This window comes from Hevea brasiliensis, chromosome 9 (assembly GCF_030052815.1).
Source record: "Hevea brasiliensis isolate MT/VB/25A 57/8 chromosome 9, ASM3005281v1, whole genome shotgun sequence".
Taxonomy (NCBI): domain Eukaryota; kingdom Viridiplantae; phylum Streptophyta; class Magnoliopsida; order Malpighiales; family Euphorbiaceae; genus Hevea; species Hevea brasiliensis.
Window position 1 is genome coordinate 92,971,298 of NC_079501.1, and position 72,089 is coordinate 93,043,386.

Here is a 72,089-nt window from a genome sequence, read left to right on the forward strand (position 1 = left end):
TCTTATTTATATCTCATATAAATAACTTGGGAACAAACATGAATACAATCTTTCTGGATAAGTCATGTCCTTATTATGAAGTATCCTCGATTGTGAACCTATTTATGATACTTTGTGCTAGAAATATTGTCACTCATATTCTTAACAACTTAAGAATAATATTTCTAACAAAATATCAATGGACCTTTTCTATTACACATAAATATATTATGTAAACGGAAAAGTGGAAATGCCTTTTATTATTAAAAATATGTACAAGATACATACTAAATGATATGCTCTAGGGCATACTACTAACATAGATCAGCTGTAAAATTCTACTGTTCTGAAACAGATAACAGACAGAGAAAACGTGATTTGAGCTAAATGCTCAGTGAATGATAATTATAGCACACAACAGAATAGGAACAGGCAGACGCTTGATTAATTTCACAATAAATTTTCTATCCAATAAAATCATGCTCATACTACCAAAATCATTAATAAAATAATTTCATAAAACATATAAATAAAAGAAATTCATTCAATAAAAATTTTATGGTACGGTACACCAGGGTGATGATACCCCACATCACCAAAGGCCAGATGGTAAGCGCACTACCAGATATTAGATACCTTCCTACTCCTTCACAGATATCAATGCATGTGATACTAAGGCAAACCATAAACTGCAATGTAACCTAATACCGTGATACTCCACACGGTGGGGCCAGCTAACAGAAACAGATACTGGATACAGGTACCAATTCAAAACAGAAAATCAATTTGTACAAATCAATCAAAATCAACAAAAAATTTCAGATAACAAATAATAACTGATAGTGCAATTCCAATAGTTTATTTCAATAATTTCAGAGAGTCAATAAGATCGAACCAATCTCAAATAAATTCAGTGTAACACATCAGTAAATTTTATAGTCAGATATCAATCAATATAAAGACACTAAAAGCCTATTCCCAGAATCCTAATGGCTCTAATGCAGATATAATTGACAAAATCAATTATTTAATTAAAATCGAAATAAAATTCAATAACAAAATAAAACTCTAGAAAATCATATGTAAAATAATTGTTAAAATACTGATTTAAAATTTTATTTAATAACAAATTTAATACTGAGAAATTTTAAAAGGAACTAAAACGGTGCCATGTACTATAACTACCACTCACCTGGAACCTCCAAGACAATAGTTATTTTCAATAGAAGAGATATAATTTCAACTGACTGATTGAATATTCAAATATATATAAACGTGATGAATGGGACAGGACGGGACGAATATATATATATATATATATATATATATATATATATATATATATTAATAACAATCAATTATTGTCCAACAATAATTATGATCAACCCAATTATATATATATTAATAACAATCAATTATTGTCCAACAATAATTATGATCAACCCAATTCAATATTAATGATCAAAGAAAAAAAAATGAATTTCTAGAGTAATTGTAACAGATCAAGGAAAGAAAATAAAATTAGATTCACCTATTATTAAACAAAGAACGAGAATTTTTACTTTGAAAACATGATCGAAGGTGATGAATAGAGAAGTAAAAATTTAGAGATTCTCCGCACACATCAGATTATAAATTGTAAATTTATATATATATATATATATATATATATATATATATATATATAAAAGATGATGAAAATACCTGTTGAGAGTATTTGGTAAGAAAAGAAGGTGACAAACAGGTTTTGAGAGCAAAGTTTAGCAGAAGAGATGATTCAAGAGTTCTATTAGGTGTAGAATGGGATAAGAGTTATTATTGAATTGGGTTGTTCAGATAAATATTTTAAATTATTATTAGATAATTAAAATAAATAAATAATTAAATAAATAAATATTAGGTTTCCATAATTATTACTACTCATTCATCCCTCGGAAATATTTTTTTTTTAATTTTTATTTGGCATAAATTAAATTAATTTAAACAGATTAAATTATTTATTTTTTATAATAAAAATTTTAATTATTATATTAATTTATATATTAATATATATTATTTTAATAATAATAGTTTGTTACTTTTGATTTTTGATGATTTGAAATTAGTTATAATTGTTGAAATAAATGGTATTTGTTTTATTTTTTACTTTTTAAATAATTTTTATTTTAATTTTGAGAATTAATAATTCGGTATTGTCATTGGAGGTGGAGAATTAAGCTTTATCAGGAGATTTTACTGACATTGTATGTTTATTATTTTATTTTAATAATATATATAATTTAATATTTATTTTTTATATTATATATTTTTAAAATTATACTATCAAATTTATTAATGAGAAAATTCTTAATTAAAAATGAAAATTATAATTAAATTTATATTAAAAATTTTGAATTATTATATACCTATTAAAATTAAATTAAATTTTTATTTTTAAATGATTATTATTTATTCATTAAATATTCTTTCGTAAAAATATAATAATATAATATCTTTACAGTGTAATTACAATTAAAAAAATTATTTATGATTAAAAATAATAAGTATTTCAAAGATATTATCTTAAATAAAATGCTAATATTTAAAAAATAATAAAAAATATAAAAAGTCATGATCATTTTCAATTTATAATCTTTTTTTTTTCTTGCTTTTTTTGAGATTTTTATTTTGTTCTTCTATTTGAAATTTTAATAAGTGAAAAAGGATGGAAATTTTAATAATCTCTATATCCAGTATTTAAGAAAAATAACATTAAATTTGATTTTAAGTATCAATAAATAAATTTTTTAATAAATTGATACAATTTTATATTTGATAAAAAAATATAAATATATATAGCATTTATTTTAAATTTTGAAATAATTTAAAAAATATTATACTAATATTTAGAAAATAATTTAAAAAATATAGAAAGTCATAATCATTTTCTAGTAATGATATTTTTTTTTTCTCTGCTAATTGTCTTTTTCAAGATTTTTGTTTTTCTAAATTTGGATTTTTTATATATCTCAGTATTTATAAATTTTTTTATAATATTTTAAATTTTTTAAATAACTTACTATGTAAATTATTGAAAATTTATGCCATTAATAACAATTGAAATTTTGATCAATTTGTAATCGCTATAAAAAGGATCTTTAAAATTTTAAAAATTTTATCAGTTTTGAAAATTTAATTATCTAATGAAAAGCTATGAACACCTTCAAAATTTATGGGGCTTATAAAATTAATTATATTACTATAAATCAACAAATTAGGGATTTTATTGGGAATAAATAAGAAATGATTTTGTATTTTATAAATCATTTTCTAAGTTCTAGCTTTCACATAAGATATATATAAAATTATTAATTAAAAATTATTTTAAAAATATTTTTCAGAAATTTTAAATTTTAGTTTATATTTAATATATTGTAATTTTAAAATAATAAACTAGTTATTTCAATTTTTTTTTCAATATATAATCTCAGAACTTCCTCTTTTTTTTAAATGTCAAATTTTTTTTAAGAAATTTCAGAAAAAAAAAATTAAAATAGACACTAAGGATTGGTTTATGCAATAAAAAATTTAAGATGGAATTTTATTTATAATTTTAAAGAGTTATATACTAAAAATATAAAAAATAAAGAAATAAAATAAGAAAATAAAAAAATAATTTATTTTTGGAGTTTTAACCTAATATATACTAAATTATTGAAATTAATATTTGTAAGGTGGTCAAATTTGAATTATTTGTATTTCTAAAATACAAATTATATATTTCAAAATAATATATTACTTTTAATTTTTCAAGCCTTATATTTTTATAAATATGGTATTTTTAGAAATATGGTATTTTCATATTTTATTATTTCATATTTTGGATAAATAGCAATTTAAGTGGTTTGGAAAAACAGAAATGATCTATACTGCCAAATATGGAGTTTTCAGTCTGTGGGACAAATCTTGTATGCATTTTGTGCCCCGGCTTTCAACTTCTTGAAGCTGCAGCTCTGACGTTGAGCAGCATCTTTTACAAACCTTTTTGTTTTTCCTTTCTCCTGATGGATTTTCCCTTGAACTTGTATTCAATTGTGTCTACTTTACAAGGTAACCATAACTGCTCTGTTTCGTTTTCTTAGTCAAGGAAGAAAGACTATGGATTTATGGGTAGTTGCAGCAACTGCTGGTGTTGGATATGTAGCTAAAGCTAATTACTTGAAGAATTCTACATCAAGAATAACAGAGAGCTCATTGAAAACTTGTTCTTTTGAGGTTCACAATCACAGTCACAGCCACTCCCATCCCTGGAACTTACTGCAGCAAATTCGTGACAGAACTTGCCCCTTATGCAGACTTCCCTCCCTTAAAGAAACAGCAACAAATTTTCCTTTACAGAGAGATTATACAAGAGCTGCAGGTCGAAGCATTACTGATGGTGAACTGCTGTTACAGAATTATGGGAATAATAAAAGGAGGAGTGACGTCTTCAACTTGTCTAATGAATCATTACCTGAATTTCTAATAGAAGAAGTGGGTTCTTTTCAAAGATTACCAAAAGATAGACAACAAAAAGGAAGTTCTAATGGGTATATCATGAAACAACTTAATTTTTTGAAGTGTTATCATGCTGCTGAATTGTACAGGGAGCAAAGCAGATCAGAAGAGTATGTGTATAATCCACTTCCATCAGCAGAAACATATCTGATAACCAGAGGTAGCCATGCTACTGGAAAAGAGATGGATTTAGAAACACAAACTCAACAGTTGATTCCAAGAAAATCGAAGCAGCATATTGGAATGGGACAGACTAGATTGAGCAGGTCAAGTAGAAGTCTTCGAGGTTGTTTTCTGTACTAATCTCTTTTGTTTCATAGATCTGTGTTTAGATACCTGAAAATAATGCAAGGATTTCTTCTGTTAGTGAACATGTTCAGAAATAAGTTGTGAGAACTTGAAAATTATGCCTATAGTTTTATTTCCTTCAGGGTCTTCCAGTGATGGTATGCTTTTTTTGTTCCTGGGGATAACCATGGGCATGATGTCAAACATTGGTGATAACAGCAGAGAAATAGACAAATTATGTGAACTGCTGAAGCAGACTGAGAACTTGATTCATGAATTGCATGAGGAACTCGAAACGAAAGATCAGTTAACTTGGAAAGAGCTTGCCAACGCCAACGAGGGCTCGAAATCCAATGAACATTCCTCCTGTAGCACACCTACTGCATCTTCCAAAAACCAGGAACCAGATAAATATACAAAATTTGACAGCAGAGAACTACAGAATGAGAAGATGAAGAACTCTGAAGCAATGAGTAAAATTGAGGCAGAGCTTGAAGCTGAACTAGAGAGATTGGAACTAAACATGAAAAGAAGTAGCATGGGGAGTATTTTTCAGGTAACATCATTAGATCAGATGACACACCATGGCTGTGATTGTAAGACTTTATTTATCTGTCCATGAGATTAACTAGATTGATCTGCTTTTATTATTGCTTACAGAAGGATTCTAACTTTGAAGATTTTGATCCAGACAAGGCCAACGAGAAACCTTTCAATTTATCTGAATCAGACCATGATGTAAGTGGAACCTCCTCTGCTCACACTCAAACAGCAAGCGGTGTTCTTTCACCTCAGGAGCTGAGCTTGCGTCTTCACAAGGTAATTGAATCAAGACTCAGAGCACGCATTATAGAACTAGAGGCAGCACTTGAAAATAAACAGAAGAGGCTGCATGCCATTGTCTTGGAATCTGATAGCAGCATAGTTCCTTCAAGGGACTTGTATAGGAAAGAGAAACCATCATCTACACAGGTTGGCATAAACTTCACAGATCAAGTTAGTGACATAGATGAAGCTTCATACGAGTAGAGTTAAGGTTATGAGGAGAGTATTAAGAGTGGGGAAGCAGATGAAGAAGCTACTCCCTAGACATTAAATATGGCATTTATAAATGAGAAACAGATGCATTCTTTAGACAAGTAGCCAATGAAGAAGGAAGAGGTTCAATTGATGGAGTTAAGAGCCTGAACCATCAAGACAACCAATATCAAAGCTCGAGTTTCAATTTGAGAAGAGGAAATTGACAAAAGATGACATAAGAGAGTTAGATAATTTGGAGTACCATCCTGAGATGCTTAAAGAGTACCTTCAGGGAACAGATCAGGCTCACTTTGTGTATCCAAGGTCGACGCGTTCAACTGTCTGTTAGAGTCCAAGTCCAATTGGAATTAGGAAGTATAATTAATTTAGAAAGTATAATTATTTAGGAAGTTTAGTAGAATTTAAATTATGAAATTTAATAATTAGAGTCCTAAAAGGACTAGGTTTTAGTGGTCTATATGTATGAATAGTTAGTTGACCATTATATGAAATGTATTGCAAAGAGCCCATAAAGTGGAGAGATGTGTTGAATTTCGTAAGTTTTGTTTGAGTGATTTTGAGGGTGAGAAAAATAATTAGTGGTTGTAATTATTTTTCCTTGATAGTGAATTTATTTAGTGAAATAGGCTTACGCCGAACCACGTTAAATTTTGTGTTCTTTATTTTGTGTGAGTGTGATTTTTCACAATAAGTGGTATCAGAGCTGTGGTAAGAGATGTCAAATATGGCGAGCACAAAATTTGAGTTGGAGCCGTTCGATGAGAAAAATAATTTTGGTTTATGGCAAAGCACTGTGAAAGATGTCATTGTACAACAAAGATTAATTAAAGCATTAAATGAGAAGAAATCAACGACCATGAAAGATGATGATTGGGAGGAGTTTCAACAAAGGGCTGTGAGTACTGTTAGATTGACGTTAGCCCTAGATATAAAGTACAATGTATTGGAGGAGACCTCGCCTGTTGTTTTGTAGAAGAAATTGGAGAGCCTGTACATGTCAAAATCACTCACAAAATGTTTATACTTGAAGAAGGAATTGTACCAACTCAGAATGGATGAGGGTACTGATGTGATTAATCATCTTAATATTTTTAATAAATTAATTACCCAATTGGCTAGTGTTGATATGAAGGTTGATGAAGAAAATAAAGTCCTCTTGCTTGTAACCTCTCTCTCACACTCATATAAAAGCTTGGTGACAGCTCTAACAGTTGGGAAAGAGACTTTGAAGGTGAAGGAGGTTACCGCAGTCATCTTGGATGATGAAAAGTTTAAGAAGACAGGTAGTAGCAATGAAGATGGAGTTTTTGTTACCGGTTCTAATCGTAGAAGAAGCAATTCACGTGGAAACAATTGGAGAAGGAATAGTAGATTGAGTTCGAGACCACGAGTAGACCATAAGGATAGAGAATGCTACTACTGTCATGAGAAGGGCCACATTCAATACCATTGTATGAAGATGAAGGAAGATCTTGGAGAGTTTAAACAATTCAAAAGGAGTCGCGGAAAAGAAAAAGAAGGAACTGTTACAATTGCAATAGATGATGGTATTGATAGTGAATGTTTGAATGTGGATGATGATAAGGAAAAGGCAAAAGATCCATTATAAGATGAGCGGTTAATGGATTCTACTTGCCCATTCAATATTTGCTCAAAAAATGAATGGTTTGATGTGATTGAAGAAAAGAAAGGAGAAAAGGTGAAGCTAACCAATGGGAACAAGGTAGAAGTTGAAGGTATTGGAAGAGTGAAAATCAAGTAAATTTGATCAAGTAAAAGTGTTCGATAAAGTGAGATATGTTCCTAAATTTGAAAGGAACTTCATTTCCTTCGATAAATTTGATTCTTTGAGTTATGGGTGTTCGATTCATGATGGAGTCATGAGAGTTAGCTGATATGCTCTTGTGATCATAAAGGGTAAGAAGATTGGTATAAAGAATCTACAAATTGGAAGGAAGCACATTGATTGAAAGAATGCAAGTGGAAGCAAGAGACAACATCAAAAATTAAGAGTGCAAGGAAATACCAAAGAGAAAATTGATTTTTGCAGAAATTGTGAAGACTAATTTCATTTGACTTGGAGGTGGAGATTGTTAGAGTCCAAGTCCAATTGGAATTATGAAGTATAATTAATTTAGGAAGTTGATTAGAATTTAAATTATGAAATTTAATAATTAGAGTTCTAAAAGGACTAGGTTTTAGTGGTCTATATATATGAATAGTTAGTTGACCATTATATGAAATATATTGCAGAGAGCCCATAAAGTTGAGAGTTGTGTTGAATTCCGTGAGTTTTATTTGAGTAATTTTGAGAGTGAAAAAAATAATTAGTGATTATAATTATATTTTCCTTTATAGTGAATTTGTTTAGTAGAGTAGGCTTACGTCAAACCACTTTAAATTTTGTTTTTTTTATTTAATGTGGGTGTGATTTTTCACAACACTGTCATTTCTTAATAGTGTGATAAAGAACAAAGAATATTAGATAGAAAAGAGAACATAGAATGATGTTCAACATTGCTTTACTGCCAAGTCTCTATGTATAACATTGCTATTGTAATTCTTATAAAAATAATTATATATAGTCATTAATTGATATTCCAAGGATGTCAAAGCGGCACAAAATTGTTCTTCACTTGAAACATCAGCAATATTACATGCAGTTTGCTTATAAAAGAAAATGATTCAATAAATATTTTCAAAGAAATTGATGCCTTGGAAGTTCAGAGCTTGTGAAGAACAAGTTAAATTTTATTTTAATTATTATGAATAGTTATATAAAAATTGGAGTTTTCCTAAAGAAGAAAAAAAAAAACCAATTTGAATGAACTAATTTTGGGTATAATTTTGCCACTTCATGAAAATTTTTTTTCTTAAAAAAATAACACAATAATTTGACAAGCTCTGTTCATTTTTCACATGGTTGATACTCTATTGTTTGTTTCCATAAAGCTTGCAACGTTCTCAACTCTACGCATCACTAACTTTCACTTAAATGCAATTACCACAGAAGAATGGGGGATCTAACACAATACAAATACATCTAAATGGGAGAAAGAGAAGAGAAGACTTGCATATGTTCAATCCAATAACCAGTATCATAGTTATAAGCATCAACAATAGCTGCCAAAATCAAAAGTTACAAATTACATATCCATTACTTGATTACTTTGTCTTGTACAATGTATATCAGGACTCATGCACTCTTATCTTCGGAGGGAAAAAATTATTTTTATAATTATAATTTGTTGTGATATACACGTTGTACTGGTATCTTCAAAAGAAAAAAAGAAATCAGTAATGGCCAAAAAACATAAGGGATCACCCAAAACATCAACTCAAACACACACAAAACATGGACGGATTACTGAATTTAGTCTAAGCTTCTTATCTCTCTGTTGGTCCCTCTTCCAAGTTTCCCTCTCTAGCCATCCCTCCAGAAACCCTTTGCAGGAAATTGCCTAGCAGTCTCTGGTCAAGAACCATATTTGGCACCTGCAAAAAAGAAGATACCCAGCTAATTTAAGATATAGCCTCGATAAATTTTATGTTAAATTTTGAGATAGAAGGATCAAAACCTTATCCCCAAAGAAAATTTTTGTATTATCAGATATAGCTTCAATAAATTTCAGTTCAAGAAATTCAGGAGTAAGCTTTAACTTGTTTGCTTCAGCTTCTTTCATCACGCTGAAAATAGAGAGCAAGCAGTGAATTATTGCCTTCATAAAATCATTTTAAAAATGCTTAAAAAAATAAAGAAAGAAAAACCAATCTAAGTGGATTCACCGGTAAAAGGAAGCATCAGCCAGGCTTTTTTCCTGAGCCATATACATTTGATTCTCAATTTCTTGCTGTCTCCTTGCACTGTCTTTCTCCATCAATTTCTGCTCCATTAGGATCTTGCTCACATTGGCATTCTTCTCAGCTTCACTTATAGCCATCTTCTTTGTTGTCTCTGCCTCTTTCTCGATTACTTTCTGCCTCTCAATAGCAATCAAAACCTGTACAGTAATACACAAGAAGAAGTAAAAGACTGCTTATGCATTTACAAGCATGACTTCTAATAAACACATGTGAAATCACTCTTTCAGAATAGACAGACTTGGGAATGTAAAATTGAATGCCCCCATAGCATCCAAGTTGCCTAGTCGGATAGGGTAATGTAATATTCAAATACAAGCAAATCTTCTAAAACCACAATACATCTCTAGAAAAACTTCCAACATAGAATACATAACCAATATCTGAGACAAGGGGCGAGAGAGAGAGAGAGAGAGAGAGAGAGTCAAACCTCATATTCAATAAAACCTTAGATCACATTTAACACGACCTAGTAACCAACTTGATCATTTAAGGAAAAGTATAATGAAGAATGAACTAATTTGATTAGACTTCAGGAACAGCATAACTATACCTTAGTGCGCTCTTCTTCCATCTGCTCAAAATTCCTTCTTATGCTTTCTGGAATGGTAGGCTTTGTGACACGCACACTTATAATTTCAATTCCAGGAGCATAACGTGTGCAATCAACTTGAAGAGCATCTTTCATCTTTTCATCAATCTGAAAAAATTGAAATTGACACTTTTATCAATATAAATAAAACAAGAATAAGGGAAGAAAAGAAAAAAGAGAGAATAAGCTTAAAGCAACTTGGAATCAGTGTTATTAAAGGCACTGGGTGAGGCAATTGAGGTGCACCCTAGTCCCAAGAGGCGAGTGCCTCTCTTCCTAGGTGCTAAGGCACCAGGCAAGAGAGGCAAGGCCTCTTTCAAAGTAACGTTTTTTTATTATTTATTATTTTTTAGGGTTTATTTTTTCTTCAGTTGGAAGAACTCCACCAGACCAGGTATTTCTCTCTTCTTTTCTTCTCCTTTTCTCCTCTTCTCTCCTCTCCTCTTCTCCTCTCCTATTTCTCCCTAAACCCTAATAAAGTGGAGTTAATTAATTTTTCTTCAAATTTCATTTCCTTTCTATAACCTTATTATTTTTTGCTTTCTATTTCTCTTATGTTACATGTAGGGCAAATAATATATTTTTTTTTCTTTTCAATGCTTTTTTACTTATTAAACTTGTTAAAAGTATGATATTTTTGTGTTATATATATATATATATATATATATATATATATATATAGGCTAAGTGCCTCACTTCTAAAAGGCCCTCACCTCGCCTCTCCTCTCACCCACCTTAGTGTCACCTCTCACCTTAATAACACTGCTTGGAATAAAACACAGTTCATCGAACCATGACAATTTGCAGTTAGAATGCATATATGATTTCTATCTCTAGCAAAGCACAAGCATACAGATGGCACGAATGAAGCAACAAGATGTTCACAAGTATTGCTTTTTCATGATGCAGATATTACCAAAAGGTACATGGCCTATCTAAAAAGTATAATGGAGCAAAAGAACAAAATATAAAATTTAACCACCGTGCCAGTGGGATTCCTTCCATATGCCAAGTTACATCACAAAAATAGAAGCAAAGAGTATGCAACATACAATTGCATGCTAATCAACACTATAAATTAATCTTAGATTTTACAATTATGCTTCATTTAGCAATCTTTCACACCTGGTCAAACACATCAATGTAGACTTGTTGGAGAGAGTGAGAGCTGCAGAACTGATTGATTTCATGATGAATCTTGTCATATATCCATGTGTTGTCATACTGCACACCATAGTTGAGCAGTGTCTCATATACATAATCCTTACGGCGGTTAACAACCTGAATTATGATATCATTGAGTGCACATAAGGTTAAAACGTCAAGCCTTGAGCTTTTTATGACACTGCATATGAGTATATCATTGTTCTTACCTCTATCTTTTCAAAGTTAATCATGACACCCCCTTTAGTACCACATGGAATATCCCTCACCTGCATATTAAGACACAAGAAGGATTCAATTATCATTGTGGCAATAGAATCTTTGGTCATCATAAATTGGAAATCAAAGTTTACTTGATCTGTCTGAAGTGTCACTTGAACAGGCTCATATTGAGTTATCAGAGGCAGTTTTAGATGAAAACCTGAAAACTAAATTATGAGTCCATGATCATAATGCTATAAACTACAGAAAGCAAATCCTAAATAAAGAGTGTACACATTCATACCTGGCTCTGTAATTGTTTTTAGAAGGGCACCTCCTCTCCAATACACCCCAACATGACCTTCTGGGACTTGGTGCAAGATGGATAAGCTATTTTTAATACTTGACGATGATGGAATTATCATCTGGGATGTTACCATAAAACATTACAAATTTCCAGAACAGATATTCCAGCAATCCAACTTATAAGAATTCAACACATTTCTACAATTAAATTATCCAGATTTTCATAAACCAGAAAGAAACCAGCAAATTAAGAAAGAACAAATTCAATTTTCATGGCATCTCAAGTGCTAAAACTAAAAGCCAATGCCGCAAAGATGTCAGCGCCAATTTACTATTTTCTTAGCTCCAAACTCCCGGTCAATTTATTTCTAAGTCCAACAGTATAGTTGGCCTCATGACACTCTGGTCTTTCGTCCCATAGAAAATAAATAAAAGAAAAAAAGCAATCAACAAAAGTCCAGAACGATAGATATTTTGTTCCAAGAGCAAACAGGAATATAGCATCCATGATCAAAGCAATAAATGGTAATGTTGCAATGAGATTATCATTATGTAATAACATTGATGTATGCTGAAGGCCCCAGGCATCAATAAATTGGAAATTTGAGTCACCAAAAGTTCATCCATGAATAACGTATTGGTCATATAAAATCCAAAAGCTTCATTCAAGGCTCTAGAAAATGTTCTTTGTGAAAACTGCAATGAAATGACAACCCGAACTAAGACCTAAAGAGGGCATATTTGAAGCGATAAAGTAATCACTTTTCAGAAATTATACATTTCTAAGAATGATTTTGGGCTATGATAAATCCAGAAACAGCAATGAAACAAAAACAGTGCAAAATTGTGGTAATATCCAAGTAATAAACCACAGGATTATAGTATCATCACCCATCAAACCGTATAAAGAACATCATATTGCTACACTCAAAAGATGAAATAACCTACATAATATCCAGTCATGAGAACATATAAGCCCTAGAAAGGAACTAGCCAATGAAGAAGAGTTTAATCACAACTGGATTACTCAAAAAGGGGAATACAACAAGCACTGAATAAGTGTAATATTATTAAGCACACAGAGAGTATGGCAACAGAGGAAGAGATTACCACAGAGAGGACAGCGAGAAAGAGGACAAAAACGGTGAGAATGGGAGAGAAGTCGCCGTTGGGAGGCGGCGGACGAGCCTGTGGAGCTGCAGCTGCTGTAGCGTGTTGTTGATCCATGGAGGGTAAAAGTTCCTCTGTCAAAATGGAGATGGAGCACTAATAGAGAAATCGGATGGATTGATACAACCCGTACTATTGAATCGTGACCGTTGGATGGAGTGTAAAATAGGCTCGGAAACACCCTAGTCGTTTCGTGGGGGTCTTCGTTGTATGTATCATTAATATTCGCTGCTTCAACGAAGAAAGGAATTTGGAAAATGGTGTTCTGATTTACACTTTAACAACTCAAAAAATATTCCACATCAAAAATTTAATTAAATTTTCTTAATTTACAAAATTATTAAACCTCAATTAAATTAAACTTAAATTAAAAATTTTAATTAATTTAAATAAAAATAACTAAATTAAGCTTTCATAGTTAATTCATAGAAATATGATGATTAAATATAATGATGTCTTGATATTCATTGTGTTTCTAACTCAATTTATGAACAGTGATCAATTAATTATAATTGGTCACTGTCATATCGAGTCTTTGTCTCAATCTCTGATTTAATTATATTAATTATAATATATAAATAAAAAAATAGTCCCAATTAGCTTAATAAAATATGCTAATATAGTCATTTTATTGAATAAATTGCCTTAACTAACTTATTTTAAAAGAGTTAAAGTCAAATATCACGCAACCCCAACAGTGTTTTTGTGCTGTGATTGTTGGAATCAGCTATATGGCTCCAAGAATTTTAAGCATGGTTAACACACGCGCCGCTAAATAGCGTGAGAAGGGATGAATTATAGCGTTCAAAGATACTCGATAAGGCAAAACGCAGTCCACTGGAATGGGCCAAACGGCACTGGTTCTCAGACGACTTATCTCACTTCTCTGTTCTCGTAGAGCCTGTAATATACGATGGAGGGATAGAGAAACCCCGGGTGCCAAGAAAATGTTCGCCCTTATAGCTACTCCTGCATTGTTAATGCCCAGAAAATGCAGAGCCCGAAAGCGTTTGGCAGTTTTCGCGCAAAATTTTCCTTCTTTTCTGCCCAGTGAAGTTGAGAATATCAAAGACCCTTTTGCAAGAAAGCTAGCCTCAAGAATCGAAAGGCTACCTGTACACTCATTTTTCTTTTTTTATTTTTTTTCGTTGTTAGCTCTTTCTTTAGTGATTAGTTTATCTGATAGCTTCTCAGATTTTTCGGTCTTTGGATGCATGTTCTTTTGTCTCTGAGATTTGAGTATTGGCCTGTAAAAGGTTACTGATAAGGTAGTTGGATGCGATAGAATTCAGAATAAATATACCCAGTAATGCCAGAGGACAGAAATCCATTTCTCCTTGACTTGTGTGTAATAGCCTTTGCTTTTATTACTGTTCCAACTTCCAAGCCTTGCCAATGATTTAGTTTTGGTTCCAGTAGATAGATGAAATGATTTAACTTGAATGTCTCAGGCTATAGTTTTATGGGTTTTGATTGCAATTAATAAGGATGTTGATTTTTTGAGGTTTTTAAAAGCTGGGACTTGGATTTTTTTGTTTAGTAGGAGACTTTGATGAAAATTGACATAACGTAACATATGTGTTTAATTTTTACGTAACAAATTTCTTGGTCTTTTTGGCTGTCTATTATCTAATCAGAGTTTGTGAATCTGAACAAAATTTCACCTATTTCCAGTCTGCCATGATTCTGTGGTCTCAAGTTTCATCTTGCTTACTTCTAATTCGGAAGACATCTCAAATTGGGTATCTTCATTAACATCAGTATTCTTGCTCAAAATGTAGGTTAGCTTCTCAGAGAGATGTATCATGAGTAGTTGTGTCAAGCCTTTGGTACAAAGCAAGACAAGTCCAATGGTTCTGCTCCATGGTTTTGACAGGTCTCTAACAATGTATTCAATATTGCAATTTGTTTCACCAAAAATAGAAAAGAAAAAGAGTAGCTGATTAATGTGTCTCTAGAGTTCACTACATGTTATAATTCAGTTCTTGTTTAGAATGGAGATATACATTTCCACTGCTTGAGGAGGCTGGCATGGAGACTTGGGCTGTTGACATTCTTGGTTGGGGTTTCTCTGATTTAGGTTTGTTGTGCATGCCTTAGCACGTTTTCATGTGGTTGAAATTCTACATATATCTTTCTTTCTTCCTTGCCCCAAATTATAACCCCTTTTCCCCCTATGGTTTCCAGAAAGACTGCCCTCATGTGATGTTGCGTCTAAGCGCGATCACTTGTACCAGGTACTTAGTCTAATTTGTCTCATCATTTTGAGTCTTGACTTGGATATATGAAGCAAAATTTCTCATATTCATGGCTAATATATCTAAGGAAACTGTTTAATTTTATGTCAAGGTCAGACCATAACATAGAAACATACTCCACAATATATCAGCTTATATGCTATCAAATTTACCATGCAATAAATAGAATGACATTTGATGCTCTGTCATGGAGTTTCCAAATTGTGACTTTGTCCTTGTTTTTCCCTCGATGAAATGGGGATGGGGATCAAGGTTTAAAGCCGCGAGTATTTGAGCAATTTATTATTATTTTCACTTTTTTTACAGTGTTCTAAGATTGACTTGGCTCACTTCATACTGACTGCAGTTTTGGAGGTCCCACATAAGGAGGCCCATCATCTTGGTTGGACCAAGCCTTGGTGCTGCTGTTGCAATTGATTTTGCTGTCAACCATCCAGAAGCTGTAAATATTGAATACATTATCAGTAACTGAGCATTTACATTTGTGCCTAAAGAATGTAAATATTTTAAGAAAGTGATAAAAGTTATATTGCATCTGATGGCCATAAGCTGATAGTTTTTAGGTTATCATTTCAGGTAGAGAAACTGGTTTTCATTGATGCAAGTGTGTATGCTGAAGGCACAGGAGACCTAGCCAAGTTACCAAGAGCATTAGCATACGCTGGGGTATGAGTTCTATTCAATTAACGGGTCTTGAATCCCCAGTAATTTCTTTTTCTGCATAAGTTATCTGTCCACTGAAGTCCATTCAGTCCATCTCCTTTATCAAGTATATGCAGCACTCCATTTTGAGAAAAAGAATGATAAACACATTTTGCCTGAATTTCAGGTCCTACTGTGTGGACCTCCCCATTCCTCACCCAGAACCCAACAAACATACCTCTTTTTCTTTCTTTTTTCTCCTCCATGCCTCTCTGCCCCTCCTTTTGCTCTTTTGAATTGTATTATAGATTATTGCAATTACCACAAGTACTCTTTTCTATTCAGGTTTATTTATTGAAGAGTGTCCCCCTCCGCTTGTATGTTAATTTTCTGGCCTTCAACGGTATATCTTTAAGCACCAGCATTGACTGGATGAATGTAAGTGGTTCTTCTCATAAATTGGATGAACACAAGTGTTTCTTCTCATAATAGACTTGCTAAAAGTGAAGCCATCTTGTTATTGTATGTTATAGGTCAAATGCATTAGGAAGCACTATACTTTAACCAAATATTCCACTTCTCAAAATGTTGGTTGCTGAGGAAGTGGAGAGAAATGAGTTTTGCTAGAAAAATTCTATTTCCCGGCAGCCAAACAGAACATTGATTTTTTTTTTCTTTTTAATGAGTCAGTAAACAAATTTTATTGATACTAACAATATTAAAGTAAATATTTTTGCATCATCACACACAAACACACACACATATATTATATTTCTGTATATATTATTTTGTTCTCAGATGGGGGTCTATTTGTTCAAAAATGAAGTTATACAACTGAACAAAATGAAAAGTAAGGGTTCTATTGCACGTTAGGATGACAAAAAAAAATTGGGGTACATTTAACCTATCTTATATTCATGTTATTTAGAGTTTTGCAAGAGTGAGGGTGGAAATAATTTTGCCATTATCCCTTTGATTGTTTATAGGTGGGCCGCCTACACTGTTTATATCCTTGGTGGGAAGATGCAACTGTGAATTTTATGATTAGCGGCGGTTATAATGTCAATGATCAGATAGAGAAGGTACCTGCAAAATTTTAGTTTGTCAATTGTCAAAAGGCAGCAAGTTATTTGATGTCCTTCAAACTGCATGAACTGTCAGTCCTTCAACCATATTATATAGCGTCTGCATTGCTTACCTACGTATATGCCATGGCCTACAATATTGCTGAATTTTGATGGGTTTTTTGGGGGGATATCATGCCAAGTCTGATACTTTTCATTTGAAGAAACCTCTTATGTTCTCTCTACAGAATTTCTTGTCCAAATGCATTTACCTCTTGTTTGGAATTTAGAATTTTGCAAGAATCATGCTTGAAATGAAAGAATTCAATTCTTTTTAACTTTAAAAATATCTCATTTTCAAAAAAATAGAAATCAAGCATAATTGTATGGAAATTCAATTGAATTCTTTTTTGACAAATGATTTATTCCAAACAAAACTTTAGTGTTTAAAGAAACATGTAGAGAATATGCAAGTGAAATTTAGAGAAAGCGAACATCTTGGCATGCCCTAATACCTACAAACTTCTATGAGCCCTTGATTGCATCGAAATGTCTCAACTAAGTACTACTTATTGATTTCTACAGGTTAAGAAGAGGACACTTATAATTTGGGGTGAGGATGACCAAATTATTAGCAACAAACTAGCAGTGGTTAGTATTCACAGAACTTATTCCTATGTATGTGTTTGTAGGTGAAGAACTTGGAACAATTTATGCAGAATGCTTTAGAAATATGGATGTTAGGCAATTGTTAGAATGGACATATTAGTGTGAAATTTCTTCTGTTCAACTAACTTATTTGACATTCAGTTAATTGAAAATTTTGTCATGCACCACATTTGTAAATTTAAATTAACGAATTTACATTTACAGAGATTGCACTCCGAACTTCCAAATGCAATCATACGACAGATACCAGAGTGTGGTCATATTCCTCATGTGGAAAAGCCTGATTCTGTTGCAAAATTGATCATTGAATTTGTTAGAGAAGCTTGTTATGAAGATGCGCAAACCATTCCTCGGTAGAGAAGGTCTGCACTTTGGTTTGATTAATTTTATTTATGGCTTATTTTTACACTGAATTTTGAATCCAATCACAGACTTGATGATATGGTTGGGATATAGGATTCTATAGGAACTCTGCTGCTCTTTCAAAGCCTGCATTTTGGCCTTTATATTGTTAGCCAAGATGAGAAATTCAATTCTAATCAATTGTTTTTTTGTAATTATCACATGCATACAGATTACATTGGTTAGTCAAATCTCTGAGCTTTGAAATTCAAGTTGCTTATAATGATTGTGATATGGTAATGAGAAATTCAAGTCTGTACTCTTGTCCAAATGAGAAATTCAATTCTGATTAGTTATTTAAATCCTTGAGCTTTGAAATTCTAGTTGCTATGAAGATGTGCTAATCTCTTTTCTCTTCCAAGAATTGAAAAAATGTTTTCCAAGTTTTGCCACCAGAAAAGTTCATGTAGAGAGATTTAGGGGAATCAACTGATCTTCTTTTCTTTCTCATACTTAGAAAAGAAAAGTAACTCATTAATTGACCACTGGATTTCCATCCTTTTCAGAGTATAGAAGACATCATCAAGAAATGCAAATTGACCACTGGACTCTCTTTTATTATTTGATCGAGTCATGTTTTACTTTGGTAAATCAATTTTTCTTTTTCTTATGGAAAAATTACTATTTATCTTTCCGTTTTAATTAAATTAACTACTTAAACTCCATTTGTTTCTCAAAAAATATTTTCTTGGAAAATACTTTTTGTATTTTCTAGCATTTGGGACACTCTGAAAAATTGGTCAATGGCAAATATTTTCCTGATCAAAGAGAAAACTAAGTCATTTTTAAGGAAAATAACTTTTATTTTTCAAAAGAACAAGTTATTTTTCATTTTATAAACTTTAATAATCTTATTAAAATATAAACAAACTTATATACAAATAAAATAAATATATATAATTAACTTAACATTGTAACCAAACAAATAGAAAATATTTTTATTTTCAACGGAAAATATTTTTATATACAAATTATTTTCCGTGATAAACTCCGTTTATTTCACGAAAAATAATTTATATATGAAAAATATTTTTAATGGAAAATATTTTTTCATTGACTAATTTTTCTGAATGCACTAAATATTAGAAAATGCTAAAAATGTTTTCCAAGAAACCTTTTATTCAATCCCTATAATTTGAAAAATACAATTATATAATCATTCTATTTTCTAAAGTCCTAAACTATTTAGTTCTCGTAACACTAATTTCTCTTTTCATTAAATATATTAACTAAAGAGTAAAATGAAATAAAAATACAGAGACTAATTAATATATTTTTTAAAATAAAAAAATAAAATAAAATAATCCTTCAATTTGGAAGACTTTCAGTTCCTATGTTAGTGATTTGTAACTGAACACTAGGGAGATAAACTTAGTATAATATTTATAGTTAGTCATAATATAGTTTTAAATACAAAAATACAAATGGGAAGAGTCTTTTCTTTCTTTGGACTGATGATGCTTCCAGATAGAAAATATTTCAATTCATAGCTTCCCAGAATTACAAGTTAAATGTTTGATTTATCTAAAGATTCATCAAATCATAGTAATTATTATTCCCCATGAAATTAAATTTATCCACAAATCATTATGAAAAATTTATAATTTGATCCTTATACTTTATTTTATATTACGTTTTAACCCTTAAATTTTAAAAAATCAATTATTTAATTTTTCAATTTTATATTATATTATACTTTAATTTTTAAATTCTAACAATTAAATTATTTATTTTCTTTAATTTTATCATATAAAATAATTTAATTTTTATAATTTTAATTACAAATAAATATTAAATTATTCAATATATTAAAATTTCAGTTAAATGGTAAACCAAATTATTCCATTGCCAATTAGCTCTCTAGTTGGTAAGCAGCTCAGCAGTCTTCTTCATCTCTTGTGCTATAATGTTGAACAAAAAAATTATCAATACATCATTGATTGAAAATTTCACAGCCATGCACGCCAAGCCAAAGGAATCCATTGATCTACCTGCCAACTTGTCCCATTGAGCAAGCATTCAATCTCAGATTCCCCCTTTCTCTCTCTAATAAATTTGAACTTTTCTATTTAGAATAAATTAACATAATAAGGTAGATGAGTACCAGTTTTTCATTAAGAAAAAAAATATATACTACTGCCTCTCTCTAGATATACAAAAGAACCAAAAAAAAAAAAAAAATTAGGAAATCAAAATTCCCAGCTTTTTTAAACAGAGAGGAAAGAAACCTAAAACCCAAGTGGGGGTTTTGCCTCTTGCTGATCCTCCCATTGTAAAATTACATGCCCCATCCATGCCACGGCAAAATCTCTTCCACGCATCAAGCCCCACTTGCTATTTTTTTAGCTTTCATTCTCAAAACAACAAAAACAGGCCTGAAAACCAGAGGCTCAGTGAAGCCAAGAACATGCTAGTGCCTTCAATGGGAGCCACACCACCATTACTGTCAATGCTTGTACCACTTCCTGCTGGGCCCAAACCAAAAGTTGGAGTTATTCCTGTTGTGCCTGTGCTCGTTCCCGTGCCTGTGCTCGTTCCAGTTCCTGTCCCAGTGCCAGTGCCCGTGCCCGTGCTAGTTGTTGGGGCAGTGGTGCCTGTCCCTGTATTGCTGTAAAGGAGAAAGAAAAACTCAGCATAATATTTGATCATACAAGCAAATTATCCTGTATCCATTGACCAAAATACTTTATCAGGATTCAGGGCATGTAATGAATACATGAATTTCAGGAAATCATAACATATGGAAACAAATGAGAGATTGTGGAGAACAGATGTCAAGCTGAGATAAGGAATCAGAAAGAAATTGACAAGAAAAAGGACAAACAACTTATGAAATATCAACATCATGACAGCTCACAGCTATAAAGACCCCTCGTGGCCTATAAAAATATCAATGCAGGATTTGGATCTACTTTATGCTTCTAAGAAAAAGAAAAGGTTAAAAAACACACACATGTTAATGATGCAAGATAAACCCGCTTCAAATCTAATATGTGGGGGTTCAAAGTTTAATAATTTTGACACACAAATGAAGGAAATTTGGCAGTTCTACCAACCAGGACTCACCTAAGCAAACCAAAACAAATTATTGGTGTTTATGGTAAGAAAGTAACAGATGAGATGAAAGGAATCAGATTCTTGGTAAATTTATCAGTTTGTTGATTCCCCGTAACCAGAAAAATGAACTTTGTAGACAGATTAAAAGTTTCTTTTTCTTTTTTTCAAAGAGAATCTAAGCTTTAATGGTGAGAAATTTCTCTTCAGATGGGAAAAAACAAAAAAGGGGGTACCTTGTAGGATACACACACCCAGAAGCTACACCTGCAAATTACAAGAAGGTAGAAGAAGGAGAAAATTAATCAGTTGCTTAACATGTGGATGATGGATGGATGGATGGTTGATTAAAACACAGGGGGAGAGGTAACAGGACTTACTTGAAGGGGGATTAGCACTAGTAGTAGCAGTTCCTGAAAAATCACAGCTCCCAACAGCTTGACCCTTCTTCTGGAAATAACTGTTAACAGCATAGTTGCAGTGATCTTTTACGCTGTTGGGTTGGTAACAAGCACCATTTTGAAGGATTGGAGTGCAGTCAGCTCCAGCTCCACAAGCATAATCCAGGGATTTTTGCAGTGCTGCATCACTTAACCCATCCTTACATAAGCAGTAAGTAGCAGCACCTGCAAGCACAAATCAAGAAAATGGACAGTTTAGATCTCACAAAATCAAATGTTTCTTCTTCTGAATCTCTTTTCTCAATAAGGAGGATTCATCTCCCAAATTTCTTGAAAAAAATGAAGAAAAGAAACAAACTTTAGGTGAGAAATTTTCCTCAGATGAAGAAAGAAAAGGAGAAGAACTCTCTTAACTCTCTTACTTTCAGCTAAATCATACTAAAAGAAAAAAACCCAAGTTATTAAAGAGAGAAGATCAAGAATCCATCTCAAAAAAAAAAAAAGAACAATAATAACCCAAAAGCTTACTTGAATGGCCAGCAAGTGCCAGTAAAAGCACCAAATACACTAAAACAGCCATGATTATACAAAGATTATGGCAAAAAAGACGAGCAATTAACTGTACACAAGAGTGGAGAACTTGAAATCAGGCAACAAAACAGAGAGAGAGAGAGAGAGAAGAGAGATGAAATGGGCTAATGTGGGGAATGGAGAATTCTAGACAATAATAGGAGAGAGTGACGGTAGGTGTAGTGGAGGCGTCTGCTTTTTTTTTTTTTTTTAACAGGAGGCGTCTGTTTGTGGTGAAATAATTTAGCTTTTGTGTTACATGTGTATTTTACACCGTATATGTAAAACAGGGGAGAGAGAGAGAGAGAGAGAGAGACTGTGTGTGTAATGTGTTCATAGGGAAGTGGAAACTAAGAAGCTCCATCTCTTATCTCTGTAGTTTTATTTGACCGTCAGCGTACCTTTCGCAAACGGTCCTAAACTCAAGCGCATGATCAAAACTTAACCAACCTGGTTAAAGTTTGTCCTGTGTGCGTGTGAAGTGTGATGGACCCCTGCACCGATGGTTCACGGGTTCTATTCCCTTCTCTCCGTTTTCTTTATATGCCATCACCACCAGCTTCCACTTTACTTTAATCTAGACTTGGCCAATGGCTATTCCCTTCTCATAGCCATGGCTAGACTTCGCCACCGTGGGTTTGGGTCCAGAATCCAATTAAGGTTTTTTTTTTTTAATTAAAAATGAAAACAATAGGAAAGCGAAACAAAACTATCTGGCATGGAGGCATAGACAATAATAGCACTTCTCTTTTAAGAAAAATTAAAATTTGTTAAATAAATGGAGGATAAAATTTATCTTTATTTATCTTTATTCTCTGTTAATTTATTTCTTTTTAAATAATAATATATATATCGATTATCCTCCCTTCCTTACCTTTATTTATTCATATTTCACTCTCATTCAAATAAATCTTTGAATACTTGCATGCTTTAGGGTTGGAGGGAGGAGGGTGGAGGAAGTAGCACCTCTTTGGAAAACCTTAATGACTACTTATAAATCCTCATCAACAATGATGTTTTGGAACCCTTTATCTCTAACAACAAAAAAAGCTTCTTGACAAGCAAGGCTTTTCAAAATCAAGGGATCCTTGGTACCTTTGTAAGATCTAAACATTCACTTCTTTGGAGAACCTTAATGACTACCTCTAAATCCTCATCAACAATGACATTTTGAAACCCTTTATCTCTAACAACAAATAAAGTTTCTCGACAGGCAAGGCTTTTCAAAATCAAAGGATTTATCTATGTGAAAGCCATAATGATCCTCACGATCAGCTGCAAGAGATCTCAATCTTTCCCTCTTACTAACCACAGCATCAAAGTTAACTTGATATCATTAGAAGAAGCAAGTCAAAATAGATGGACTATTGTATGCAAAAACAAATTATTACTTTGGTGTGAAATTTAAATTATTTATAAAAGTGGAGAGACATATTAAAAAATAATATATATATATATATATATTATTTTTTAATATGTCTCTATATATATTGTTACCAAATTATCCCATCATGCTTCACCGATTGAGAAAAAGGAATTATAAGCAAGTAGAAGTGTGTCAATGAACATTGAAAACGTTATTATAATGGACATTTTATTCAAATATGTAATAAATGAAAATAATAATTTTATTAAATGGTGAGTCTAACAGTTTTTTTTTATATATAGAAATGATACCTTTCAAATGTCATCTAGATATAGAGGAAATAAATGTTTTTAGAAAATTTGTTGTGATATATATTTATATTTTTTATAAAGAAAAATAAATGATACAAATAACATTTGTAATAATAATTTTATTAAGATACATTGTAAATATATATATATATATATTGCAATTAGGGAACATTAATTAAAAAGTAGATGTACAAAATTTTACAAAAATAATCGCTATTTTTAAAAGATTAATTTTTAAGGTAAAAATTAAACAAAAGCGATAGTCAATATTTAATCAGTTGGATTTTATTTTTTAAAAGTCTGCGCTTTTTTCAAATATTCTGTTATAAAAATGAAAATTGGAGAAAATTTTTTTCTTGCAGTTGTATATGAAGCCTAATACCGATAAATTTATGATTTATTTTTGTTTATATAATTTATATTTGCATGTTAAAATCCAATAAAATTAGTAATTTTATTCATATTTTAAGATAATAAAAAATTAAAATTATAATAAATAATACGTGTAGAATAAGGATTTTTTATGGGAGACAATAATGAATAAAAATAAATTCAATTAGTATATATATTTTTGTTAAAGATTCGGAGAGTCTAAAGTGCTTGAGATTCCATACAGGCTTGCTTTCCCTCAAATTGCCTCAAACGAAAGCCTTTTCTTAACTTGAGTACTATGGCGTTATCAAGAGTCCAATTACTCCTCTAACTCCACTTGAGTGTACACTTTTAAGAGCCATGCTAGAGCCATCACATGTATCAAGATTTTGTACTCTATCGGTCGCTCTTCTTAAGAAGAGTACTTTTCTGCTCTATTGGACCTATTAGGTGTCACGACCCAACCTATGGGCCGGACCGGCACTAGGACCTGGGCCAGCCTAAAGCCCCCGAGGCCCGTAGTAAGCCTAACTATTCACTAACCCAACTCTAAGGCCCATTTGGGCCCAATTTCAAGAAATCAACCGGACAGAGTCCGGCCATAAAATGGACCTTTCAACGGGGAGTTTTTGACTCACCCGACCTGTGAACACAATAAATACTCAATTGGGGAGCTCAGCTCACCCTCCACATACTCATCAGCATAAAAATAAATGGGAGCTCAGCTCCCTCGTCCAATCCATCAAACATGCATAGAATATTAAGTTTACAGGTCCAAAATAACAATTTAGTTTACAGACCCAAATCAAATAAATATTTCTAACACATGCAGAAATTCTAAGATTTAACAAGTTTATACAAACATTAATAATCGACCCGCGAGGGAGAAAGCAGGTTAACCTCAAAAATATCCTCCTGTGGCATGGAAAAATATTGAACAGGAGTGAGCGTTCGACTCAGAGAGTAAAATATCAATTTTAACCATAATCTCTATAACTATCTAAAACTAATGCACCCTGTAGAGTGAAATGCAACACCAGCAATAATTTCACATCATAACATCAAAAAGGTAATTTGGAGCACTCACACACCCAATAATATCAATCATAATATATGGGAGCTGATCCCCTATACAGCTCTCTTAAATCCAACCTGGTGCCAGCGAAGAACTCAAGCCGGACTTTCGCTTAATAAACCAAATCGGGGTCCCAGCGAAGAACTCAAGCCGTGACTACCCCCGAAGGATCGGGTCCCAGCGAAGAACTCAAGCCGTGACTACCCGTCCTATCCATAGTCCACACCACATCACACGCACGCCAACGCACGCACACTGCTCCAAATTACCACAACAACATACATGGCACTTTCACAGTTATGAATGCAACATAAATCGTGCCTAGAGTTTAACTACATAAATATATGCATATAAGTGATGCATGGGCATGCTTGAACATATAATAATAGTGAAATTACAATTAAAATTAATATTTTACTTACAGACTTGACAACGGTCACTGTGGCGGCTGGGCAGAGGAAGAAGGCTGTCCCGGCTCACCTGACAATTACATTACAATTATTTAATACAAGTGACTCGATACAAATCAAGAAAAGACCAAATACGTCCTAAGTAGTGCCGAAAATCCGGCAGAGTCTCCCCTATACCTAGGATCTACCCAACCTGCAAAAGGGCTCAAAACACACTTCTATATTCACAACCCATATATCCACAACTCAATCTCATCACACAGCCCCTCCTGGGCCCATCAAATCAATCATCCATCACAATATATAAAATTTCAATTTAGTCCTTATAATTGATCATTTTTGCAAAAACTACCCAAACAAGCTCTAAAAATTCTAAAACTTTGCCCCGCGGTCCTTAGCAATATTACTAGGCTATTGCAAAAAGAATCATAATTTTCTGAGCTACCATGAATATTTTATTGATTTTTAATCCTATTTAAACACTAGAAAATTACGAAAAAACGAGGTTCGGGTTTACCTTTGCCGATTCCAACTTCCGGGACGCGCTCGGGACATCTGACAATGGGAGGGTAGCCAAAACCTCGGTCCAATTCAGAGACTTTTCTGGTAACGGGTCTGTCTGGCCGGAAATTCACAGACCCGGACAACTGTCGAATTTCCGCGAAGTGAGGATACCTACACGAAGCCCACAACACGAGGGTTAGTACATAAATTTTTTGAAATTTTCTAAGCTCATTTAATGCTCGGAAAAATACTGCAAAGTTCTGTGGGACCCACCGAAAAACGATGTCGAAAAATTTTGAAATTTATATCCCCACGAAGCTCTCGACGAGTGGAGCGCTCTGGTACTCTTGGTTTTCTCGTGGGGTTCACGGTTTGCGAGAAATCTAGTCCGAAAGTCAAAATGGGCTAAAACTTCCCAGGGAAAAATTGGACAAACCCCTCTATGGATTTCGGTGTTCTTGGTGTCTATGAAAAGCTCTCGACGAGTAGATGAGTTTAGACACAAGACCCGGTTCGATTGGCGGCCGGATCGGCCGAATTTTGGCCGGGAAGACAAACGGTCGCGCGCGCTCGTCGCTGCACTTCGGGCGCCGTTTTTCGGAGTTCAGTGGCGGCCCGTGGGGAGGGGGAGAGCGGCGCGCAGTGAGGCGGCAGGGGAGGTGGCGGCGCGGCAAGGGGAGGAGGGAGGAGAGAGAAAAAGAGAGAAAAGGGGAGAGGGGTCGGACGCGTGCGGGGAGGAGGAAGAAAAAGAAAAGAAGACCGGTCCGATCCGGTCTGGTTCGATTCGACCGGTTCGATTCAGGATACAAAATTTTGAATTTTTACTCTGCCTCGGGACCGAAAACGAGGTTCAAAAATTTTGAAAAAATTTCAGAAAACTCAGAAAAATTCGTAGACTCCAAATATATTTTTAGTTTTGCCACGTGGTCTTTAAATAAATTTTCAAAAATCATAATTTATATTTTCGAAAAATCGAACCCGATTTTTAAAATCTAAAAAATCTCAAATAATTTCTTAAAATTTAAATAAAATTAAAATATCAATAATACTCATAAAATAATAAAATTTAAAATTTTGGGGTGTTACATTTTTCCCCCCTTACAGAAAATTCGTCCTCGAATTTCATACAAGGCAGAATAAGGTACAAGATTACACATTGAACAGATAAGGGTATTTGCTACGCATGTCCCGTTCTGACTCCCAGGTGCACTCTTCCACTGTCTAACTCCTCCACAAAACCTTAACCATAGGGATCTGTTTTGATCTTAGCTGTTTTACTTGGTAGTCCACTATGGCTACAGGTTGCTCCTCAAATGTCAAGTTCTCTTTTAACTCTATTACATCCGGATGTAGTACATGAGAAGGATCTGGAATGTATTTCCTGAGCATGGAGATGTGAAAAACAGGATGAACATGAGAAAGGTTGGGTGGTAGCTCCAACCGATAGGCAACTGCTCCAACTCTATCAGTAACCTCAAAAGGTCCGATATACCAAGGTGCCAACTTGCCCTTCTTTCCAAATCTCATGACTCCCTTCATTGAAGAAACCTTCAGGAATACATAGTCGCCTACTGCAAATTCCACATCCCTCCGTCTGGGGTCTGCTTAACTCTTCTGCCTACTGAAAGCTGTTTTCAATCGTTCCCTGATTAAAGGAACTACCTCTGAAGTGTACTGCACTAGGTCTACATCATGCACCTTTGCCTCTCCCATTTCCATCCAACACAGAGGGGACCTACACTTTCTTCCATATAGTGCCTCATAGGGTGCTACTCCTATGCTAGAATGGTAACTATTATTGTAGGCAAACTCCACCAAAGCTAGTTGGTCATCCCATTGACCTCCAAAATCCAAAACACTCATGTGAAGCATGTCTTCCAGTGTTTGGATTGTCCTTTCGGACTGTCCGTCTGTCTGAGGGTGGAAAGCAATACTAAAGTTCAACTGTGTGCCCAGTGCCTCCTGCAACTTTCTCCAAAACTGAGAAGTGAACTGGGGCCCTCTATCAGATATTATGGAAGCCGGAATTCCATGCAATCTGACTATTTCTCGAATGTAGAGTCGGGCGTACTGTGCCACAGAATATGTAGTCTTCACAGGTAAGAAGTGAGCTGATTTGGTTAGACGGTCTATAATTACCCATATCGAATCATATCCTCGCGTGGTACGAGGCAACCCAGTCACAAAATCCATAGTAATCATTTCCCACTTCCATTCTGGGATAGGGAGCTCTTGCAGCTTCCCTGACGATCTCTGATGTTCAAATTTCACCTTCTGACAAGTCAAGCACTTGGACACAAAGTCTGCTATGTCTCTCTTCATGCCATTCCACCAATAGCTATCCTTCACATCATGGTATATCTTGGTGGAGCCTGGGTGGACATTGTACAATGTATAGTGTGCCTCTTGCATGATTTCATTTCTGAGATTGTCCACCTCGGGCACACATATCCTAGAACCTTGCATAAGGGCGCTATCATTGGCAAACCCGAACTCACCACCTTCACCTTGCTGTACTCTTTCTATGATTTTCATCAATTGTTGGTCTCTGTGCTGGGAAACTCTAACTCTGTCTCGCAAGTCTGGCCTCACTGAAAAATGAGCCAATAATACCCCCTCATCTGAAAGATCTAGGATTAAACCTTGATCCACCAACTCATATATTGCACTAAATTGCTCTCTTCTCTGAAATGTGCGCCAAAGCGCGGTAAGATTTTTTGGTCAAAGCATCTGCTACTACATTGGCCTTCCCAGGGTGGTACTGGATAGTGCAATCATAATCTTTCAGAAGCTCCATCCATCTCCTCTGTCTCAAGTTTAAATCCCTCTGTTGGAAGATGTACTTCAAACTCTTGTGGTCGGTGTATATCTCGCACACTTCACCATACAGGTAGTGTCTCCAGATTTTCAGTGCAAAGACTACAGCCGCCATTTCCAAATCATGGGTGGGGTAGTTCTGCTCATGCCTCTTCAGCTGTCTTGAAGCATAAGCCACTACCTTTCCATTCTGCATCAAAACACACCCTAGGCCAACTCTGGAGGCGTCACAGTACACGGTGTATCCTTCACCACTCATAGGTAGTGTCAACACAGGGGCGGTGGTTAGAAACTCCTTAAACTTCTGGAAGCTCTTCTCACAGTCATCTGTCCAAATGAATGGAACATTCTTCCGAGTTAACTTAGTTAGGGGAGCCGCTATCCTGGAAAAATCTTGCACAAAATGCCTATAGTAGCCAGCTAGACCCAGAAAACTTCGCACCTCAGTGACTGTTGTAGGCCTAAGCCAATCAGTTACAGCTTCAATTTTCTTGGGATCCACTTGAATGCCGTCACTAGAAACCACGTGTCCCAAGAATGAGATGCTTTCTAGCCAAAATTCACATTTTGAAAATTTGGCATATAGCTGGTGCTCCCTCAAAGTCTGCAACACCATCCTCAAGTGCCACACGTGTTCTTCCTCGGTCCGAGAGTATACCAAAATGTCATCTATGAATACAATGACAAAACGGTCCAAAAATGGCTTGAACACCCTGTTCATCAAATCCATGAAGGCTGCTGGTGCATTAGTGAGTCCAAAAGACATCACTAAGAACTCATAATGATCATATCTTGTCCTGAATGCCGTTTTGGACACGTCCTCATTCCTGATTCTCAACTGATGGTAGCCTGATCGCAGGTCTATCTTGGAAAAGAATCTAGCCCCTTGGAGCTGATCAAACAGATCATCGATCCGAGGAAGTGGATACTTGTTCTTCACAGTTACCTTGTTCAGCTGTCTATAATCAATACACAACCTCAATGACCCATCCTTCTTTCTCACAAATAGAACAGGAGCACCCCAGGGTGAAGTGATCGGACGTATGAAACCCTTTTCCAAAAGCTCCTGTAATTGCTCCTTCAGCTCTTTCAATTCTGCTGGTGCCATCCTGTAAGGCGGCATTGATATGGGGCTTGTACCTGGCACAACATCAATGCAAAACTCTATTTCCCTTCCTGGTGGCAACCCTGGAAGCTCCTCAGGGAAGACATCCATAAATTCTCTGACAACAGGAACATTTTCCATGTTGACACCTCCTACAGAGGTGTCTCTCACCAATGCCAAATACCCTTGACATCTACGCCTCAACATCTTTCTAGCACTAATTGTTGACACCAAGTTATATGGAGCCACGCTCTTGTCACCATCGAAGCTAAACTCTTCCACACTGGGTATGTGGAAATACACCTTCTTGTTCCTGCAGTCTAAAGTGGCACAATGAGTTGCCAACCAATCCATCCCCAAGATTACATCGAAATCCATTACTGGTAGAGGAACCAAGTCTACTGGGAGAATCTTTCCATCCACTACTACTGGGCTACCCGGAAAAATCATATCTACATCTATGTTGTCACTAAGTGGGGTAGCTACCGACAAAGGGCATTCTAAGGTTGTAGGGTTCCTACCCAATCTCATGGCAAACACAGGGGAGACAAATGAGTGCGTAGCACCCGGATCTATTAAAACACGAGCCTCATAGGAACAGACCAGAAGAATACCTGCCACAACTGCATTTGAAGACTGAGCATCCTGATGGGTCAGGGTGAAAACCCGAGCTTGACCCCTACCCTGAGTGGCAAAACCCTGATACTGACTTCTACCTCTTGATCTGCTTCCAAATCCACGTCCCCCTTGTCCTCGGCCACATCGAATCGATGCCATGCTGGAAGCACCCGGATACAACTGACGAGGAACATTTGCAACAGAACCCTGTGACCCCATCTGTGGCTCGTTGAACATGGGGCATTCCCTAGCAAAGTGACCTGGTTGGCCACACCTGAAGCATACTCCTGAACCCATCATACAAGATCCTGAATGTCCTCTTCCACACTGTGCACAAGGTGCCAAGGAGGATCCTAAACCTGATCCCGAACTGCTGTACCCTGAACTGTGACCACTGCTGGATCCGTACCCTGGTCTGAACCCTCGAGGTTTGTGTCTAAAACCACTCTTCTTGTTCCTACTTTTTCCTCTGTAATTACTGTAGCCACCACTATCTGGAGCACCCATATGGGGAGCACCTGAAGAACCCTCTGCTCTGTTTTTCTTTGCTCTTCCGCTGTCATCCACAACATAGCTAATCTCTATCTGTCTGGCTCGATCAACTACCACATCAAAAGACTGATCAGACATCATGGCCAGGTTTGCATACCTCCTGTCAAGCCCCTTTAGGAACCTCTTCACCTTCATAGTTTCTGTGGCTATTGCTGTAGGGGCATACCTGCTCAGTTTCAGAAATTCTGTAGTATATTCATCTACAGACCTGCCATTCTGTCTTAAGGCATCAAAGGCCCACTACTTTTGATCCCTGAAGCTTTCTGGCACAAACTGATTGATGAACAGTTCCACAAACTGAGTCCACGACAAACCCTCCATCCGAGGTAATATGTAATCATTCATCCACTGTCTAGGCATAGGCCCCATGACATGCTGCATACACTCTATTAGTCTTCTATCACCAATCGCAATTGCATTTCTGCACATGCGTAGGAATCCAAAAACTGATATGCATCCTCTGACACATCATAAGTACCATGCACCAACTTCTTGAAATTTATGATCTGTTTGTAAGGTTCCCCTCTTGGTGCGGTGGACTGCTGCTGCTGTGGAGGGTGGACCATATACTGCGCCATCATATCAATGGTTCTCTGTAACCCAGCTAGAGTAGCTGCCATGGGGTCCATGGGACCCTATGCCATGAAAGACTCATCCTGAACTGTAGGCAGCTGCTCTTCTACTTGAGCAGCTCTTGGCCTTCTACCCCGCCTCCTCGGGGCAGGCGCCTCATCTGTCTGACACCTCGTCAGCACATCCAGTTTCAGTGCGATGGCGGCTCTCTGCTTATATGCATTTTCCTAAAATTCAGCAGTATTAGCCCACAAAATTCAAAATTACTCATTACACAGCTCTATAGACTCATACTTACACACAATATATGAAGCAGAAACTAGAAGTAAAGATGACAATGCAAGACGAATGTGGACCCTATTTTCCGCATGTGACTCCTAGTAGACTCTTCCCAACACTTAAACAATTTTTCCCTATGAATCTGGAGCCTAAGCTCTGATACCACATTTGTCACGACCCAACCTATGGGCCGGACCGGCACTAGGACCTGGGCCAGCCTAAAGCCCCCGAGGCTCATAGTAAGCCTAACTATTCACTAACCCAACTCTAAGGCCCATTTGGGCCCAATTTCAAGAAATCAACAGGACAGAGTCCGACCATAAAATGGACCTTTCAACGGGGAGTTTTTGACTCACCTGACCTGTGAACACAATAAATACTCAATTGGGGAGCTCAGCTCACCCTCCACATAATCATCAGCATAAAAATAAATGGGAGCTCAGCTCCCTCATCCAATCCATCAAACATGCATAGAATATTAAGTTTACAGGTCCAAAATAACAATTTAGTTTACAGACCCAAATCAAATAAACATTTCTAACACATGCGGAAATTCTAAGATTTAAAAAGTTTATACAAACATTAATAATCGACCTGCGAGGGAGAAAGCAGGTTAACCTCAAAAATATCCTCCTGTGGCCTGGAAAAATATTGAACAGGAGTGAGCGTTCGACTCAGAGAGTAAAATATCAATTTTAACCATAATCTCTATAACTATCTAAAACTAATGCACCCTGTAGAGTGAAATGCAACACCAGCAATAATTTCACATCATAACATCAAAAAGGTAATTTGGAGCACTCACACACCCAATAATATCAATTATAATATATGGGAGCTGATCCCTATCTGACTCTCTTAAATCCAACTGGTGCGTGAAGAACTCAAGCCGGACTTTCTCTTAATAAATCAAATCGGGGTCCCAGCGAAGAACTCAAGCCGTGACTACCCCCGAAGGATCGGGTCCCAGCGAAGAACTCAAGCCGTGACTACCCGTCCTATCCATAATCCACACCACATCACACGCACGCCAACGCACGCACACTGCTCCAAATTACCACAACAACATACATGTCACTTTCACAGTTATGAATGCAACATAAATCGTGCCTAGAGTTTAACTACATAAATATATGCATATAAGTGATGCATGGGCATGCTTGAACATATAATAGTAGTGAAATTACAATTAAAATTAATATTTTACTCACAGACTTGACAACGGTCACTGTGGCGGCTGGGCAGAGGAAGAAGGCTGTCCCGGCTCACCTGACAATTACATTACAATTATTTAATACAATTGACTCGATACAAATCAAGAAAAGACCAAATACGTCCTAAGTCGTGCCGAAAATCCGGCAGAGTCTCCCCTATACCTAGGACCTCCCCAACCTGCAAAAGGGCTCAAAACACACTTCTATATTCACAACCCATATATCCACAACTCAATCTCATCACACAGCCCCTCCTGGGCCCATCAAATCAATCATCCATCACAATATATAAAATTTCAATTTAGTCCTTATAATTGATCATTTTTGCAAAAACTACCCAAACAAGCTCTAAAAATTCTAAAACTTTGCCCCGCGGTCCTTAGCAATATTACTAGGCTATTGCAAAAAGAATCATAATTTTCTGAGCTACCACGAATATTTTATGGATTTTTAATCCTATTTAAACACTAGAAAATTACGAAAAAGCGAGGTTCGGGTTTACCTTTACCGATTCCAACTTCGGGGACGCGCTCGGGACATCTGACAATGGGAGGGTAGCTAAAACCTCGGTCCAATTCGGAGACTTTTCCGATAACGGGTCTGTCTGGCCGGAAATTCACAGACCCGGACAACTGTCGAATTTCCGCGAAGTGAGGATACCTACATGAAGCCCACAACACGAGGGTTAGTACATAAATTTTTTGAAATTTTCTAAGCTCATTTAATGCTCGAAAAAATACTGCGAAGTTCTGTGGGACCCACCGAAAAATGGTGTCGGAAAATTTTGAAATTTATATCCCCACGAAGCTCTCGACGAGTGGAGCGCTCTGGTACTCTCTGTTTTCTCATGGGGTTTACGGTTTGCGAGAAATCTAGTCCGAAAGTCAAAATGGGCTAAAACTTTCCGGGCAAAAATTGGACAAACCGCTCTATGGATTTCGGTGTTCTTGGTGTCTATGTAAAGCTCTTGACAAGTAGATGAGTTTAGACACAAGACCTGGTCCGATTGACGGCCGGATCGCCCGGATTTTGGCCGGGAAGACGAACGGTCGCGTGCGCGCGTCGCTGCACTTCGGGCGCCGTTTTTCGGCGTTCCAGGAGGCGGCCGGCCGTGGGGGAGGGGCGAGGCGGCGCGCTAGCGAGCTGGGGCGGCAGGGGAGGTGGCGGCGCGGCAAGGGGAGGAGGGAGGAGAGAGAAAAAGAGAGAAAATGGGAGAGTGGTCGGACGCGCGCGGGGAGAAGGAAGAAAAAGAAAAGAAGACCGGTTCGATTCGACCGGTCAGATCCGGTCCGGTTCGATTCGGCCGATTCGATTCAGGATACAAAATTTTGAATTTTTACTCTGCCTCGGGATCGAAAACGAGGTCCAAAAATTTCGAAAAAATTCTAGAAAACTCAAAAAAATTCTTAGACTCCAAATATATTTTTAGTTTTGCCACGTGGTCTTTAAATAAATTTTTAAAAATCATCAAAGTTTATATTTTCGGAAAATCGAACCCGATTTTTAAAATCCGAAAAATCTCAAATAATTTCTTAAAATTTAAATAAAATTAGAATATCAATAATACTCATAAAATAATAAAATTTAAAATTTTGGGGTGTTACATTAGGAGTCTCTCGACTCTTCCATCCACATGTCAAAACACTATGGGAATTACCAATCACCGTCACCATATTTGTTCTTGCTGAACCATCGGTTCTGATACTATTTGTTAGAGATCTAGGAAGCTCAAAACTTATAAGGAGAATTCTTTTTCACAAGCCTTATGAAAGAACACACTCATGAACTTAATATCACATCTAACATAAAATCTTAAGACAATGAATTTAAAGGTCCTTTCTATTTATATGTCTTTCATTGATCGAACTCTTTTCGATGTGAAAATTTTAATACTTGAATATTCCCAATAATTTAATTGTTTTATTTAATTGTTATTCTTAATAGTACTTTTATTCAAACATTTATGCAATGAGAACAAGCACAAACACACGTTCTTGTAAAATTAGTCCCTTATTTCTCTCATATTTTGCATATAGGTAGCTCCTCTATAATAATAAAAAGCAGTCTTAATTCATTAATATTGAAATCTTTTTCAATATTACAATATCATAATTTTGAATATTAATCAAAATTAAATGAAAAAAATAACTTCTCTTTATTAATTTTTAAGTGTTGTCAAAAATACCATGCCATATATAAAAAAAAAGTTCAACATTTATAAAATATAGTTTAATTGCTTGCTATTTTAATTTTAAAATTAAATGATGAAAAAGATGCAAAGTTTTAATTATATATATATATTTTTTAAAATTTTAGTTCATTCATAACATTTTTTAATTGAATTTTTATTAATGTTAATTTATTAAATATGCAAATTCCTAGTAGTGTGAAGTTAACAACCTTAAGCAGTTCAAAATGTATGGATTTACGATCCGTTTGGAATTATAATTTGAGGGTAAAAAAACGCTTTTTAGAAAAAAAAAAATCACAATATTAATAAAAAAATAATTTTAAAAAATAATTTTATTACTTTGATACTATTATAATTAAAATTTATTAAATTTAATTTTAAATTAATTTTTAATACTCTTTAATTATATTAAAGAAAATATTTTTTTTCTCAACAATGATTTTAACAATGATATCAAATAGATCTTTAATTTCTACGCACTTTTCCTAAGCTACTAAACTTTGGCATTGTTTGGTTTAAATGAACTATTTTATGAGAACTCCACTTTTTAGGAAGTAAGTTACTAATTTAAGGTATGTAACTTACTTCCTGAGAAATTGAGATAGCCAAGGCAGAGGGAGGAGGGGACTAGGGGGAGCCTTGGCCTCCCAACCCTTTTAAATTTTCCCTGTATACAAATATATATTTAGAGAAAAAATTAATTTATTTTAAGTAAAATTATTTTATTTTAGCTATTGGCCTTTCAAAAAAAATAATTATATTATTTTATTAAGATATTCAAAAATTTTCTAAAGTATTAGCACTCTTGAAAAAAATTATAACTTAATTACACTCTATTATGATATTTTTGAATATACAATATTAATCATTCAAAATATATAGTGAATAAGAAATATGTAGGGAATAAGTATAATTAAATAATGTATTGAATTAATAATGTTGGTCCCTCAAAAATTTTTTTTTTGCTCTTCTCCTAGAGATAGCCTTTCACTTTTCTAGAAGAGGACATTTACTCCCAATCAAACAAGTCAATTTTTCACACTTCTTGAAAAATTGAAATTTCCTAACTCACTTATTCCCAACCAAACAAGGCCTTCAAGCTCATATGGTATAGAAAGAAACTTCACACTTTGCAAGGATGTTCAAATTATATATATATATATATATATATATAGAGAGAGAGAGAGAGAGAGAGAGAGAGAGAGAGAGAGAGAGAGAGAGAGAGAGAGAGAGCACTGCTAAATAGCTTAATTTGAGCTAGCTCAAATGGTACTAATGCATTTAATTTTACTATTATACCCTTCAAAGAAAAAGGGGAAACAGCTTAAAAATGGCTTCAAAGCTTGGAGTTAGTGAGGTAGCTCATTTCATGGCTCATGCAAAGGAAAGCGTGCATGCAACAAGCTATTATTGCTTGCAGCCATGTACACCATTCAAGAACTAATGATTCGAGGAGTGTGTCTATTGCATTAATGTATGCACATATGAGCTAACACATGCAGCAGTGATGAGCTAATGTAATGGATTAGATTACAAAGAAGAAGGCTAATTCATTCTCTGTTTTTGCCTTTCTTAAAGTGTTTTCATTCTTTGTTTTTCCTTTTAAAGTTGATTCATTCTCTCTGTTTTTTTGATTTTATGATGGTGGGGTTAAATGAGGGAAAGTCATACCATAGGCAACTTTTTGATGAGATATTTGATTTTAGTAAAGATGATAGTTTATTCGCTAAAGATGTGGAGGAAGATGAATCAGCTTGTGATCAAGATATGAATGAAGGAGGCATTGGAGCAGTAGCAAACACTGATGCTATTGAAGAGGGTCCTCTGACAGGGATGTTATTCCCTTGTCTCAGCACTATGTTCAACTTCTATAAAGAACATGCTAAATTGAAAGGTTTTAGTGTTTTCAAAAGATCAGCAGATAGTGTACGGGGTGGATCTCATAAATATCAAATAATTAATTGCGATAAAGGAAGGAAAGCAATTACTTTAAAATCATCAAAGAGGATAAATTGTCCTGTAAAGATTAATGCAATCCTAAGAGAAAATGGAATGTGGCAGATTTCAAAAGTTATTTCAAGTCACAATCATGAATTGGAACCTTCATGTCTAGATTGATGGTTGCTCATAAGTCACTGAATATGGATATGAAGAGGAGATTGGAGGCAAACAATATAACTGGCATAAGAGCCACAAAAAGCATTAGGTTGCTTGAAGTTCAAGCAGGTGGACTAGAAAATGATGTTGTCAGTTTTGACAATACTTACCTTGTTAATCGATACAAGTTGCCATTTGCCACCATTATTGGAGTAAATCATCATAGGCAATCTATTTTATTAGGATGCGCCTTGATCTCACATGAAGATGTAAACACTTTTAAGTGGTTGTTCATAACGTGGCTTGAAGCAATGGGAGATGTTCATCCTAATTCTATTCTTACAGATCAATGTGAGAGCATGAGGAAAGCCATTAGGGAGGTGATGCCTAATACTAGACACAGATTTTGCTTGTGGCATATATTATGCAAAGTACCTGAGAAGTTTAGGGGTGTTATTGATTATGACAGTGCATGCCTTGAGTTTAAAGCTTTAATATATGATAGCTTAACCATCGAGATGTTTGAGAGAAATTGGAATGAGTTTGTTGTGAAGCATAGGTTGGAAAGAAATGAATGGCTTTCCAAACTATATGTTGATAGGGAGTGTTGGGTTCCAATTTATCTCAATCACACATTTTGGGCTGGAATGGTTTCGACTCAAAGGAGTGAGAGCATGCATGCCTATTTTGATGGGTATGTTAACTCAATGAGCACACTAAAGCAATTTGTGGAGCAATATGAGATTATTATGTGTGACGAGATTGAAAAGGAGTTCTATGCTGATTTCAAGTCAAAAAACACAGTTGTAAATTGCATATCTATTTTTGAATGGGAACAACAGTTTCAAAAGGCATTTACTAATTCAATATTCAAGCTAGTTCAAGAGGAGATTAAACGAATGTGGTATTGCCATGTCATTCAGCCAACTGAAGAGGGAAGGCGTGAAGTAGATATTGAGCCAGGAATTGAGAGACATAAAATTATGGAGAAATCCATAATCAACAGCTGGTATCATAGGGAGTTTGTTTATGATGTAGAGTACAGGGAAAATGGCCAATATTTCAGCTGTAATTGCAAGAAATTCAAATCAAAAGGAATATTGTGCTACCATATCATGAGGTTGATGTCACTCAAAGACATAAAGTTCATCAACGAATGATATTTGTTTAGGCAATGGAGAAAAGATGTTAACTGTGTCCATAGTAAAAAGTTTTTTTGTGGAGGTTACCCACATATGACAGAGGAGCTTAAGAAATATAGGGAGATGGAGAAGTTATTTCAAGAAGCATCAGATTTGGCTTACGATGACAATAAGATCAAATTTGTGAAACAACAGTTGGCTAAATTGAAGCGAGATTTATTAAGCTGGAATAATGGAATGATTGCTCCTACTAGTAATGCACAAGCTATTATTGACACTAACAATGTTGATGAAAACGAAGAAAATGAAAGAGTTATTCTTAATCCACATGTGACTCGCAGTTGTGGATGACCACGAATAAACAGGCACAGATCAGTAAGGGAGATCACTTAATCAGCGAATTCTAGTAGGAATAGAAATAGTGAAAAGGGCAATCATAGAGTTCGACCAAGAAATAGTATTAACTTGAATATTGTTGAGTAGGTATATATTTTTTTTTTAAATTAGTACTAATGTTATTTATTTCATTTTTGTTTTTTTAGATATTTCATGTAACTTGTGTCATTTTGCATGTAAAGGTTGGGCTGCATAATAGCCAAACACCGGGCAGCCAAACACAAGGCAATATTACTGATGCTGCAATTAATCCAATTGTCAGTGGAACTATATCAAGCCATCATAGTATTAGGCATTAAGGAAGCCATTATACTACTAAGCATTACAATGGAACTGGTTAAGAAATTAGAATAGTATCATCAATGTAATAGCAATTTTTTAAAGTTTTATTATAACTTATCTTATGAAATAGCCACAGTTGCGGTTATAACTTATCAAAATTAGTTAGCTAATTTTAGTCTGCTTCTGCTTTTTCTTCTTATGTAAACCAGACGTAGCATATTATATAATTTATTATAACTCATGTAAGATATATTTTTCTTGTTAGGTTGAGATTATATTTCTGGATTACAATCATAGCCATGGTCTCAAATACTCCTTAACAATCATACTTTATTAGCATAAAAATTGAATCTATCATATTTCATTAATAGAAAGCTAGTATATCAACAAAATTAAAAAGGACATTTCATTGTTGTTAACAAAATAACACGTTTAAAGTGCTCAAAAATAACCCAAAAAAAAAAAACCATTGGCACTGGATATCAATGCAAGTTTAAAACAACATCTAACAATGAACCATTAAAAGTTGAAGGTTGTAACAATTTAAATATGATGACCCATGCGAATGACAAAAATGGAGAAGATTAATCTGTCTATAATTGATTGGATGAAGGTGCACTCATTGCCTTTCTCTAGTCCATAGAATCTAACAAAACGAACCCATCCCTTTGCAATTCTTGCTCTCAGTTTTGGCTTCTGTCCACTTCTAGATGTCTCCTCTGCACAAACATACCCAAGTTTAAATGGCATGGGATGATCTAATCTTCGTCCAGGTTTAGGCAGCTTCCACACAGTGATTGTGGTTCTGTCTTGTCCAATAAATTGCACAGCTTCAAGTGCAGGGATAGCCTTTCAAAATAAAGTTGACACTATTAAAAGTAATGAAAAAAAATCCAGTTGAAATTGTGTATATAGAAAATTAATGTACTACAAATGATAGTAAAGCATACCACTTTATATTTCTAATCATAATTCTTGCAAACAAATTTAAATGACCATTGACAAGGATTGACACAGTCCTGTGACACCAAATGATCTACATAGTAGTACAAATAATTTAAACAATTGCGTAAAAATTCATTCTCATGAACATCTACATGGTAGTACAAATAATTAAACAATTGTGTAACAATTCATTCTCATGAATAGCATATAATTTGGTAAGAAAAAAATTGAAATTTCTCACCTGTAACTAGATTTTCATGCATTGTATTTTGATAAACATTAGTTAGCCCTATGTTCTGCTCTTGCATCCTCTTAGGGTAGTAAATCTCTCTACCACCAGAATTGAGTATGACCACTTTAAATTCATATGGAGGATTGAAAGTGAAGATCAATTTGTAGTTTAGTCCTACTTTGTGGCAATCCATGAATTCTGATAATCCATTGTCATTTATAGATACTCCTAGCCCTGCTTTGACTAGCAATTCCCAGGTTTCATTTGATGGTGTGCGCAAATGAAATGTCGCTTGAAATTGATCCATTCTTTCTCTTAACAACCTTGATGGGATTAACTTGAAAGAACACAAACACAAAAGAACTTAGATTTGAAAGAGGTACGTGAATCATACATAACAAATGATAGATGAAGGTTTCACTTACCATGGATTGGAATTTGATTACATCCTCAGTTATATGAACCTCAAATGTGTCTGACATTATTGCTTTGGTTGATAAGATAAAGATTTCAGAGAGGAGGGTATGATACTCATTTGTCATCTAACAACTACAGATAGATATGTGAATAAGATGTGTTTTAGGGTGGTAGACATGTTTTAGGGTGATACTTGAATAATGAGCATGGGAAAGGGATGAGCATGCCATTGAAAATTGGAGATGGCTCTTACTTTTGACGGCTCAAAGATCTTTATTGTTCAAAGAGATATGTCCAACATTGTCATTGGAAATATGTAATGGAATTAATAACCCCTTTGTATTGAATATGCATGGCTCCACACTAACTAAATGTTAGCGGTAAAGGCAATTTATTTTTGAATCAATATGGGTCGGTTTGGTTTCTTAAAAAAAACCTGTGTTCAATTCAGATCGAAGCAATACACATAAATTCGAATGCTCCGCCCAATTATGCATTTTATTATGTCATTTTTTAATTAAATGTTAATATTATGTTTGTAAAAAAAATTACTTTTATATAAATTTGAAATTTAAGGTTAAGTAATTAGCATATTAAATTTTATATTAATTTTTATAATAATAAATCTATATATCAAAGTATAATAGTGGTGGCGGTGGCGGTGGTGGTAGTGGTGGTGGTGTTGGAGTTATATGCTATAAGTTATATAATATGCTATGTTATACTATTTTAAGTAAAGTTATATTATATAAAATTGAAATATAAATTTAAGTAAAATAAATAGAATATTAAAATTGATATTAATTTTTACAATAATAAGTCATGATATTAAAGTAAATAACATATTAAATTTGATTTTAAAATTAATAGCAGTAGTGTAATGGTGGTGGTGGTAGGGGTGGTGGTGATGGTGGTGGAGTGGTGATGTTGGAGTGGTGGTGGTGGTGGTGTGATAGTGGTGGCGGTGGTGGTGGTGGATTGGTGGTGGCGATGGAGTAGTAGGGGTGGTGATAGGGTGTTAGTGGTGGAGGTGGTGGTGATAAGGTGATGGTAATGGTGGAGTGGTGGGGCTAGTGGTGGTGGTTGAAATTATTTAATATTTTTTAATTTTAAAAGTTATTTATTACTATATATTATTAATTTTGCAAATTTAGTATTTTTTTGTTATGTAAATACAAACTTGGCAAATCACCACGGCCGCCAATGCCACCACACTGCTACTCCATCACCATCAACACTATCGCTACCATTATCACTCCACCACTGCCACTGCCATTGCCACCGCCACCGCCACCACCATTATAACTCCGCCACCGCCACCACTATAACTCCGCCATCACCACCACCACCACCACCACTATCACTCCACCACCGCCACCACCACCACCACTCCATCACCACCATCGCCGCCACCACCACCACCACCACCACTGTCACCACTATCACTCCACCACTGCCACCACCACCCTATCACCACCACCACCACCACTATCACCACTATCACTCCACCACTGCCACCGCCACCACTATTACTCTGCCATCGCCACCACCACCACTATCACTCCAGCATCGCTACCACCACTATCACTCCACCACCGCCACCACCACCACCACTATCACTCTACCACCACCACCACCACCACAACTACTATCACTCCTCCACCACCACCACTCTATCACTACCACCACCTCCCTATCATCACCACCACCACCACCACCACCACCACTCCATCTCTATCACCACCACCACCATTATTATCACTCCACCACCACCACCACTACTACCACCACTATCACTCCACCACCACCACTGTAACATCCTCACTTTAGCTAGTCCGTACAGTCTACTGTTCTGGTGACCAGTGTCTGTCCAGACAGTTAGAATGTCCGAAAAAATATTTAAACTAAAGTGAGGAACCATAATTAACTCAAATATTAATAAAAATTTTAGAAATAAAATACAACCAAGTTAAATGAGCTGGTGCCCTAGCGATGGGTAATCTAGTGAGAAGTTGCAGTTCTCGAAACTAGGAGCCCTAGACCCGGGGGAAAAATTATAAAATAATTATTGGGACTCCAGAGAAGGGTCATTGAGGTTCTTATGGCATTAGAATGCCAAGAAAATGCTTAGAAAAATTTTTCAATCGGTATAGACAATTTTGGCCCGTTAAGCCAAACGGAGGGCATTTTGGTCATTTCATCTTCAGAGATGATTTTTGGCCAACTTGTCCAGTTAAATAAATAATTTATATAACATAAAATATGAATAAATGTTATTAAAAATTTAATTGAAATTAAATAGACAAGAAATGGAGAGAAAATGAAATAAAATGGACTTATGACATCATTATGATGTCATTAAGATTCTCCCAACCAATCTAATGTTGACACATGGCATAAACTTACTTAAAAGAGGTCAAATGGGCTGGAAAATGGAAAAAATCATACTTCTCTTTTCTTTTTTCTTCCTCTTGCCGTGAACCTCCACCATTGTTACCCATTTGCAAGCTTTTTCAAGCTTGATTTTCCCTAGCTTTCTTCCACCAAAAACCCTAATTGTCAACACAAAAAAGTATTCTTGCAACTTGGTGAGTATTTTGGGAATAAAAAGAAGAGGAAAACAAGAGCTTTAGTAAGTGGGAAAAATCTCACTCCATAGAGGTTAGTGACTTGAACTTAAATTTCACTTTAAATTCATGTTTAATAATTATGAATGAGTGCAAATGATAAGGAAAATTGATGGAATACCATTTGCATGTAAACCCTAAGTTTTGGCAGCCTTGGTTAGGCAAGATGGTGATGATTTTAATGAAGTTAAAAGGGTAATATGGCTGCCCACAATATGTCTCTTTTATGTGGATTGATGAAATGCAATCTTAATGCATGGTTTGAAATGTTGAGTTAGGGTTTGGGGTGGAGAAATGGGACTTTGACCATGTGATGATGAAAATAGGTATTAATGGTCAATTAGTGACCATTTAGTTCTATTTAAACCAAAAATAAAGTGTGTTGAGTGATAGGATTTGGGTTTGGTGTGGCTGCCCTAGATGACCTACAGAATTGGACATGAGTTCAACAGGTTTGGGCAGCCATAACTTGAATTGTAGAGGTTTAATTGGTGCAAAGCTAATTGGACATGAAACTAGACACATAATGGCACAACTTTGGTGAAGAAACTATGCCCATAAAACCAAACCAAGTGGACTAAAAGCTTGCCCTAATCCTGGTGACCTGCAGTCTGCCTGGGCAAAATGACCAAATGAATAGTTCATTTGGCCATAAATCAGTGTAGAAAGGTCCAATTGACCTGAAATTTTACCAGCAACAAGCTGAGATATAGACCAACAACTTTCATGAAGAAACCTAACCCAAATTATGACCAGAACATATTCAAAAGGTGAGTTGTAGTCACTGTTCATTACACTATAGATATGGTCAGTCCAGAAATTCTGGACAAAATTTCAATCCGGCCAGTTGTGGTTTTTTGGACCATAACTTAAGCTACAAAACTCCAAATGGAGTGATTCAAAAAAGAAAATGCAACTAGACAAAATAAGGAACAACTTTCATGTTGATCAGTTTGCCAAATTCTCACTGCAAAATTGACCAATGGAACAGTAAAGACAAAGCATAAAAACTGAAAATTCTGCCCAACTAACATTAAGCTTAGAAATGGTATTGGCAACCAATACCAACAAATTTTGAATGCAAAATGTGGTATGTTGATGATGTTAGAACCAATGTACCTATTGCCTATGCAAAAGTCAACATTTTTGTTAACCAATGAATGGAATAGTAACACTAAAACTTAAATTCCAAAAATTGTGAAACTTAAAAGTGTAAAATGCCCTAGTATACCTAACAAGATTGGTTTGGATAGCTTGGCATGTCAATAGGGTTCTGTTAGCAGTACTGCATATGGCTTCATGCTATTCTGTGTTTCATGGCTTCCCATGCCATTCTGTGACATAATAGCCTTTGGCTATGTTATTTGAGTTGATATACTTGGGTTTTAACCCTGACAATTATTACAGCTTATTAGCTGTTCTGTTGCACACCGGGAGACACAATGTGACCGATGGTGTGATGGTCTGAGGTACTTAGTACCCAGTGCCAGTTTACCTGTTTATCCAGTCCAGTCGACTAGTATGGGTTACTCGGGCAATGATAATAAATCTTACTAAATTTTAATTGAATAATACTGCAAATAATATCAGAAATTAAGTCTACTAAAAATGTAAACACACATTCTGCATATTCATTTTATTTTATTTTATATTGTCACCCCTAAGCAGAATTGCTTAGCGCGTTGTTTTTGCCACGCGCAGGTACTGGAGACCTAGCTGGTGAGCCCGGCAGACATCAGATCGGGTGAGCCTTCAGATTTGCATCCGGAGTCCCGAGTCACCTCACACTTGCAGTGCATATGGTAGGACATAGGATTTTGGGAGCATTTTGTATCTTGGCATTTTGTATTAGTTTGGATTGTAACTATAAACTCTTGTAATTATGTATTAATGTAAACATATGAAATTTCATATTATTGAAATTTTCTGCATAATGTATGTTGATAAATGAAATGTTGAGAAATATTTATGAATATGCTTCAAGTGATGAAGTGAACAGAAAATTTTTAAAAATAGTATTGTGATTTGAGATTGAGATTTTGAGATTGACTTGAAATGTGTATAATGGAGTTTGGATTTGAAAATTATATTGGAAGTGTTTTTAAGCAGGTTCACAAGAACTGTTTTTTCAATTTACAGCAGGCACTCTGCCGGATTTTCTATAAAATTTGCGAAAAAATTCAGATTTATCAAAAATTGAAAATAAATGAATTAAAAAGGGATCAATTGTAAATAGAAACATAAATTGGTGCTCCGGCGCACTAAGTGGCATAACTTGCTCAGCTACACTGTAGACGGGTAAGGGGTGTCACATTTAGTGATATTAGAGCATCGGTTTAGGCGTTTCTGGGCCTAGATAGAGTGCATACCATTGCATTGTATTTGTAAGTTTTGAGGTGACACTGATGCAGATCTGTTTGTTTTCTTATTTTGAATAGGATATGGATCCTGCTTCGCAAAGAGCAGTTGATGAAGAGGTGGAGAGTCGTGCTCCACCTGTGGCATCAAAGGGGGAGAATCTGCTCCACCAGTAGCTGAGGCACTTGGCCAACCTCAGTTTGCTCTATTTCAGCAAATGACTGAATTCTACAGGCAAATGATGGGGGCAATACCACCACCACAACCACAGCCACAACCTCCACCAGCACCACAGAAATCTCATTTAGAGAAACTGCGAAAGTATGGAGCTGTGGACTTCTTTGGGAAAAGGGAGGATGATCCCATGGCCACAGAAAACTGGTTGGATAGAACCATCAGAGTGCTAAAACAGCTAAATTGCACCCTCGAGCAGAACTTGGAGGGTGTTGTGTCCCTACTTTAGGATGATGCATATCAGTGGTGGGACATAGTAACCAGTGAGGTGCAACCTGAATGGATCACTTGGGAATTCTTCCTCACAGAGTTCAGGAAGAAATATGTGAGCAAAGTGTATCTAGAAGAGCACAGAAGAGAATTTATCAGTCTGAGACAGAGACAATTGTCAGTGTTGAGTATGAGCGTGAGTTTGTTAAACTAAGCCGATATGGGAGGGAGATAGTCCCTACAGAGGCAGAGAGGTGCAGACGATTTAAAGAAGGGCTCAATGATAACATCAAAGTCATGATCACAGCACTGGAGATTACTGATTTTGCTAAATTAGTTGATGCTGCATCAAAAGTGGAAAGGGTCAGAATCAATGAACAAAATAGAAGGGAAAGACAGCAGAAGAGGGGTTCGGGTCAGTCCAGTGCATTTTCTGCTCCTAGTAAGAAGAGTAAAGGTCCTCCTGCTCAGAGTTCAGGACCACCACAGTGGTCGTGGTCGTGGTCACCTCGTGGGCCTGCACCATAGTTCACACCTAGGAGAGGCCAGTCCACACCATCAGTGGGTAGCTCTCTAGGGACGGTGTTTAGGGGACCAGCCCCAGCATCTTCTGCTTGTTCGTATTGCCAGAAGTGGCATAAGGGAGACTATTGGCGAGTGACCGGTGCATGGTTATGGTGTGTATCGACAAAACCTCAGATCAAGAATTGTCCGAAGAGGACTACTACAGTTGCTCTAACACAAACTAACAGACCTGCTCCTACACCACAAAGGGTAGGAAGCTCGATAAACCTGAGGCAGCTGGTCCATCATTGAGGCCTACATCCGAGTCAGTTGAGAGGCCAGATACTAGAGTACCTGCCAGGGCCTATGCCATCAGAGCTCAGGAGGAGCAAGATGCCTCGGATGTCATAAGGGGTATGTTTTCTCTCTACAACACTTCTGTGCATGCATTGGTGGATCCAGGATCCACTCATTCCTACATTTGCATCAAACTACCCGTAGAGAGGGGAGTTCTAGTAGAGGAGAGTGATCAAGACATTCTGGTCACAAATCCACTAGGCCACAGTGTGGTAGTGAATAAAGTGTATAAAGGTTGCCCGTTGAGGATTCAGGGGTATGAATTCTCGGCAGACCTAATTGAATTGCCCTTCCATGAGTTTGATGTGATTTTGGGAATGGACTGGTTGTCACGTCATCAGGCAATAGTTGATTGTAAATTGAAGAGGATTTCTTTGAGAACTTCTGAGGGTAATGAGATCACTGTTGTGGGTGAAAGGACAGATTTCCTATCCAATGTTATCTCAGCCACAGTTGCAAGAAGATGGATGAGAAAAGGCTATGAAGCTTACCTAGCACATGTGGTTGATACTAGGCAGGCTAAGCTGAACCTGTGTGATATACCCACAGTGAAAGATTTCCCAGATGTGCTTCCTGAAGAGTTGCCTGGTTTACCACCAGAAAGGGAAGTCGAGTTTGCTATTGAGGTAATGCCGGGTACAACACCCATTTCTATTGCTCCTTATAGGATGGCACCCACTGAATTGAGGGAGTTGAAAACTCAGTTGCAAGAGTTGCTTGATAAGGGGTTCATACGCCCCGGTGTGTCACCATGGGGAGCTCCGGTGCTATTTGTGAAGAAAAAGGATGGAACCTTGAGATTATGTATTGATTACCGACAGTTGAACAAAGTAACTGTGAAGAATAAATATCCATTGCCCAGAATTGATGATCTGTTTGATCAGTTGAAGGGAGCCGGTGTATTTTCAAAAATTGATCTCAGATCAGAGTATCATCAGTTAAGAGTAAAGGATGCAGATGTGTCAAAAACTGCATTCAGAACTCGGTATGGGCACTATGAATTTCTAGTGATGCCGTTTGGGTTAACAAATGCATCAGCAGCATTTATGGACCTTATGAACCGTATCTTCCATCCATACTTAGATCGGTTTGTAGTAGTCTTTATTGATGATATTCTGGTGTATTCCAAGACCAGGGAAGAACATGATGAACATTTGAGGATCGTTCTGCAAACCCTACGAGAAAAGAAGCTGTATGCTAAGCTGTCCAAGTGTGACTTCTGGATGAGTGAAATCTCTTTCCTTGGACACATAGTATCAGCAGAGGGGATTAGAGTGGATCCCAAAAAGATAGAAGCAGTGATGGAATGGAAGCCTCCTAAAAATACAACTAAGGTCAGAAGTTTGTTGGGGCTAGCTGGGTACTACAGAAGATTTGTGAAGGAGTTTTCTCTTATAGCTGCTCCAATGACCAAGTTATTACACAAGAATGTGAAATTTGGCTGGAACGACAAGTGCCAAGCCAGTTTTGAGAGGCTAAAGGCTATGTTGACAGAAGCACCAGTGTTAACACAGCCAATGTATGGGAAAGACTTTGTAGTCTACAGTGATGCCTCACATAATGGGCTAGGGTGTGTATTGATGCAAGAGGGGAAAGTGGTCGCTTATGCTTCCATGCAATTAAGGCCACATGAACAGAACTACCCTACTCATGACCTGGAGTTAGCAGCAATTATCTTCGCACTGAAGATATGGAGGCATTATTTATATGGTGAAAAATGCTACATCTATACAGATCACAAGAGTCTAAAATATTTGCCAACCTAGAAGGAGCTCAATCTTAAACAGAGGCGATGGATTGAGTTCCTAAAGGACTATGATTGTGTGATAGATTATCATCCTGGGAAGGCAAATGTAGTTGCTGATGCTTTGAGCAGGAAGTCCATCACAGCTTTAAGATCACTCAATGCCTGTCTGTCCTTAGCTCAAGATAGAGCTATTTTGGCTGAGTTGCAAGTGAGGCCAACCCTGCTATAGCAGATACAAGATGGGCAGAGGGCAGATGAAAAACTAATGGCCATTGTGGGTAAAATTCCTGAGGGAAAGGAAACTGAATATGAGATAAAAGCATATGGGTGTCTGTACTACAGAGGAATAGTGTGTGTACTAGATGATGGGGAACTGAAGACTAGTATTCTGAAAGAAGCACACAATAGTGTTTATGTTATGCACCCAGGAAGCACGAAAATGTATAATGATTTGAAGCCTCATTATTGTTGGCCTGGTATGAAGAGGGATATAGCTGACTATGTGACTAAATGTTTGACATGTCAGCAAGTTAAAGCAGAACATCAAGTTCCATCAGGATTACTACAGCCTATAAGCATACCTGAATGGAAATGGGACCGAGTCACTATGGATTTTGTTAGTGGTCTACCTCTCACCCAAAAGAAGCATAATGCAGTATGGGTGATAGTGGATAGATTGACGAAGTCAGCACATTTTCTGCCAGTTAGGACTGACTACTCACTGGAGAAGCTAGCAGAATTGTATATCAGTGAGATAGTTAGACTGCATGGAATCCCACTTTCCATCATATCTGACCGAGACCCAAGGTTTACATCGAGATTCTGGAAAAAGTTGCAAGAAGCCTTGGGCACACAACTCCGCTTTAGCATGGCTTTTCATCCCTAGACGGATAGACAGTCAGAATGAGTAATCCAGGTAAACCTAAGAACTAATTGAATTTTCACAATTAATAAATTGAAATGATAGTAACAATGTGAATTATGTGATAGATCCTGGAGGATATGCTAAGGAGTTGTGTCATTGAGTTTGAGGGGAGTTGGGATAGATACCTCCCACTGGCAGAATTCGCATACAACAATAGCTACCAAGCTAGCATCCAAATAGCCCCGTATGAAGCACTGTATGGGAGGAAATGTAGAACCCTAGTGTGTTGGATTGAATTGGGCGAAGATAAGCTGGTAGGACCAGACCTGGTGAAACAGACTGGGGAAAAAGTGAAAATAATCAAAGCTAATCTGAAGGTTGCCTCAGATAGACAGAAATCTTATGCCGACTTGAAGAGAAAAGAGATAGAGTATGCAGTTGGCGATAAGGTGTTTCTCAAAGTCTCACCATGGAAGAAAGTACTGAGATTTGGGAGAAAGGGTAAGTTAAGCCCTAGGTTCATTGGCCCATATGAAGTCACTGAACGTGTGGGACCAGTGGCCTATCGGCTAGCTTTACCACTAGAACTGGATAAAATACACAATGTATTCCATGTTTCTATGTTGGGAAGATATCGCTCAGACCCTTCACATGTCATTTCCATGGAAGAGATTGAAATCTAACCAGACTTGACATATACAGAAGAACCTATACAGATCCTAGCTCGAGAAGTGAAGGAACTGAGAAATAAACAAATTCCACTGGTGAAAGTGCTTTGGAGCACCACAACACTAAAGAGGCAACTTGGGAAAGTGAAAAGACGATGAGGCAACAGTTCCCTCAACTGTTTGCATCAGGTAAATTTCGAGGATGAATTTTTTTCTTAGAGGGGAAGAGTTGTAACATCCTCATTTTAGCTAGTCCGTACAGTTTATTGTTCCGGTGATCAGTGTCGGTCTGGACAGCTAGAATGTCTAGAAGAATATTTAAACTGTGAGGAACCATAATTAACTCAAATATTAATAATAAAAATTTAGAAAAAATTTTAGAAATAAAATACAACCAAGTTAAATGAGCTGGTGCCCTAGCGATGGGTAACCTAGTGAGAAGTTGCAGTTCTCGCAACTAGGAGCCCTCGACCCCGGGAAAAAATTATAAAATAATTATTGGACTCCAGAGAATGGTCATTGAGGTTGTTATGGCATTAGAATGCCAAGAAAATGCTTAGAAAAATTTTTCAATCGGTACAGACAATTTTGGCCCGTTAAGCCAAACGGAGGGCATTTTAGTCATTTCGTCTTCAGAGATGATTTTTGGCCAACTTGTCCAGTTAAATAAATAATTTATATAACATAAAATATGAATAAATATTGTTAAAAATTTAATTGAAATTAAATAGACAAGAAATGGAGAGAAAATAAAATAAAATAGACTTATGACATCATTATGATGTCATTTAGATTTTCCCAAGCAATCTAATGTTGACACATGGCATAAACTTACTTAAAAGAGGTCAAATGGGCTAGAAAATGGAAAAAATCAGACTTCTCTTTTCTTTTTTCTTCCTCTTGTCGTGAACGTCCACCATTGTTACCCATTTGCAAGCTTTTTCAAGCTTGATTTTCCCTAGCTTTCTTCCACCAAAAACCCTAATTGTCAACACAAAAAAGTATTCTTGCAACTTGGGGAGTATTTTGAGAGCAAAAAGAAGAGGAAACCAAGAGCTTTAGCAAGTGGGAAAAATCTCACTCCATAGAGGTTAGTGACTTGAACTTAAATTTCACTTTAAATTCATGTTTAATAATTATGAATGAGTGCAAATGATAAGGAAAATTGATGGAATACCATTTGCATGTAAACCCTAAGTTTTGGCAGCCTTGGTTAGGCAAGATGGTGATGATTTTAATGAAGTTAAAAGGGTAGTATGGCTGCCCACAATATGTCTCTTTTATGTGGATTGATGAAATGCAATCTTAATGCATGGTTTGAAATGTTGAGTTAGGGTTTGGGGTGGAGAAATGAGACTTTGACCATGTGATGATGAAAATAGGTATTAATGGTTAATTAGTGACCATTTAGTTCTGTTTAAACAAAAAATGAAGTGTGTTGAGTGATGGGATTTGGGTTTGGTGTGGCTGCCCTAGGTGACCTGCAGAATTGGACATGAGTCCAGCAGGTTTGGGCAGCCATAACTTGAATTGTAGAGGTTCAATTGGTGCAAGGCCAATTGGACATGAAACTAGACACATAATGGCACAACTTTGGTGAAGAAACGATGCCCATAAAACCAAACCAAGTAGACCAAAAGCTTGCCCTAATCCGAGTGACCTGCAGTCTGCCTGGGCAAAATGACCAAATAAATAGTATTTGGTCATTTGGCCATAAATCAGTATAGAAAGGTCCAATTGACCTGAAATTTTACCAGCAACAAGCTGAGATATAGACCAACAACTTTCATGAAGAAACCTAACCCAAATTATGACCAGAACATATTTAAAAGGTGAGTTGCAGTTACTATTCATTACACTGTAGATATGGTTAGTCCAGAAATTCTAGACAAAATTTCAATCCGGCCAGTTGTGGTTTTTGGACTATAACTTAAGTTACAAAACTCCAAATAGAGTGATTCAAAAAAGAAAATGCAACTAGACAAAATAAGGAACAACTTTCATGTTGATCAGTTTGCCAAATTCCCACTGCAAAATTAACCAATGGAATAGTAAAGACAAAGCATAAAAACTGAAAATTCTGCCCAACTAACATTAAGCTTAGAAATGGTATTGGCAACCAATACCAACAAATTTTGAATGCAAAATCTGGTATGTTGATGATGTTAGAACCAATGTACTTATTGCCTATACAAAAGTCAACATTTTTGTTGACCAATAAATGGAATAGTAACACTAAAACTTAAATTCCAAAAATTGTGAAACTTAAAAGTATAAAATGCCCTAGTATACCTAACAAGATTGGTTTGAATAGTTTGGCATGCCAATAGGGTTCTATTAGCAGTACTACATATGGCTTCATGCCATTATGTGTTTCATGGCTTCCCATGCCATTCTGTGACATAATAGCCTTTGGCTATGTTATTTGAGTTGATATACTTGGGTTTTAACCCTGATAATTATTACAGCTTATTAGCTGTTCTGTTGCACACCGGGAGACACAATGTGACCAATAGTGTGATGGTCCGAGGTACTTAGTACCTAGTACCAGTTTACCCGTTTATCCAGTCCAGTCGACTAGTATGGGTTACTCGGGCAATGATAATAAATCTTACTAAATTTTAATTGAATAATACTACAAATAATATCAGAAATTAAGTCTACCAAAAATGTAAACACACATTCTGCATATTCATTTTATTTTATTTTATTTTATTTTATATTGTCACCACTAAGCAGAATTGCTTAGCGCGTCGCTTTTGCCACGCGCAGGTACTGGAGACCTAGCTGGTGAGCCCAGTAGATATCAGACCGGGTGAGCCTTCAGATTTGCATCCGGAGTCCCGAGTCACCTCACACCTGCAGTGTATATGGTAGGACATAAGATTTTGAGAGCATTTTGTATTTTGGCATTTTGTATTAGTTTGGATTGTAACTATAAACTCTTGTAATTATGTATTAATGTAAACATATGAAATTTCATATTATTGAAATTTTCTGCATAATGTATGTTGATAAATGAAATGTTGAGAAATATTTATGAATATGCTTCAAGTGATGAAGTGAACAGAAAAGTTTTAAAAATAGTATTGTGATTTGAGATTGAGATTTTGAGATTAACTTGAAATGTGTATAATGGAGTTTGGATTTGAAAATTATATTAGAAGTGTTTTTAAGCAGGTTCAGAAGAACTGTTTTTCTAATTTACAGCCGGCACTCTGTCGGATTTTTTATAAAATTTGTGAAAAAATTCAGATTTATCAAAAATTGAAAATAAATGAATTAAAAATGGATAAATTGTAAATAGAAACATAAATTGGTGCTCCGGCACACTGAGTGGCATAACTTGCTCGGCTACACTGTAGACGGGTAAGGGGTGTCACAACCACCACCACCACCACTATCACACCACCACCATCATCGCATCTATCACTCCACCACTACCACCACTCCATCACCACCACCACCACCAATACCCTATCACCACCACCACCTCCATTGCCACCACTATCACACTACCACCACCACTCCAACAACACCACCGCTATCACTCCACCACCACTATTAAATAATTTAATATATATTCTTCAATTGATATAGTGATACACTAAAAAATATAAATATAGCTAGTTTGACCATCACCCTATCTACACTAATCCAGCATTGCCATCATTATCACTCCACCACCACTATCAAATTTCAAACCAATTTTAATATGATAATTACTTTAATATCAATATTTATTGTTATAATATTTAATTTCATTTTTGAGATGCTATTTACTTCACTTAAATTAATATATATCAAATTTATATCATATTTCAAGTTAAAAAAAAATAAATATAACTTATAATATAACTTATCATTAAAAATCAATATCTCTTATCTTATAACAAACATATTATATGTCTTAACTTATAGTAAATAATATCTCTATATTTGCATGTTTCCCATAGCATTAAATCAAAGATATTAATGGGATTAAATGGGACGGTTGACCGGCCATTGAATCCCATTATATAATGTAATTCCCTTGCTTTTGGAGATAGAACCACCGTAACTCATCTCTTATCTCTACTCTCTCCCTATTATCATTCTACGGTTTCTCAATTCCAACAGAGCAGATAACACCATGGCAACAAAATATGGGTTCTATTTTATTGTTGAAGGCAACACCAAGAGGATTGTAAGGCATCTTCATCTTTTTTTTTCTCAAATTATCTTTTACGTAATTTTCTTTTACAAATATAATCTCCCTTTGTTTGATTGTCATCTATTTTTTGTCCCTCTTATAGAAGATCCCAAATCATGTGATTGAAATGCTCGATGTATTTAAATTTGACATGGTAACCCTATCTGTTAAGGGTTTGAAAGGTCACTCATGATAGGTTGCAGTTGGAGTAAATAATGGCGGTGGAAAGTTTTATCTTCAAGACGGTGTTGCTGAACTAATTAAACACTAAAAACTGAAAGAGAAATTCTGTATTGTATTTAAGGCCATTAGTGAATCAGTGCTTGAGATTTTGATGTTTGATAAATCAGGAGCCAAGATTGACTATGGAAATGCACCAATTCGAGAAGTCTTGCAAATTTCTTCAGATGATGATGATGTAACAGGTAGTTCTTTTTCGCATTATCTGTAATTTTTTTCAATGGAAACTAGGGAGCAAAAATTCCTTTGTTTGCACTATCTGTGTATTTTTTTTCTAACTAAATTTCATGTCTTTTGTAGAGAACCTAAACAATGATTCTGATTCTGAAGCACTTACAATTCAGCCCAACTTTGTGTCTGTGATGAACACCTTTGATTGGAAGTATAAAGCGGTATATTTATTTTGCTTTTATACGTCTTCTATTTTGTGCTATTGACTGGAACAAATAGACATACATTCTTTTACTGCAAAACCTTATTTTTTTAAACCTAGTGTTTCCTTTTGCTTTCTACTACACATTTGTTTAAAATAAATTTATCTCTTTGTTGACAATTAAAAAAAAAAAAAAACTAAACTTTGCTATTGGGTGACTTTGAAATATTGTCGCTGTTCTATTAATTGGTTTTGATCATATACCAAAAGCACATGTTAAATCCCAGAGGAAATTTCCAAAAACTTCTATTTATTATTTTCGTATTCCATATTTACAACATTATATATTCTAAAAATAATACATCACTCATATTTTTTGCTTATGTTATTTACTAGAATATTCCAATATAATTTGCAAAGGAATTCCTTGGCTTGGATGGCATGTTGGTTGACATACATGGAACTGGTGGTAAAAAATGGATAGTTCATTATATCACTCAATTTAATAAAGATGGATTCTTCAATAAGGCTAGATTTGAAAAGGGTTGGAATGTGTTTGTGCACGAAAACCAGTTGGCAGAAGATGATGAGGTGGACTTCATGTTGGATGTGGCTGCTAATGATGATAGGGTTGTTTTCAATACTGTAATTACAAGATCTGGGTAGTACCTTCAAGTGTGTTTAAACTATCTTATTTTGGCCTTGTGTGTTTTCTTTGTTTGGCTAAGAGGCAATAGCGTTATTTTAGTTGGATGTGGTGGGTTTTTAAACTATCTTTCATAAGACAATATGCTCTATTTTCCTTTATTTTTTAATGTCAATGTTAAACATTATAAATAACTATTATTGTTGCTTCTAATGTTCTTCCTTTTCTTTTATAACCAGATAATCCATTGCTTATGTTAGTAAAGCATAATAATTGAAAAACTATAATTTTTCTACTTGTTTGCTATAAAGCACTAAGAGCACCATCTTCTTATCAGGCATTTTATAAGCATTTCATTATCTAATTTGAAAGTAGTGTTAACTATCTCCTAAAGCAAAGATTGTAGAAGAATATTGAACTAAAGCCTAGCATAAAAGGCACATAAAACAACAACCATAACCAGCTAAACCACCATAATTTTAAAACAACCCAATAGAGCACACCAAATGCAACCAACAATAATAAAGACTCAACCAAATTAGAAGAAGCAAGTACCCACCAACACGCTGACAGGATGAGAAAAGAAAATAAGTGGATGACAAACTACCTAAGGACACTTGACAAAAAATAGATAAAATAATCTCATAACCATAGAATGAATAAGCCAACACAATCAACAAAACATCTTTTTCGTGATCTGTTTCTCATAAGCATACTCATTAAAATAGAATCAGTATATCCACCACAATGAATGTCCATTGCATGTCTAGCATGTATGCATAATAAACTAAGCTAAGAACCCTATATGAGAGTTGCTTTACTCCAGCCACCAACATATCTTATTAAATCTCACGTTAAACAATGAAACATTCATTCCTAGTGTAAAAGTCTCCACGTTCAACATATATATATGGAGATTAACTGAGTTTAGTGGTATCAATCTAATTACATTCATTAGCTCAATTCTTTCCCATGGATACAACACCACAAAGAAGGATTAGGAGGTTCAGTAACTTGCCTGCATCTCAGGCAACGCTGGAAACAATGTACAATAGCACTAAGCAACAGTTTGAAGAGCTGAAAACTGAAGTGAATCAACTACTAAAAAGATTGGTTCTTGATCTGGGTAAGGAATACATCACTGCCACCTTACTGGATGAGCTACCACTCTTGAAGTCTTATGATATCTTCCATCAATTGCCTCAAACAAATGGAAATGCAACAAACTATGACAACAATGTTATTATTATCTCTGATACTTCAACATCTGCTTAGTCATTACCTGGTGCTGAGTCATTACCTCATGCTGAATGAAGAATGTGTCAAGTTGGTGTCTTATGTGAAGCTATGGAAATGATGTGTTTTTTGATTCTAAGTTTCGTGGATATGTTTTGTTATCTATGGTTATGCTTCAAAAATTAGCTTGTTATCTGGTTTATCTTATTCCCTTGTCATGTTTCTCTATTATCACGTTTCATTTGTGTTGTTTTTATATTCACCTTTTTCTAATAAAGAGCTATGTTCCATGTTGTGTTAAATAATGTCTTATTTTACTCAAACATGAAAAATGATTATATTTTGTAAAGATAAAGATTTGAAACTCTAAATGTTATATGTAAATATAAAACTAAGACCTTAAAATCTAAAGGCTATAGCCCTCCATGATTTGGCAAGAAGGGTTAGTAAGGCCATCTTTCAAACATATTCGACAATTTTGTTTTAGCACTCCATGATCCTCATGCAGCTATTTCATGGGAAATCAAGGCTCCTATTCACACACTCAAGAACCACATGCTAGACTTTTCTCATATTGCTTTCTCCTCGGTAAATAGAAAAGCTAATTCAGTTGCAATAAATGTGGCTATCATATTTTTTTCCATAATTGTTTACCTTGTAACTTGCTTCATTTTATGCAAGCAATTTTGAATTGTCTTATAATCTCTTATGCTTCTTTGGCATTGTAATTCAAATCATTTTGATTGTAAAAAAATAAAGAAACACAATCTGTAAAATTTTTGCCGATATTTTAAATTTAAGGAACTCATACCACAATCAAATATTTCTAGAAAATGAGAAAATTATCATGATAAATTTTTCAATCCACCAAAACAACTTCATAATTTAAATCTACTAATATATACATTAGGCTTTAAGATAACACATCAAAAGGGTAATCACTTCAGTTTTTTCCATTCACTATAAACTACATCAAGTAACATATGAATAAAACCCCCAAAATGATCCCAGCAACAAATCCATAGAAAAAAGCGCTATAATCCAAATTTTTGGACTCTATATTTCTTGACTGCAGATTACTTATTGAAGGAGATTCTTCATGTGGGTCTTCCTTTCCAAACGTTAAGGATTTCTATGACTCCATATTGATTGTAGAAAGGTATTGTTGACATGGCTCTTCATTGCCAAAAGTTGTTGAGATTCCAGATGAAGCAACAAGAGACATTCCATCTCCACCATAATCTGAATTCATAGGCAGATTGTTAGCATGATTGAATGCATGTAAGGCCTACTCCATTGTGTCATATGATTTGTACAAGCTTCTGCTTACACCAATAACAAGTGGGGCGCATTCTTGCCATAAGGTGTAAATCCTAGGTTGAAGACCATGGAAGACAACATAAAATTTTTCTTTTCTTCTATTGCTTGTGAGCCTCATGTTTTGAGAGTACAGCAGGATATGAGAGCTTGATGAATGGAAGAATGAAGGTTATTCATCTCCATAAGCCATGAAGTAGGTTATAGTCATAAAGAGAATTCATGGAAGCTTTCAATTTTTAGAGCTCCAATAGCTGCTAATATCTTAATTTGACATTGGAAAATGTTGTTTGGTGAGTAGCTATTGAATGAAGAGATTTCATAGTCAAGTAGCTTATAAATGAGCTAAATAGCTCACAAGTCACCCTAAATGGCTTACATCTTAAAAGGGTAAAATGGTAATGGATTTCAATTTAATTACCAATATGCCATTTTGAGCTAGCTCAATTTGAGCTGTGTAGCATTTTTTATATATATATATTTTAATTTATTGAACATATAAATTTATTAAATTCATTAAAATTAAATATAAATCTACATATCGGCAAACAACATGTATTCACACATTAACAAGTAAGTGAAAGGCTATTTTTGCTACACAATTTATTATGCAAGTGACCAAAACTAATCTTAACCAAGTACTCAAAAAAGTCAATCTTAACTAGTAAAATTCATTTCTAAAATGTCACACCTTATTTCTCCGTAAGACATAACATGATCCCGTAGTATACTTAATAAATTATCGAATTTCGCCTACCGATAACCCATTAAATACACTACAAGGGATTTTAAACAAATTCATTTCATTTTTAAATTGTAAAGTGATGTTAAAGCATTATTTAAAAGCCCTTAATTGGAGTTTAAATTATAAGTGAAAATTTTGGTTAATTCAACTTTTCGCAAATTTTATAAAATTTTGGCAGAGTGCCGGCTGTAATTTGAGAAAACAGTTCTTCAAAACCTGAAAAGAAAGCACTTCTAATAAAATTTTTCCCAATTTCAACTTCAATACTCCCCAATTCAACACAATTTCAACACAATCTCAATACACTTTCAATATCCATCAATTCTCAATTCAACACAATTTAAAATAAATATCAATTTTATTTAATGTATCCAATATAAACACAAAAGTCCAAATTTTATAGAAAAGAAAACAAAAATAATATCATTACATATTATATTGTACAACTGCTCAACTGGTATAAAATATACATATGAACAAAAATATTTACATCAAACTAAATGATAAGGGTATAACTAATATATCCGTACAAAAATTCTCAAACTGTGCTCCTGTCACTGTAGCAGCTCATTTTGCTACTTTGTCCTTTTCCTTATCTGCAACAGCAAATAAAAGTTATCGCTGAGTAACTTTTACTTAGTGGTGCATAGTAAAAATTTAAAGTTGTTGAACATAAAAGCATACATTGATAGCACATATTTAAATCCTTTCACAATCACATTTTATGAAATTGATGTCAACTTTTACAATACCATTTTATCAAAATAATTTATAAATCACAGTATTGTCAATCAATACACAACTTAAGTCATGATACAAAATTTTCAATCGATGTCGTGTTGTACACCACGACAAGACAATCTTAACCCCACTAATCGAACTCAATGAGGGAGGTGGCTAGCTGATTGTATCAAATTATATAGACATTTAAGGTTAACATGCATTGCATCTTGTTAGCATTTAGCATCCTTTTATGTTTATTTTTATATGTTTTCATTATTATTTTAGAAAATATGTTAATCCAACTCAATTCATTGATTTTTACATTTTATCAGGTGTTTTTATGTGGTTCTAGAATCAAAGATGAGTTTGGAAGAGATCTGGAGGTCAAAACATGAAGAATACAAGGCCAAAAACATTACATGGGCCCTGTAACTTGCCCTCTGTAACTTCCTGGACCCCATGCAACCTTCTGGGCAAAGAAAATTTGAAAAACAAGAGTGGCATAAAGTTATGTTGACCCCACAAGCTCAAAGGAGCATAGATTTTGATGATACCAAAACTCAACTAGAATCAAACTAACATTGTTTTAAGTGTTGTGCTTCACAAAGAACAAAGAAAAAGACTCAAGGATTTCATGATGGATTCAAGCTTTTGAAGAAAGGATGACATTTTAAGATAACACAGGACGAATCAAAGGAGATAAAAGAAGAAAAGGTTACCTTCCAAAGCTGCATTGAAGATCAAATTTGAAGGTACATATAGTATAGAAGTTAGTTTTAACTTTTAGGATTGCTTGTGAAAAGAATTGAAGAGTAGAAGTCAATGATACTTATTTTCAATCCCTCAAAAGATTTTCTTTTAAATATCTTCAATGGCCTAAAAGTATTTGATTATGATTTGGTGTAAAGTTCTAAAGTTTTCAAAGTTATGCAGAAAAGTTTTCCTGGTATGCTAACTGGTTTGCTACTTGTTTTGGTATGCTAACTGGTTTGCTACTTTTTCCAGTATGCTAACTGTCTCAACTCTGCACAACATCGCAGAAAAAGACAAAATAACGGCTATTTTCTTGAAATTCGTAATTGTAACATTCAAATGAGTTCTCAAACGGTCAAAAACGTTCCAAAGCTATAAATACACCTACCCTTGGCCATTTTGCACTTAATGAAAGTCTCTCTACTGTTCCTAACCTTTCAAGATCATAAAAGCTTTCATTCAAAGTGCTCAAAGTGTTTTTATTGCTCATCACTGGCTTACCTAATCATCTCTTCTTTGTAGATTCTGTTGTATTGAGTGAGAGTGAGTTTTAAACACTTTATTATCATTTATGAGAGGTCATTCAAGCACCTATTGAAGCTTGATTGTGAAAAGTGTTTGGGATAACACTTGGTAGAAATGTGAAGCTACTTGTAAAAGCTTTGGTGAGAAGATTTGTAAAGGGCTTTTGTCTCTTGCCTTTAAAAGAGAAGAAAAGTGAAGTGAAGATTCAAAGTGGGATCTTTGAGAGAGTGGATGTAGGTTAGTTGAGCCGAACCACTATAAAAATTCAGTGTTCAATTTTCTCAACCCTTACTTTTTATATTTATGCATTTTATCTTTCTGATTGAGGTGCTTTTGCTAATATGAAAGTTGATACTGTTTATTGTTAACCTTGCTGCAAACTGAGAAAATTGGTTTACTGTTGAATCTACTAACATCTGATTTAATTTGCTTATTATTTGATTTGCTGTCAATTAATATATCTGATGTACTGCTATGTTTGTTGTGTTGTGAACATATTCTGATTACTGAAATTTCTACTGAATCATTCTGTTAGATCAGTATACTGATTGGTTATGACCCAACTTTGAATCAACTTATCAATAAAGCTGTATTGTTCATATTTCACATTAGACAATTAAGTTGAACCAAGCTGCAATTTTTCAAAGGTTTTGAGCAAGAATCAAAAAATTGTTTTTAGAGTCCAATTCACCCCCCCCCCCTCTTGGACATATTTTGGGACATCAATTTGGTATCAGAGCTTGTCTCTCTTGCTTGAGGATTAAACCCTTTAGAGTGATCCATTCACATGGCTGGTTCATCTAGAAACTCAGCTGGTATACCTGCCCCCTTAGCTGAAGGTTATTCTATCACTAGACCACCACTTTTTAATGGCACAAATTACTCCTTTTGAAAAACTAGAATGAGAAACTTTATACAATCTGTTGATATTGATGCTTGGAGAATAATTAAAGATGGTCCTTATATTTCTTATAAAACCAGTGAAGGAACTGTACAAATTCCTAAAACTGAAGTTGAATTTGATGATAATGATTGGAAGAAAATTTCTACAAATGCCAAGGCTATTAACATTCTTCATTGTGCTCTTGATATTAAGGAGTATAATCGTATTTCAGGATGTCAAACTACAAAAGAAATATGGGACAAACTAGAAGTCACATATGAAGGAACTGATGTTGTGAAAGAGTCAAAGGCAAACCTCCTCATCCGTGATTATGAGTTATTTGAGATGAAACCTGGTGAAACTATTGCTGATATGAGTACCGGATTTACAGATCTTGTCAATCTTCTTAAAGCTCTTGGAAAGAGATTTGAGGAACAAGAACTCGTAAAGAAAATTTTGAGATCTCTTCCAAAGTCATGGGAAGCAAAGACCACTGTTATTCAAGACACCAAGGATTTTAGAAAATACACCTATGATGAGCTAATTGGTTCTCTCATTGCGCATGAAATGATCTATAAGAAAGATGAGAAAGAAGGTGATCAAAAGAAAAAGAAAGGTATAGCCTTCATATCCGAAAAGGTAGATGAGAAAAAGAAAAGTGTTGCTTTTAAAGCTAGTTCAAGTGATGATTCAAGTGCTTCAAGTGATGATGATGAAGATATGGCTATGATAGTCAAAAGATTGAAAAGAGCATTTAGAAAAGGTGGAAGCAAATACAAGAAGTTCACAAAGAAATATGCTCCAAAGACTCCAAATCATTCAAGTGAAATAGTTTGTTATGAGTGTAACAAACCAGGCCACATTAAGCCAAAATGTCCTACATTGAAGAAGAAAAACAAGTTTAGAAAGGATAAAAGTAAAAAGGCAATGGCAGCAACATGGAGTGATAGTGACTCTTCATCAAATGATGAAACAAGTGACAAAGATGCTGTAAATCCTTGTATGATGGCAATTGAAGAAAAAGGTGAAAGCTCGCATATTGAAGATAGTGAGAATGAGGTAAATCTTGAACTTTCTAATGTTGATGAATTAGAACTTGCATTTGTAAAGACATATGATAAATATAGATCTTTTAAAAAGAAATGCAAAATTTTGATTCATGAAAATTGTGCTTTAAGATCAGAAAATATTTCCTTGAGTATGGCTTCAAAGGAAAATGAATTTTATAAATCTCAAATGAAATTATTTAAGGAAGTTAATGATGAGCTTCAAAGATCAAAAGAAGTGTGTGAACAACTTCTTGAGAAAAACAGAATTCTTGAAGCAAAAGTTGAATCTTTGACAAGAGATTTAACTAAATTTACAAAAGGAAAAGAAAAACTTGATATACTTCTTGGGAATCAAAGATCCACAAATGAAAAATTTGGAATTGGTTATGATGGATTTATGAAAAATGGAAAATACGAACATTATTTTATGAAAGCTACATCCTTTTCTCAACTAAATATTATATGCTTTTATTGTAATCATAAAGGTCATATGATTAATGCTTGTCCTATTAGGAAAGGAACCTTTAAGGCAAAGAAAGTATGGGAGCCTAAAGGAACCCTACCTAATATTACTAACACACAAGGACCCAAAGTTGCTTGGGTACTTAAAAACAGTTAACTGATTTCAGGTCTGCCTAAGGAGTATGCTGGAAACAGAACACTGGTACATAGATAGTGGCTGCTCTAGGCACATGACAGGAAATAAAGGCAAATTCTCCTCTCTTACTGTAGACCCTTATTTTATGATGAGTATGTGCATTGAGGCCGTGGGAAACCCGATGATGAAAAATTATATGACTGTAAGATGTAATTGGAGGCATGGAACTGAATTATTAATTTCGTGGCATGATCTTGAAAAAATAAAAAATAATAATAAAGTTTTAAGGAAATTAATTAATTAAATTTTAAATAAAATTTTATTTTGTTTAAATTTAATATGGGTAGTTCTTAAATGGATCTAATTAAGTTTAATTAGGCTCTATGGGCCTAAGAAAGCCTAGTTAGGAATTTTAAATGGGACCCATTTAATTATTTTCTAAAAATTAAAATAGCAAAATATCTCTATCCTCCTTGGCCCCACTCTCTTCCTCACTCCCTATTGGTGCCTTCCATTTTTTCCCGTCTTCCTATTGGTTGAAACACCTCACCCATATCCCAGTCTTATTCGAATTCTGCAATCGTAGTTGTTTAAGTCATCTAAACTTTATCACCCTAAGACTCCAAATCCTACCACACCTCTTCCTCATTCCCTATTGGTGCCTTCCATTTTTTCCTGTCTTCCTATTGGTTGAAACACCTCACCCATATCCCAGTCTTATTCAAATTCTGCAATCGTAGTTGTTTAAGTCATCTAAACTTTATCACCCTAAGACTCCAAATCCTACCACACCTCTTCCTCATTCCCTATTGGTGCCTTCCATTTTTTCTTGTCTTCCTATTGGTTGAAACACCTCTCCCATATCCCAGTCTTATTCGAATTCTGCAATTGTAGTTGTTTAAGTCATCTAAACTTTATCTTCCTAAGACTCCAAACCCTATCACACCTCTCTCCCAAAACCCTATAAATACCCTACTAGAGAAGGGAAGAAGGGGATGATGGGAGGAAAGAGGAAGAGAAAATTCAGAGCTATAAGAAATTTAGAGATATTCAAGACTTTTTGAGTTCTTCCTTATTTTTTCTTTTCTTCAAGAAGATTTTCATACAAGATTTCTGAAAGGTCAGTTTTTATTGTTTTTTTTTTTCAAGATCTATGCCACACAATATTTTAATTCTATGCTCTTTGTCTTCAATTTATTTTATATGTTCATATAGATCATGTAATCATGTTTAATTTGAGGGGATACACAACTTTGCACATGTTTAGTTTCTGTCTCTCGTACTTTTATTATTTTTCTTTATTGTCTTTATTTTTTATTACAAACAAAATTGGTAAGTAGCCCTAAGGTAAGTACCAAAGAGGGCATTTGCGTGGAGCTTATATGGAGCTAAACGGGAGTAAGCCAGGGATATCATTGCCATACTAGAAGAGAAGACCCTTTTTTAAGGGTAGCTTGCCCCAATGGCAACTGCATTTACCAACAAGTAAGTAGCTCTAAACTTCTCGAATAACTATTGGCATGAAATTGTAGTAATAATAGAACTTTCATTTGGTAAATTAAAATTAACTTTGTTTTTAATTTAACTGACTTTTGCATGTAATTAATTTAAATAAATACTTTGTAAATTAAAATTAATCTTGTTTGTAAATTAAACTAATATTGGCATGTAAAATAAATTTAATTTAATACTTGGTAATTGTAAAATAAATTTGCATGTTAGAAATCTTTATTAGGTTGTGATTGTTTGGGACTTATGTGATATTAGAATAAATTACACATGTACATAATTAACTTAGTTCAATTATCCTTAGGATAACTTGGTGAAAATTAATTAATTAGGTTAAATAGAAACATAGGGTTATTTGAAATTGAATTTGTTTGTAAATTAAATTCCCAATAATAAATTAATTTTAGTCATCCGTAAATATCATTTAAATAATTAGCAACCCCATAGATAGGAATTACTTGTGCATGAAAATTGTGTGTAAACAACAACCCTTTTTCGTGAATTACTTGCGTGTGTAGGATTAGAATTGCATTTTTTAGGATAAAGTTTAATAAAGGAATAATAAACAAGACTTCTAGAAACATTAGTAGAGGACTGCACTCAATTAACGAGGTTAGACCAGCGTAAGGGGTGCCTAACACTTTCCTTACGCACCCACTATCCCGAACCTAGATATTGGGCTATGGTAATGACGGTTGTGGAAACTCGCAAGGAGTAAGTTGCCATCCATGACTCTCGGAAGAAACATCGAATATGTCCCGGTTATTACCCGTGGCGACTCTGTCTATCTATGCCTCTGTGGCATAAATCCTTAGTACCGTGGTAGTGTTATGGGAAGACGGTACTTACCAAAGGGTTTGATTCTATTAGGATTGTATGAAGTGCATGTCTAGGAAATGTCTAAGGAGGTGGTACTTAAGTGAGACCATTGTGACTCCACCATCTTTCCCGGCATTACAGTGCATTTTATATAATTCTAATGGATGATATTTCGCCTCACGCCTCACCCTACAGCAAGCGACTCCATCGGGACTAAATGGATAGTTACTCCAACATGTTTCTATTAGTCTAATATTATTCCTTTGTTAAACTTTTTGCATTGCACTACACTATCACACGGATCACCCTTACCCTTTTAGCCTCGTTAGTACTAGCCAAGGAGACCATGGTTCTACTCGAGCTATGACGACCTGGTGAATGCTAGCACCCCATGCCCGTACTTTCGAGTATATAAAAGAGCCACAGCTCCGGCCGTTGTGCTTAATGGACAAGCTCTCGCATGGGTGACCCTTTTCCTACCCAATAAAGCCCATGAGCCATAGATTTCAACCCTAGGTACCCCGTAGATTTTTGTTGTGCTGGATTCGTATCCTTACTGTTCAAACTATAAGTTTTAGTGGTAGTTGAGATGAACCTGGGCCTATGCATAAACCCAATGTATGTATAGGCCCAAGTCCATTTTAAAACCCATGTTAAGCAAGAGGATGCTTACTTATGGTTAAACTTTAAGGATACAAATCATTTGTTTATAGAGGAAAGGTTGTCCTGGACCACCTCCTGTTGGTGCGTCTAGTGTACCGTAGCCTAGGATAGAATTTTTTTTCCTTACCCTACACGTGAGAGTTGAAGGTATAAGGGGGCGAAGATTCAGTTCTGGAGACATTCTTTTTCGGTTTATCATTTAGTGTTTGGTCCGATTTTGAGTTTGGTTTATACAGTTCGGTTTTGATTCAGTTTTGATCGTATTAGTATGGTTCGGTTTTGGTTTTGTAAAGGCAAAGGTAAAAATGAAAGTGCATATTCATGCATTCATGCATTGCATTTGTACATAGCATAAGATGTTAAAACCTTGTAATTTTTTTTTCTCTTGTAGTAAACATAGCTTTAGAACACATCAGGAAGACTTCTAATCAGATCACTTGGGTTAGGGAGGGAAAGAGATTAGTAAGAGTTACACCTGCGCAAGCTAAAATGGAAGACACTAAGGTCATGTTTAGACAGATGCTTGAAGAAGCTTTGAATGCCAAGATGGCTGAGCTTGAAGGAAAAATCATGGCCAACTTTGAGAAGAAGTTAGAGATGGGTGGGCCTAGTGATGTTCAGGTGAAAAGGCCTGAAGAAGAGACTAGTAAAAAGAAGGCCTTTGATGACGTTTGGGATGAAGAAGATTATCTCCAAGACAAGGCCAAAAAGAAAGAAAAGGGGACAAGTGAGGAGATTAGAGTTGTTACTGAGATGATGGAAAAACTTCAGGCCAGTGTGAAAAAGCAAGCTGAATTTACGGGAATGGGGCTATTAGATGCAGATGACTTTGACATCCAGTTGGATGGAAATCTACCTGAAAGATTCAAGATGCATGATTTGGCTAAATTCGATGGTACTGGTGACCCAAAAACCCACTTCAGGTCTTATCTTATAGTCATGAAAACAACTGGTTTGACTAAGAACCAAGTCACTCAGTTCTTTTCTATGTCACTAGAAGGGGTTGCATCTTCATCGTATCATGGGCTAAAAGCCACTGTGAGAAGAGATTAAGAGGAACTTGTTAGGAGATTTGTGCAATAGTACTCCTATAATACAACTTTAGATGTTACCACAAGAGACTTGGAGACCACTAGGCATAAACCAAATGAGACCTTTTCTGAGTATCTATTGAGATGGAGGAAAAAGGCCATAAAGATGACCAATAGGCCTGCTGAAAAGGATCAAGTGCGATTGGTAGTGAAAAGTCTGCAGCCTAGTTATTATGAGAAACTTTGTTATTATCCCTTGGCTACCTTTGAACAGCTATATGATGCTGGGGTATTAGTGGAGGATGTATTGAACAATGAAAAGAAGAGTTATCAGCCCAAGAGGGGAGGATACCAGTCAGCTGGCAACATTACTGGGGAAAACAAAGTCATTGAGGTTCAAACCGTGTCCCGCACCCCTAGAAAGTTCTCTCAATTCAACCAACCTCTATCTAAAGTCTTCGAGCGACTCAAAGCTCGGGGTCTCCTCCAACCCTTGGCACCTAGACCACCACCAAACCCACTGCCACCCAATTACAATGCTAACCTATATTGCCAATTCCATCAAACTCATGGCCATGACACTGATAGATGTTTTCGACTAAAACATGAAGTTCAGGACCTGATCAATGCTAAGAAAATAGCTGACCCAGAAAATCGACCCAACACACGCACCAACCCAATGCCCAACCATAATGTTCCACCTCCACCAGGACTTTACATGATTTCCACCACCTCAATTGATCCTAACCAAATTCTCAACCTTATCCAACCTATCCAAAAGCTTGATGAACCTCAATCTGTAATGGCAATTGATATTTGGGATAGTTCCAGTGATGAGGAAGGTTTGCTAGATGTTTGGGTTGATTCTGACGGAGAGGAAAAGAGTAGGGTGAGCCACATGACCAAGAGTGATAGATATTATCCTGATCCACCCATGGAGAAGGACAACGTGAGAGGGAAAGCCAAGGTGTTGGCTGAAGAGGACACAGATGAAGAGGATGATCAGTTCCTTAGGCAATTGAAAAGGACTCAGGCTAGCGTAACGGTCTGGGAATTGCTATTGGCATCAGAAAAACACAGAACTGCACTGACCAAGGCCCTGAGTGTACTCAAGGTCTCCACGGAGATAACTCCAGAAGAGATTGCCAAAGTTGTGCTTATAGAAGATGGGGGTCATATTACTTTCTCTGATCATGATCTCCCAGCTGAGGGGAGAAACCATAGCAGGGCTCTGTTTGTGACCGCTGAGGTTGGAGGGTGGAAAGTGCCTTGTGTGATGATAGATGATGGGTCAGCCATCAACGTATGCCCTCTGAAGATTTTGCCAAAATTAGGAATTTCTATGTCTGAACTAACTGGTTCTGATCTGGTTATCCGGGTGTATGATGATTCAAAGAGAAACGTGATAGGGGTATTCAAGACTATGGTTAAGGTGGGGCCTATAGAGACTGAAGTTGAGTTCACTTTGCTAGACATCCCCATGACATTCTCCTTACTGTTGGGTAGAATCTGGTTCCATCCCTTAGGTGGAGTCCCCTCTATACTCCACCAAAAGATCAAGATCCCGCACCAAGATGGTGTAATCACCGTCAATGCTGAAAGAGATGGGGAAGTAGCTATGCTGCAAGTGGATGGTTCGGTACCACTATTGTCTGGTTTCCAAGTTGCTGGGATCTATGGAGACTGGATGGACCCTAGGGTGACCACTATGATGAAAGAGATGAAGTTTTTTCCTGGCATGGGTTTGGGAAAACGAGCTAATGGCTTAGTGACTTTTCCAGAAATAAAGGGACAGATCACTAGATATGGGCTGGGCTATCAGCCAACTGAAGATGAAGAGGGACTCAAGCCCACCAAGTTTATCAGGGAAGGCACAATTGCATGGACTGATGACCAGGAGCTGCCGCATGTTGAGGAATTAGAACAAGAGGTCAATGCCATCAAGTTAAGGTCTGCATGGAAGCCAAGCACTTGGACCTACACCCCTAAGTTTGAGTCTGTCTTTTGTAATGCTCACAGTAGTGATACTGATATTGTTATTTCTGATGTACTTGATGACAATTTTGAGGCAAAAATAAATAATATGACTAGTCCTTTTGCTTACTTGTTTGATGTTCATCCTAATGGCTACACGCATGGCATTCATAATCATTTAGAATCTGTTTCTGTTAATGCATTAAAATCAATCTCTATTAATTTGGGTACACCAGATGATCCTAAAGACATTAAGTTAGCTAAAGATTTAACCCAAAAAGAAAGAGATAAATTTATAGCCTTATTAATAAAGTACCAAGAAGCATTTGCCTGGTCTTATAAAGATATGCCGGGAATTGATCAAGACATAGTACAACACAAGATCCCCACAGATCCTAACATGAGGCCAGCAAAACAAAAGAAGCGTCGCCTTAGGCCAGAATGGGAAGAAAAGATAGCTCAAGAGGTGAAAAAGCTCATTGAGGCTGATTTCATTGAAGTAATTGAGTATCCCGAGTGGTTAGCCAACATTGTGCCAGTCCCCAAGAAGGATGGGCGAGTTCGGATGTGTGTAGATTATAGGGACCTGAATAAGGCTACTCCTAAGGATGATTTCCCATTGCCTCACATCGATGTGCTTGTTGACAGTGCTGCTTGCATGGCCATGTACTCTTTCATGGATGGTTTTTCGGGATATAATCAGATCCTCATGGATTTGATAGATAAAGCAAAGACAGCTTTTATCACTGAATGGGGGACTTATTGTTATAAGGTCATGCCTTTTGGGCTAAAAAATGCTGGTGCGACTTATCAGAGAATGGCTACTATATTATTTCATGACATTATGCACAAAGAAGTTGAAGTATATGTGGATGACATGGTAGTAAAATCCCCAACTAGGGAGAGACATTTTGAGGCATTAGAGAAGTTCTTTCAGAGGGTCATCAAGTATAAATTGAGACTGAACCCTAGCAAGTGTGTGTTTGGGGTCACTTCAGGCAAGCTGTTAGGGCATATGATCAGTAGAAAAGGGATTGAGGTTGACCCAGATAAGGTGAAGGCAATCCAGGAGATGCCAGCCCCGAGAACAGAAAAAGAGATTAGAGGTTTCTTAGGAAAATTACAGTACATCAGTAGGTTCATAGCTAGGCTCACAACTACCTGTGAACCAATTTTTAAGCTACTAAGAAAGAATCAGCCAGTGGTGTGGAATGAGCAATGTCAAGAGGCATTTGAAAAGATAAAGCAGTACCTGAGCAATCCACCAATTTTGTCACCACCCATCCCTGACATCCCTCTAATCCTCTACCTATCAGTGGAAAACATGGCCCTGGGGGCAATGTTAGCACAAGAAGTAGAGAATCTGGAGAGAGCCATCTATTACATTAGTAAGAAACTCCTTGCTTATGAGGAGAATTATTCACTAATAGAAAAACACATCTGGCTGTAGTATGGGCAACTAAGAAGTTAAGGCACTACTTTCAGACCCATCGAGTTATTGTAGTATCTCGGATGGATCCTTTAAAGTACCTATTTGAAGTACCGACGCTAGTTGGAAAATTGGCCAAATGGTTGGTCCTCATGCGAATTTGATATTGTGTATGAGACTCGAAAAACCATCAAAGGGCGTGTAGTGGCCGAATTTCTTTCTGAAAATCCAGTTAATGAAGAGGAAGAAGTCAAAACAGCCTTCCCGGATGAGAGTCTTAAGCTAGTAGAGGTCCAGCCATGGAAAATGTACTTTGATGGGGCCATGAATAAGAGCGGAGCCGGTATAGGGATAGTTTTGGAAGCACCGAATGGAGAACAATTGTTAAAGTCAAAAAGGCTATGTTTCCCAACCACTAATAATATTGCAGAATATGAGGCTTGCATTTGTGGCCTAGAGGCATTAATAGTGTTGGGGCTAAAAAGTGGAGGTGTTTGGAGATTCAATGCTAGTAGTTTCCCATATTAAAGGTGAATGGGAATTGAAAGAAGAAAAGTTGAGGCCATACAGGTATGCTAAGAAACTATTATTTAGCTTTGAGGAAGTGACAATTAAGCACATGCCTAGAGCTCAGAACCAGATGGCTGATGCTCTAGCCACGCTGGCATCCTTATGGGAGAAGGGTGATCAGAAGTTGACCCAGCCAGTTATCCTGATG

The 72,089-nt window shown here is 35.6% G+C and overlaps 5 protein-coding genes across 5 annotated transcripts in view; 3 read left to right on the forward strand and 2 right to left on the reverse strand.

Moving 5' to 3' along the window:
• Nucleotides 1-3,899: 3,899 nt before the first annotated feature.
• On the forward strand, nt 3,900-6,141 carry LOC131183302 (uncharacterized). Its single transcript, XM_058153988.1, has 3 exons — nt 3,900-4,801; nt 4,947-5,359; nt 5,464-6,141. Exons 1-3 carry the CDS (start codon nt 4,117-4,119, stop codon nt 5,830-5,832), a joined length of 1,467 nt encoding a protein of 488 aa, XP_058009971.1. The 5' UTR covers nt 3,900-4,116; the 3' UTR covers nt 5,833-6,141.
• Nucleotides 6,142-8,978: 2,837 nt separating this feature from the next.
• Nucleotides 8,979-13,377, reverse strand: LOC110647927 (uncharacterized). Its single transcript, XM_021801972.2, has 9 exons — nt 13,079-13,377; nt 11,967-12,087; nt 11,815-11,882; nt 11,671-11,730; nt 11,423-11,578; nt 10,259-10,405; nt 9,631-9,845; nt 9,423-9,531; nt 8,979-9,339 (listed from the first exon to the last, which is right to left on the reverse strand). Exons 1-9 carry the CDS (start codon nt 13,193-13,195, stop codon nt 9,232-9,234), a joined length of 1,101 nt encoding a protein of 366 aa, XP_021657664.2. The 5' UTR covers nt 13,196-13,377; the 3' UTR covers nt 8,979-9,231.
• Nucleotides 13,378-13,897: 520 nt separating this feature from the next.
• Nucleotides 13,898-18,428, forward strand: LOC131183303 (alpha/beta hydrolase domain-containing protein VTE7-like). Its single transcript, XM_058153989.1, has 10 exons — nt 13,898-14,253; nt 14,920-15,014; nt 15,121-15,218; nt 15,326-15,375; nt 15,743-15,838; nt 15,973-16,062; nt 16,384-16,476; nt 17,025-17,120; nt 17,688-17,753; nt 17,976-18,428. The coding sequence occupies exons 1-10, from the start codon at nt 13,981-13,983 to the stop codon at nt 18,126-18,128; spliced, it is 1,110 nt and encodes a 369-aa protein (XP_058009972.1). The 5' UTR covers nt 13,898-13,980; the 3' UTR covers nt 18,129-18,428.
• Nucleotides 18,429-20,252: 1,824 nt separating this feature from the next.
• Nucleotides 20,253-22,416, reverse strand: LOC110647920 (PLASMODESMATA CALLOSE-BINDING PROTEIN 3). The gene is made up of 4 exons (XM_021801963.2): nt 22,157-22,416; nt 21,608-21,853; nt 21,464-21,494; nt 20,253-20,781 (listed from the first exon to the last, which is right to left on the reverse strand). The coding sequence occupies exons 1-4, from the start codon at nt 22,206-22,208 to the stop codon at nt 20,529-20,531; spliced, it is 582 nt and encodes a 193-aa protein (XP_021657655.1). The 5' UTR covers nt 22,209-22,416; the 3' UTR covers nt 20,253-20,528.
• A 49,574-nt stretch (nt 22,417-71,990) lies between these two features.
• Nucleotides 71,991-72,089, forward strand: part of LOC131182975 (uncharacterized) — a 469-nt gene continuing 370 nt past the window's right edge. Inside the window, exon 1 of the mRNA XM_058152535.1 lies at nt 71,991-72,089. This exon is cut by the window's right edge and continues 297 nt beyond it. Coding sequence (XP_058008518.1) covers nt 71,991-72,089 — 99 coding nt within the window.

Coding starts and splice junctions, on each gene's coding strand:
- LOC131183302 (XM_058153988.1), top strand. CDS start 4,117: ATGGATTTATGGGTAGTTGCAGCAACTGCTGGTGTTGGATATGTAGCT. Junction 4,802..4,946: donor GTCAAGTAGAAGTCTTCGAG/GTTGTTTTCTGT, acceptor TATTTCCTTCAG/GGTCTTCCAGTGATGGTATG. Junction 5,360..5,463: donor GCATGGGGAGTATTTTTCAG/GTAACATCATTA, acceptor TATTGCTTACAG/AAGGATTCTAACTTTGAAGA.
- LOC110647927 (XM_021801972.2), bottom strand. CDS start 13,195: ATGGATCAACAACACGCTACAGCAGCTGCAGCTCCACAGGCTCGTCCG. Junction 11,731..11,814: donor TGACACTTCAGACAGATCAA/GTAAACTTTGAT, acceptor CTTAATATGCAG/GTGAGGGATATTCCATGTGG. Junction 9,846..10,258: donor TGGAAGAAGAGCGCACTAAG/GTATAGTTATGC, acceptor ATTACTGTACAG/GTTTTGATTGCTATTGAGAG.
- LOC131183303 (XM_058153989.1), top strand. CDS start 13,981: ATGGGCCAAACGGCACTGGTTCTCAGACGACTTATCTCACTTCTCTGT. Junction 15,376..15,742: donor AGCGCGATCACTTGTACCAG/GTACTTAGTCTA, acceptor TACTGACTGCAG/TTTTGGAGGTCCCACATAAG. Junction 16,477..17,024: donor CCAGCATTGACTGGATGAAT/GTAAGTGGTTCT, acceptor GATTGTTTATAG/GTGGGCCGCCTACACTGTTT.
- LOC110647920 (XM_021801963.2), bottom strand. CDS start 22,208: ATGGCTGTTTTAGTGTATTTGGTGCTTTTACTGGCACTTGCTGGCCAT. Junction 21,854..22,156: donor GGCACTTGCTGGCCATTCAA/GTAAGCTTTTGG, acceptor TTGTGCTTGCAG/GTGCTGCTACTTACTGCTTA. Junction 20,782..21,463: donor GGGTGTGTGTATCCTACAAG/GTACCCCCTTTT, acceptor TCTCCTTTACAG/CAATACAGGGACAGGCACCA.